Raw genomic sequence first — 72089 nt, forward strand, 5'->3', positions numbered from 1 at the left:
YCCATATTATCAAGACAAATAAGCCAGCTCTTGACAAGTCATCCACCAAGTTGCCACTCAGAAGATTTATTCTCCTTGGTATTTAAATAAACACATAATAAGCATAATAAGCACACACCACCAGCAAACAGGACCAGCAGCAGCGTGGCAGGCAACTGGCTCCCTCTTTTCCTTGCCGGAGAATCAAGGGAGCTACTGCTGGAGACCCAGATGCAAGGAGACTTCCCAATGCACTGTGCCTCTACTTCTGATTGGCTTTATACATTTATACATTTAGAAGCTTTTTTCCACTCTGTACATCCAGCTCCTCTTACATCATGCTTAGGTCAACTGTCATTTCTTCAGCATAATAAATTTGGGGGCTCAGTTTAGACCATGACCCTCCAAAACAACCTGTAAACCAAAGCCCTGTGTTAAACCGGAGAGAGGCTTTTATTCCTGAAAATCTCTAAGCGATGACACAACGCTTGGAATGCATCATTCTCAGCAATTAACACCGCAGAGCCAGCAGGTCTTTAAGCCAGCATAAACCTGCACTGCTGCTCAAGGAAACGGCCCTTCCTTCCCCTCGCCCGCAGCCCACATTCCTCCGCTCTCCCTCTGCTCCTTGCACCAGCACAAGTGCTCCTGTGGCCCTGCAGTGAACCAGATCAGGGAATTTATCCAGGTTAAAGCTAACCTGGGGAAAAGGAAATTGTTTAGTTTTAATCTGGCAGAGTTCCCTGGCCTGGTTCACTGCACAACTGTGTGCGTGCCGGTGCCAGCATGGGGAAAGGAGCATCCCTGGGCCAGGAAAGAGGAGGCAGAGGAATGGGAATGGTGGGGGACCTCCCTCTGAAAGAGGCTGTTGCAGGGCTGGCTTATGCCAGCTGAAAGTGTTTTCAGAAATGCAGCACATATTTAACATCTCCGTCTTCAAGGAATATTTGTCTTCAAAGATTTAATGCTTCCCAGGATATTCCAGCCTTAGGCCATCTGTGGAGCATTGCTTCTCCCTCTGCCCCCCCCCTCTCCCCCCCTTCCCCCCCCGCCACCCCAATACACTGGCATGGAATTAAAGCCTTAGGAAACATGAAAGCAACAGGCCTGGGGATTTTGTGACAAATGCAAAAACGTTGCTGTTTGCCAAGCCCTTAGCAAAGGGGCACAGCTGTTTGGAGAGCCCTGACGTGGTGCCAAGAGCACTCAGGCCTGCTCAAGGTTTGCTGTCTGAATGGTGCTCGCTCCAGCAGCTCCCATTCCCTTCCCTTCTGCAGAGCCGTGGCAGGTGCTCAGGCTGCTCCAAGCTGCCCAGGGGCAGATTATTGAGGTTATTCAGGCCGCGCGTCACCTGAGCTGCGGATACTGGCTGCAGGGCAGGGCACATGCAGGATCCATCCCAGCACGGGACGTGGGGGAACAAGCGCTGCGGGACACGAGCCAGCATGAGGGGCAGCTCCGTGCTGTGCATGGGCAGCCCACGCAGCCACAGTCCGCACCACGTCCAGGCTCAGTGACGGCCCTGGAATTAGGAGCAGAAATCACCAAGCTGAGAGAAGGCCGAAAGGACCTGCAGCCCTCGCTTGGCGGGGCTGGTGGTGGTGAGGGCGTCAAGGAGCAACCTGGAGGATGGGGAGGAAGAAAGAGGAGGTGGAAGTTGGTAAGGCCGGTGGTGAGGAGTGGGTGACAACATGTGACTCTGCAGCACCATCTCAGGACATCATGTATTTGGAAGGTTTCTCCGTCTACCATTTACCCTGCACGAGGTAGGTAAAATGCACAGCAGAGATCCAGGCTTTGGGGCTGAGGGCCTAAGCCTGCTCTGCTAGGAACAAGGGCAAGGCTGATACGAATCAGCAGGGCTAACTGGCTTTGTACCAAGCTGACTGGCGATCAAATTTCACAGCACAGAGCTCCAGACATTCAGTTAATAGCAAAACCCAAAGCATTTTATTTTGACTAATCGTCCAAAGTTCAGGGATGATTCCAATGTCTTTGGTCAGCAAATCTGGCTAGAAATGTCATGCGATTTGGCCTCCACCAGATTCCCAGAAATTCCTGGGCTGGAAATACCATGAGGATTAGGCACAAGCTAAATCTTTCTCTTCATTTGTCTAGATATATTTGTCCCTGCTCAATAGAGCAAACATATTTGCTTTCCATATTTGCCCATCAGTTTAAGGCTTTTGTGTTACTGCTGCCAACTTTTAGCTACTTTAAAGCCTGGCAAATCTTTCCCCTTCTGCACCACGTTATGCCTGTGGGAGCACTGATTAACCCTTTACCACCCCAACTCTTCCAAGGGCCACCTACACTTCTTGTTTTAGGAGGAGGGGCTACACAGGCCAGCTAGAGCAACGTTTGAGAATTGGACTGAGTGCTAAAGATAATCGGTTCTCCTGGCTGCTCTCTTCATCATCTGACCTTTGGTTAGATTCTTCTACTTTCACTCATTCTCAAAATAAGTGATTTTTTTCTTACCTCTGGTGTTTGCACTTTCACAGCGCTCCGTATGGTGAGATGAGTGCCAAGCACTTTGCATAGGCAGAGTGCATGCACAGGGATAGACGCTGCCCCMAGTTCTGCTCTAACCCGCCCATGGAGATGCAGGGAGAGATGTGAAGCAGAAATCGGGAAAGGTATGGGGAATTGGGAAAGGTTATGTTATAACTGAAGATAGGGACCTTCTCCAGCCAAGTGTGCGGGTGCAAGACAGTGTTCCCAGCTGTGTGACACCCATCTGCCTACCAGAGTTCCCCACCCTGCTCTATCTAGACCCACTGRTGGAACAGGCTCACAAGAGTGGCTTTAGTTTGCTTCCTGCAAAATGAGCTCAAAAAAATGRCTGCAATTCCTGCACCCATCTATTCCTGCATGTGGTATGACCTGAACTCAGGAGCACTTTGGTTGGATGTTTCACTGGCAGATTAGTTGGAGCAGTAATGCCTGGCAAKGTAGGTGATGATGACCTGCTGGGAATAGCGTCATCCCCCACCAGCACAGCTGGATCCATCCACAGCTGTGTAAACTTTGACTGGCTAAATCCAGCTAGACAAAAAGAGGCTCTCAAATCAACCCCAGGCGCCCTGAGCTGAGCTCCAGTTGGGTGAAATCTCCTCTATATGGCMCAGTCCTTCAGCTGCTGGGAAGAGCTGCAACCATTTAAAACTACTGAATGTGCAAGGGGGACCTTCATCTCAGGCCCTGTAGAGCCTCGTATCTCAGTGCTCCCTCTGCAGAATGGAACTAACATSTCTCGTAGGACAATCTGAGTGAAAAACATTAATGCTGCTGCAGAGCTTTAGAGATCTAACATAGTGAGTAAGGGTGATAAATCCCCACGCAGCTCCAAAGCAAAGCAGACCTCTCAGGACAGGAGGTTCAAATGGCAATAAACAGGCCACATTATTAAACTCTCCCTTGGCCTCTCCAGCAGTGGCTCCTTTAAGAGCTCTGGGTAAATGAGCTACCCTTTACAGCCGCAGGTAAGCAAGTTTTTAAAATATTAATCGTGTCACCTGAGCGTCAGATTTCCCCTCGTGTACAGTAACTAATGTCTTTGCAGTGGTCAGTCCCTGTGCTGTGATGTGCAGTTCAAACAGCAGAGCTGAGAGGGACGTCTGTCACCCAAGAGCTTCTTCCTACACCCATGTGTGCCCCCCTGCCCATATTCACAGCCACGCACACGGTGTCCACTGTGTGACTCCATCAGCAAATAAGCAGCCTGTGGAGGACATTCCCCTCCTGCTCCCGGGGCAAAAAAATTAAAAAAAAAATTCAGGACAGAAAAAAAACCCATCAGGGAATTAAAACAAACAGGGCAGGTTTATCCAGCTGTCAGCTAATATTTCCTTACTAATTAAGGGAGAAAATGGTTGAAAAGAAATAAAAAGAAAATAACTTCCGAACCATTCCAAGCCTGGCGTTTAAGAGGCATTTTCAAAAGAGGGCTTACAGAGCCCTGGCAAGGCAGACAAGTTCATTCTGGAGCCAAACAAGACAGGCTAAAGGTCGCATAGAGTGAGAACTGCTGCYGTGATGATCACCAAGAGGGAGAGAGATGGGACTTGATGACCTTGAAGGTCTGTTCCAACTGTAATGATTCWGTAAGTTAGACTGGAAGTTCTGCCTTCTCTGTGCTGCCCACACACTTTGCTCAGTCTTCCTGCAGTCACCAGAAACCTGCACACTCTTCCCAAAGGGTGTTGAATCAGACTAACGGTGAAAAAAATGTAAAGATGGGAAAGAGCATGAACCACTCCAAACAAAACTCATCTCCAGCAGACTTAGGGACATCTGAAATTCCAGAGCCTGAAGGGGTGGGGTCATTCAGCGAGAACTGGCTTTTTTTCACAACAATATTCACCCATTATTAAGTTGAAGATGCTTTTCTTTTATTCACAAGATTATAAAGAATCTAAGAAAAATGACGATGAAAGGATAAAAAAAATAAAACTGTCACTAAAATATTTTCCATTGGAAAAGAAGGAAGAGAGCCACATGCCTACTGGCTGTTAGTGCTGCTCACTTATCCCATTTGAACTAACACTCCACATCCCACCTGATGCCTCATCCATTCTGCTGGAGCCTGGTGTCCCAAGCAGCAGTGCAAGCAGGGAGAGCAACCCAGGCTTGCCAGATTGCCCCAGCTCCCCAGGTATTTTGGCACATTTTCCCTGACACAGGCCCTTTCACTTGAAGAAAAATTCAGAACTGGAAAAACTAGAGATATTTGAGGTCAGAAGCAAGCTTGTCAGCAAAGCTAAGCTGAAAGGAATCTTGCACAACGTCTATGCACTCTGTGCCAGGAAGCAGTTAGTTCTAATACCCCTGCAGTTCATTAGCATCAAATAGACTTGTAAGAGAAAAAGAAAAAAGAAAGAAAAGATGTTTGCTGTCCTTATTCCTGCAGATCAATTGGCTCCTCCGCTTCCACATCCCCTCGCCTCTCCGTAATGATGTATTCCCCCTGCACCTAAATGCCATTGCCTCTGGCAAGGGTGCCCCTTTCACAAGAGGGATTATCCCGCTGAATTGCCTTTAGCTAGGGAAAGCCACCCTGCTGCTGGCACTGCCCGGCGGCCTTCGCAGGCAGCCCATCACCCTCACAAGTGCAGCTGGAGCGTTTCTCAAGAGCCATGGGCTGGGAAAGCCATTCTCTGGGAAAGGACACACAGCGTTGCTCAGCCACAGGGGCCTTGGGAAGGAATTCCAGCTGCAGCGAGATTTCAGCGGGCACTTGTGGCCTCCAGCAAAACTCAGTCCAGGTGGCTGCAGCCCAYGCTCCAGCAGATCCTTGGGACAGGTCGGACAATCCCTTCCCAGGGCTGAGTGCACCTTGCCCATTTTAACCACTCTGTGTCATGAAATTAGCACTGCAGTGAAAAGCACCATTTGTAAAGGTATTTTCAAGCATTCTGAAGTTCTAACTCACTCTCCCATACAAGAACTTACTGTCTCTTCTAGCAGTCCTCGGGTTCCCTCCTTGTCCACGGTACACGCCCCATGAGACAGGACAAACTGTTCATCATCATGTGCTTAAAGGTGGTGGCCAGACTCTCAGCCAACCTAAATCACTGAAAATCCCTCCCACGTTGTATAATCTCCAGCAGCTACGTGTACGTGGCTTGTTGGCATCCTTGGCAAGGATACCACTGACTCAGAGYGAAGTCCTCATCCAGAAATCCATGCACCATTTTAAAATAATCTTTCATTTCATAATTTTCATTTCATTTATTTTCATTTTCAAAATGAAAATGAATTTTCCTTTTGACATTTTGCAATTTCAAAATATTCTTAATAAACACAATGTTTATGTTAGCAGGGGGCTAATATRAATATTAGCAACAAGTTAATATAAACAGGCTAACAGGTGTTWTCAAACTTCAGAAAGCAATCCACCCCAAGCACTTTCAGAAAGCATTTCAAATACCTTATTCTATTCATACACGTTTATGGAAGCTCTGGAAATAACCAGTATCTCATTGCAGCACCAGACAATCTGGAAAACTCTCCCCCTATTTCCTACCTGAAGCCCTCACTGAGACCCTTGTGCTGAGCTGACTCTCACAAGTCTTAAGTTGGATCTAATGAAATTTACTGCCTGTGCCAGGCAAGTTTTTGGCAGCTTTTAAACAGCTGTATGGATACAGGAGTCTTGGTTATTGTTTCGAGCCCAGGCTTGACAAGGAAAAGGGAAAGGAATGGGCTGTTGTTTGGTTAGACTCTGCACTGAGCCCTGGGTCTGCGTCTGGGTTGCCCGAGCAGAACGGGGGAACCAGGGAGTTCTTGCACTGCCCAAAGCTGTGACTGCTCTCCAGTACCAGAGGAGTCTTAATTCAGTCCTTGCAGTGTGGAGAAGATTCCAATGCTGTTCTTTGCAAGAAAAATTAAAGCCTTTCAACTGGCTCGTCACAGCCTGTGGGCACTTGTGATTTCTGTTTTATTACTTTACTGTGGGTGAGCAGAATTTTCCCTTCACCCAGTCACTCGCCTTCTTTATGTAACACACATTTAAAGCAGAGTGACCAACACACAGAGCCCGGGTTGCTCTCGGGGCKCTCTGCAGCCGCAGGGATGGCGTGAGGACGGCTGCAGCTGCAGTTACCCCTTCCTGAACCTTCACATCCACAGCCCTCGTCCTGCTTGGAGGCAGGCAGGTTTTTCCTAGGGAAGCTGCCTCTGCGCCTTCATGCCAATATCAATGTTTTAGGAAATGAAACTAAGTATAATAATAATTCTATTCATTAAGGCTAAGGCTTGTAATGGTACTTAGGCATGAAAAGATGCAGCTAGTGGGATTTTCAAATTGCCTAAGTAGATTATATATCTAATTCCCATTGACAGCCAATGGGAATTAGGTCCCAAACTCCCCCAGGCACTTTTATAAATCCTATTAAGTGTCTGTTGGCATCTTTGGGTGCTTAAATACCTTTATGAACCTGGACAAGGTATGCTGCCATGTTCCAGAGGTGGTTTTTTATGGTTTTGGTACAGCAATCCAACTAATGGAAACAATTCAATGCCAGAACACCTGCCTTATTTTGAGGATGTCAGTATTTAGACTATTGACTACAAATTAGGTGAGTCTTTTCTACCTTTAGGACCCCCCAAGTTAGAGCAACAGACCTGCTCGGGTGCAGTTGCTCACGAGCGTTGACTCCTTGCTGCAGAAACTCTCATAATCAGCTGCCCTTCCTCCAAGCACGGCTAGAACAGGTTAGAGAGCCCAGAGTAGAGCCAGAAAGCTCGAGCTTTGTCAAAGGTGCTTCCTCCTTTATTATTTTATACCGCTGCAAACACAGATGCAGGAGATCGCGCSGAAGAAGCAATTGCCTTGAATGCTGTTGTGGCTGCAGCTGCTCCGCTCGCGCCTGCCTGCCCCGCACAGCGGCTTGTGCGAGGCCTAATCAGACTAAGCCGATGCCCGGCCAGCACAATGGGGCAATTTTTAAAAGAGCACAGCCGTGTTTGTGCTAAGTCTTGGAGAGTGCATCCATTACAGAACTGGCTTTGTCACAGGGTGAAGCTAAACAGGCCAAGGCAAAAGCAAACATTCCCCTCTTCTGAAAGGCTACAGTGTGATTGCAATAATACCGGTTGAATCCTACTCCAAGCTGCAGCAGTGCTGGTGACTATTTAGAAAATAATTAATTGAACTTTACATGACATTCAGATGTTTCTTGGCTCAAATACCAGTCTATGCCTCTGCTGAATTCTAGGGATTCTGCAAACAATGAAAAATATTTGCTTAATGGCAGACTTGCATACAATATTCCTGTTGTGCTGACTCATTGTATCTGGGAAAGYACAATGTAAAATGATGCTAGACACAGAAACAACTTTTCTAGATAGACTGGGAGTGTTGTGAAGAGGGTATGGAGCAAATATGGAGCAAATACAGTGTGTTTTAGGGAATGGGTAACACAGACAGGTTTTTTAGCTCTAAGAGGAGATACTTCAAAGTATCTCCTTTTTTAGCTCTAAGAGGAGATACTTCAAAGCATGGGGGACTTATTTTGTTGAAATAGCTTTGCTCATATAACTGCTATAAATGTTAAAGGGTTTTTGACGCTGATTACATTAGAATTGAAGAATGGGCTTGGGAGTGAACTTAAGCTTGCCAGTCCCTGTGACCCCTTGCATTTTCCATCTGCATTGCTGGCTACGGACTGAATCCAAAGCACCCAAGCAATGTTTCAGAATAGTCATGTTCTGGATACCTGCCGTTGAACAACAGGCACATCCAACACACTGCTCATATCCACATACACATTATGAATAAAGATTTATATTATRAAAATATAAATCTCTGTGAAGATGCTAAACAGTTTTCTCTAGCTCTCAGGCAGCGATGGTGCAGACTTGATTGTTTACAGAGCACATGATGACTCTGGTCTTGAAAGTGGGCTCAAAATTATGTGAGGGTTACTGTGCAAATGGATGTGCTACATTTTTCCACGAAAATCTGAATGAGAAATGTGCTGCCTGGCAGCAAGACAGCATTCCAAGGCCAAACTCTCAACACAGAAAAAGTGTAGAGTTTGTAAAGAAACCTTATTGACACAATAGGAGTGAGAAAGGAAGAAAGAAGAGCTAAGTCCCCAGGACGTTCTTGCTTGTATCGACGGGTAGAAATCCTGATGTCTTTGTGTGCACACGCACATGCACATGAAGAGTGTGTATACGCACTGCTGGAACTGGAATTTCACCTGTCTGAGAGGAAAGGCATTCTGAATTGTCATGAAAAACTGGGTATGAAATTTATTCTAGAGAAAGGACATTTTAAAAAACATCATGGCTGACTTATCAGAACAGACACAGCAGAGTGCTACATGGCCAATAAAAGACGCAAAGGTTTCAGGTTTGACCAGAGAAACCTAGTTGGATTTCTGAAATATTTGCACCTAATATCTGTGTGCTTAAAAGCATGTACCAGTCACTGTTGCTTTTTTTTGGTAAACCATAGTTGTAATCTTTATAAAATGTCTTYCAATTTCTCAAAATCATTTCTGTTGCAGAACAAACATAGGTGTAGGTGCAATCTAATACAAATGCCTTGGATGAGCTAGTGAGCCTAGTGAGGCTGGCTTCTTTTTATTAAGCAGAAAACCAAAAATGATCCAAAATGGATCTTTWACAAAGAAAGTTTTATTCATGATCATAACTGTGCCTGTGTTGAAATCAAGAAGATAGCAAATAAAAAGTACACGGATTGTGTGAAATACAGAATAATCTCAAAAGTAGAGAGATGGTACCTGGGAAATACTGGCATGGAAAGATAACCTCAGAGCAGCAGTCACAAGCTGGACACTTCCTCACTCAAAATGGAAAATGATGTTTTTTCTGCCTTGGAGCTTGCGAGCTGCTTGTTTAATGGAGCCTTCACTGGTACTGTCTGGACTAAACCATTTAACACAATCTCTTTAGCATCAATAGCTCCTACCACTAGTTTTATAAAAATAACTCCAAACACAAAATCTGCCTTCATATGTAATTGATGCAAATTGTAACTGTAAAAGCTAAGTCAGAAGGGTTTCAGAAATATCCTTGGAGTGGCTCGTGCAGGATGTGTTTGTGCTGCAGAACAGCTCGGAATGGCTCAGCATTTCCATAACCAGCTAGTGGAGAGCCAAGCAGGTTTGTAGGGAAGTACACATCACTTCAAGCAGGTAAGCAGGTGCTCAGTGGCAAAAAGCTAAATAGTTTTTGAAAGATCTGATTACTAAACGGTTCCCTTTTATTGGCCATGTGCTTTCTCCATGAGTGGATTCATTGGATGTGCAACTATAATTGAGTTTCATCCCATGGGTGAGGTCCATTTGGTGACTTAAGTGCAGTCACTTGTCAGGATGGATATTTCCACAAATGTACATTTTTCAAGTGTGCATGTCTTTTGTCAATACCTTGGCTCTCCAAGGGACAGCATGTCAACTTCCTACATTCTTACATTTGACTGGTACTGAAAATTCGTCTGTTATGGTTCTCTGAAGCCTGCTTGACGAGGAAGGCTTTTTGACAAGCCCTGCCTCTCCAGAGCTCTTACCTCTTTGTTTTTGTTATGGTCTTTTCTCTTCCCAACAGAAACCTTGTATTCAGCCTAGCAGCATTTACACCCTATTTTTCCCTTCCCCATCTCCCAAAGTAGTGTACAGTCGAGAAGTCAAACTATTCATCAATCCAAATTGGTGAACTCCAAGGAATAAGCACCTCAAAGCTGAAGGGATACTGATGTTTTCTGTCTGAACTCAGCCTCCAGCACTCACTCAAATATATATATTAAGTACGAGACATAGAGGGAGCCAATAAATTGAAGCCACACCAATGGAAACAACAGAGGGTTTGAAACTATTGCAAATGAAGAAAGTAGACGAGCAGCTGCTAGAGAAGTAAGCAGGCCACAACATTATGGTCTTGTGCAAGACTTGTTTTACTGGGTGGTACTGCTTGAAAGGCAAAATTTTCAATCCATCTGGCAATTCTTCCAGAAGAAGGAGACAGGCAGTTGGAAATGAGCATCATTTTGTTCCCAAAGCTTTGCCCAGGATCAGAGAAAGAACAGATGGTAGTTCTAACTTTCTTTGCTGGGATACAAGAATGGAAGGACTTAGGAACTGGAAACTATCAGTCCATTTAATTCACTGTTTTTTACCTCATGGTGGCCAATACCAAATAATTCTGAGAAAGGAAATATGTACTAAATTACAGTGTTATAAGGTTATTCATTAATTCAAGAAAATGTGCACTTACTCCCTAGTGGATCAAATCTGTTTYTTGTAGATAATGCTTGAAATACACACTGTTAATTTAGGCTGTTTTTTTCTTATCTGACATTACTTTCAGCCTGGTCAACAACAAGCCTCAACAGTTGCACCTTTAAGAAAGATTTTGCTTTTTCAAGTTTTCTTTTAATTTACTAAAACATTTGTGTTCACTTCTGTAGCTTTTTTGTTGGTATGGTTCTTGTGGTTTGCTTTTGTGAAATACTAATAGCCAACATCAGCTGTTAAAGCCTCACTTCTGTAAACCACATAAACCAAAAGAACCGTATTCCAAGCAACAGCAATAGGAAAGAAGGAGAATGAGGGAAGCATGAAAGGAGAAGTTGCCGAAGCACCATTGGCTTTCTCGAATGGAAGTTACTCAGGTGGGAACTCTCTGTTCCAGGACTCAGATTTGGATTTTTTCCTCATGATGAATATAATTATTATAAAATTACTATGTTACCTGGCAGAGAAAAAAAAAAAAACTCAAGAAACAGCTTGTTTTTTTTTCTCTCTCTCTTTTTTCTTTTCTATGAGTACAAAAATCAGCAGCACTTTCTTTTTTTTTAACTTTTTTTTTTCCTTTGGTACACAATTTAATTGAAAGCTGTGGAGGGTAGAAAAAAAATTTTTTTAAACATCCTTTCTCCCACTTTGGAATAAAAGATAGTTTTTCTGACTAGAACTGCCTAGATAAGCACAGCCTGTAGATTCCCAACCTTTCAGGCTGTGGAAATGTTCCCATTAATGTGTTTCAACTCAAGTCCAGATAATCATTCTGAAAAAAGATTTCAAAAACATCTTGTGAAGTATTGCCATGGCAGTTTTCATTTCAACCTAAATAAAAATGTCCATTCAAATATTATCTTTATTTCTATTTTGTCTATTTTGTTTGTTTGGTAGTTTGCATCCATGAAAATGTGTATGTATGACCTTCAAGGGAAAAAATGCAGTGGTTTCATGGGTCATGTTTTAATAAGTTATCAAACTTTAGCTGCTCTGGAACACAGCTTAAAGATTATAGTGATTGGCCATTTCTTTTTCCTCTATAAGGGCTATTTAGTACTGTTGGCTGGTGGTGGTGGGGAAATGTGACTATAGTCCTGTCCTCTGGTTGTCCACAGCTCATGGTAAGCTCCAATAGGGCTTTATTTGATAGGGCATTTAAGGTATTGGTAATACCTTGGTTATTACACAGGACAGTAGCCAAACCTAAAAGAAACAGGGCCTTCAGGGAGCAGCTGAACAAAAGAAATCCATTTTCTCGGCGTTTTGGGTCTTGTGGTTGGATTCTCCGGTGCTTAAGAAYTTACAATTCCATTAGAAGCTGCCACATTCACAACTGTGTTTCCCCAAGTAGATTCATTGCTGTCTAATTGAACTCCCACTTCAACCATTCCCAGGAAAAGGGCGCTCCTTTGTTTTCACAGAATGTGCATGTCCCTAAGCCTCCTACCCCTCTGTCTAACCAAGTTTGGTAGAAATTGTCCAGTAAGTGCAGTAATTACAAGGGGTCTGAGAGCTAGAAACACATGGTAACATCTCGTAAACTTTGTGTCCTTAGGAACTAAGGCAAATAAGACCTTCCTCTCTTGGGATCTAGCACAAGGCTGAGCGACTCGGACAATGCTCAGACACGGTAACAAATGGGAGCATTTGCTGGCTGCAGCCCTACCCAAGAACTCTGACCTCACTGCTCTGGCATGTGCGTCTGCTTCAGCCCTGTTCTGCCTTCACRTCTCCAACCCTGGCCACTGTCACAGGAATTCTGAAACTTGAAACGCAGCCTCCTAACCAAGAGGAGCCTGTCAAGGGCTGAGGGTTACAAAAAGCAGACAGCAACCTGCCCTTTCTTCCTCCTTCCGTGCAGTTTAAATGCTAGCAAGAGCTGTTTTTTTGTCAGTGRGCAAAAGAACTTCCCGAAGAGCCGTGTAGCGGCAAATAGCAGCAATGATCCAAGCTCTAGATATACTGGAACTAAAGACAATGATCTGAATTGCTCTAAGAAGGAAGAACATAGGTGATTCATCWGAGGGAAGCATATTACATGCTGAAAACCACTTCTCGAAAACAAACTCCYAAATTCCCCTTGTAAAGTTCCACAGCCAGGTATCAGGGGCATGAAAGAAACAGCTGTGAAAACAGTCAGAGGGGGTTTCCCCATATCTTGCTCTGCTTCCCCATATCTTGCACTGCAGTGTGAACACACTTTTAAAATACATTTCCAAACCCTCCTCTAAGGATTGAATAACGCCTTCAAATAAAAAAAGGACTGAGCTGAAGCTGCATTTGTCCTTCAGGAGCAGTAATAATAAAGTCTCTCCTATTCTGTCACCTCTCAAGAAACCTTTAAGAACTTCACATACGTTTGTAACTCACTTTGAGAAGTCACCATCTTTGCCTAATCTGGCTGAAATGGTTCAACTGTTTCAAAGGACTGAGACAGGCAGAGCGAAGTCCACGTGCCCACAGAATGGAATCAACCTTCCTTTCTTGAGGCTAGAAGAGAGAACAGCACAGTGAGTAAATGCAGACCAAGGTTAATAGTCAACAGAGCTTCCCTATGACGACTTCTTGCAAAAACCTTCTGGTGATATTGCTGGCTGTCTGAGGAGCAGAGTGGCCCTCCCAGCCTCTGAGACAAATCGCCACCTCTGCACTGCACTTTCAGCCTTTTGCAAGCATAATATGACGGCAGTTGCTGTCTTGGCTCTGAAGTTTAAACTAGGATGATTTTCACTCCTTAGAAAACTTGGAAGTTTGCTGCCTAGAACATTCCTTTCTAATGAAGCAAACATGTCCCGGGCATGAAAGTGCTGTTAGTAAAAGCACGTAACACCTCAGAGTAGGAGTGAAAAGGCCACTGTTAGGAGGGATATAGCTGGAACAGAATGCGTCGCTCCCAGATGCTCCTTTTCATTCTCCATACTTTTCACATGGAGCATTCATGTGCTCTCCCTGCACGTCAAGCCCCTCTCTTTTAGGAAGTTCAGATTTCAGCTCTATAAGTAGGTAAAAAGTGGAGCTTGAGGAAATCATGAAAACAAACATAGCTTTAAGTGAAGTTTGTCATGCTCTGTGCAACTGCCTCCTCTCCCTGACCTTAATGTGTTTTCTTCTGACACTTTTTGTTTATTTTGGGGGGGGGAGGGGTTGTTTTGTTTTGTTTTGTTGTTGTTCGCTTGTTGGTGTGTTTTCCATTTTAATTGTAAATTAATCACTGACTTGGACATATCTCTGCTGTGCATTAATGTGGTTAAGATTAACAACAATATTGCTCTCCGGGCATTTGGAACGTGCGAGACTTTTTGTGCACCAAATGGCCCCTATTAACTTCTGGAATATCCAGGTGCAAACTCGACTGCAGTGCTCAAATCAGTTCAATTTCCCTAACAGCTTCCCTTGTAATTGATGGCTCAAATTATAATAAAATACAGTTCCTCTGCATGATATATGTTACAACTACTACCTGCTATCCTGAATATTGCATTGCTTTGAAACTACATTATTCTCTACCTACATRGCTCAGATCTTTCTTTAAAGCAACTACTTATGCACCAGAAAGTGTCTTCACGTCATTCAGAAATTATACATATGCTCATGCACTTTATCAGTAGCTGACAGAATGGAGATGGCAAAATTACTGTCAGTCATGTTGCATTCAATCTTACATAAAGACCTGCTTTTTACTATACCCTAAAATTGACAATAAATGCCATTCATCTCTCCTTGCCCCATTACTTCATGCAGACAGAGCTAGCAATGCTTAAAAGACCTGCACCTTCTTCTTAACTGCTTTTAAATTCCAGCTTTATCTTCTGTCTTTCTTCTGCGTATACTGCTACTCTGCTATGCCTAAAACACTCTCTCTCTGCTAAATCTAAATACTAAAATACTCTTTCACTACTCATGCTCCTTTTTTTTCTGAAGACTGTAATTAGAGATGGTCTTACTTTTCTTTTTCCAATGGAAACAAAGATTTGTAAAACAAGCAAACAAATCAAACCCTGAGGGCTCGCTGGGCTCCAACGGTTTAATTCCAAGTGGTAACTGTGATGGGAAGAGAGGAGGAAGAAGGGGTGGATTTGGCTCTGGGGCATGTGCACCTGCCAAGCATGGCCAGAGCCTGGACCCTGGAAAGGCTCTTGCAGCCCATCAAAGAGGCCAATTTGTGGCAGATCTGCTCCAGCACGGAGCACTCCGGGAGCTGCCTGCAGCTGCTCAAGGAAAATTACGCTGACAAGAACACCCATTTCCTTGCACTGTAGCAGAATCTGGGGAACTTACAGACCATCAGAAATATATTTAGGAATTTGATTCTGATCCTATATGGACTGAAGCCAAATTTCAAAAATAACAATAGCAAGTGAGAAACTTTTCTTTTTTTCTTTTTTTTTTTTTTTTGGGGGGGGGAAGGGCTAGCTCCAATTGTAATATTTAATTCCTCTTTCACTATTTTCACTATCATTCCTCAATATTTAATTCGTCTTTCTTCTTGTGAAGAAAACAGCATAGTAGCAAATATCATATGATCTATCCTAAAAATTCACAATTAGCAATAAAATGAGCAATCAGGTATTATTACATACTAATTCTTGTAATACTTGAACTAGAAATAATATTAAGTAGAAAATAGAGGAAAAGGGTTTTTTCACACAACTCTATATTGTAGGATTCATTGCCACAAAATGTTGTGTAAGTTAAAAAAAATGTGTTCAAAAATGAGTTAAATTCATAAAACCAATGTCTATCAAGTATTCTTGAATATAAAGCTTTAGCACCAAAACTCTGGCACCGAATGCCTGAGTTGCAGAAAACTGGAAATCACAGAAAACTAAGAACAGGGCAGCTCTACCTGGGGAGTGATCCATCCACACTCACTACTTCTTACGTGTTCAGAAGAACCATCAAAGTACCTATGTAAAAAGATATAATAGGATGTCAGAAAGTGGGCAGGTGACCAGCTGTTTGCTCGTGCACCTTCTCCTGATTAACTCAAAGAACAACCACTTTTCAGAAGAATTCACTGTAATTTGACCATTAAGTGAAGTTGCAGCTACCTTTCACATGCTGTTTCGCATGCTTTGAAAGGATAATTAAAATGTAAGGTAAAAGTTTATGGATATGTGTTGTCTTTGGGTAAAATACATTCATTTATTTTTTCTGTAACTTCCTTCAAAAGAAAAGCGGTCATGGCATTACCAGCCTGCCTTACAATTTGCTCTGTGTAGCATGCTGACGAGTGTAACCCTTGCAGGGGAGTTTTCCCACCACACAGGCAGGAAATACACATGAAGAAAATGTTACAGACTAACCATAATATCCTGGCTCTCTGTTCCTGTCCTGTAACTTACACAGAGGCAGCGGGCTGACTTTCATCTCTTCTGAGAGAAAAAAAGAATCCCTCAGGACTAGTCATTCAAAATCCATGCAGAAAACAAGTTGATAGATAGACTGGCAACAAAACTAAGTGTATAATGAAACCGTCTGACAATCTTGATTATAAAATCACTTCTCTGGCTTCACTGTTTTCATTACATCCTGAGAGTTGTGATTCCCGTTCAATACCCTGCATAAGCAAGCAACATTTGAAGACGGCATTGCAACACTTGTTGACAAGTATGTTAAAACAGTTGCTATTCTCCAGAGGCAGCTTTAATGCACACGAGCCTTCTTTGGCTCTCTCTCGCTTGCCTCGATCTTTCTTCGGCGGCGGAGGCAAATTTCCAACGCACGTTATGCCGGACAGGTTGCGCGGCCTCCCAGCGCTTCGCCTGGCCCTGGCGCGGCCTCCAGTGCCTGAGGCCTCCACATGGCTCAGGGAGGCTGAGCGGGCGCCATGCTTGGCAGACAAGGAGCCATATGGCTGGAGCTTTAAATGTAAAAGCAGGGCAGAAAGTTTCACATCAGCGCTTTGCGGTTCCACGCGCTGCTTGCACAGGCCGCCCTCCGTGGCTGCCAGTGAGGCGAGAAGTTAATCAGCACTAGACAGGGCCGCAGGGGAGGGCAGGGCTGCGGCCCAGGCTGCACAGGGCGGATCCCACCACACAGTGGGTAGTTGTCTATGGGGCCCGAACGGCCGGGCCGGGCCGGGCCGGGCTAGGCCACCTTGGGTTGGGTCAGTCGGGGTCGGGTCCGACTAGGCCGCGCCGGGCCGGGCGGCCGCCATGCAGGACTACAACTCCCAGCAGCCCTCGCGCCCAGAGCGCGCACTTTCCACCGGGCACTACTCTTCCCCCTGCAGGCTTTTAGCTCCCAGCAGGCTTTGCGCGGCCGCCGCGGAAACTACATATCCCGTGGTGCCGCGCGGCGGGCGGCCCTTCATTTCCGGGAGCGGTGCCGCGTCCCTCGCTTGGCAGAGGCGGCGGCGCGGGCCTGGCGCGGCGGCGGCCGGAGCGCGGCGAGCGGCGCCTCGTGGGGCCGGCGGCGGAGGGCAGCGAGGCCGGGAGGGCTCCGCGCGGTCGGCACCATGCTCAACATGTGGAAAGTGCGGGAGCTGGTGGACAAGGCGTGAGTACGGCGGGCGGGCGGGGCGGGGGCCGGGGCGGCCCGGGCCCCCTCGGCGGGGCCCGCGCCCCGTTTCCCCCCTCCACACACACAACATGGCCGCTCCCCCCTTCTTCGCCGCCTCACKGCGTCCCTGGCTGATCCCCCTTCCCTGTCCCCTCTCCGGGGGGCTGCCCCGCGCTGTCCCCAGCCGCCTGTGGTCACTCTCGCAGCCAGGGCCTCCCTGTCGGGCCTGGGGGCCTGCCCGGGCACTGCCGGCCCTGGGCGGGCTGCGCTGCCCCTGCTGGGCTCCCTCTGCCCTGCCGGGGTGCTGGGGAGTGAGCCCCCAAAACTGGACTGCTCTCATGGCAACAAGACTGTGTGAGAAGAAACAGGAATATGGTTCTAGAAAGGAGAGGGGGACTTGGGAACCACCTGTACAGCAGTCAGTTTTCAGAGTGCTCCCAAAGTCCCTAGGATCTCCCGGAGTTTAATAATTTTTTTTTTTTTTTTTTTTTTTTTTTGTTCCTGTTCCCTAAGGACAGTTCACTGCTGCAGTCGCTATTGACTCACCACCTTGGGCCTGCAAGGTGGGGTATGGTAGAGGAGTGAAATACTCTATCCCAGCCCTTAAATGTTTAAATAGTTCAAGTGTTTGCAGGCTTCTTGCCTTCAGTAGAACCTCCTCCCACTCTAAACTTGGCAGGGGTGGGAGAAATCACCATCATCCTGTTGCTATATGAAAATGTTTTATTGCGTTGTTTTTTGTTGCTTCTTGACTTAATGAGAAAATTTTGATCTGGTGTGGGAAAAACTACGTATTTGCGTATTAAAACTACATATTTAATGGTCTTTAGGAGCAAATTGGGAGCACTTTCTCCTGACTTTGCAGGATTAGAGGAATAACTGGCCGAAGTTCAGTAGGTGAGACTGTATCAGATCAGATTACGTGATCGTAGAGTTGTGCCCAGCTTTGGAAGTCAAGGTGAGCCTTTCAGAATTGAGGCCCTATTTTGAAGGCAACAAACTGATGAGAAATGTTAACTTTATGATAGTCAATTTCAATGATGACTGTCTTCTGCTCATGATTTTGTATATCTGGCCGAGACTTTCCTAGACCAAGAGTCAGAGATGACATTTAAAAACCACTGTGAGTAAGACTTCTCCCAAGGCTGTAGTTTACCTTTATTGCCATCAGCTTCTTGCAGGAAAAAGTCAGCCTTTGCTAAAGTAGAACAATAGTTTTAATGATGCTACAGACTATATATAAGGGCCCAGATAGCAGGCCTGTATTGAATTTCAAGTCCTGAAAGGACATTTTCGGGAAAAGCCAGCTCTTCTAAGTTTAGCTTGTGTAATTTTAGTTGATTGGTATTAGTGATTGATAAAACACTGCTCCCCACTCTTACTATATTTAAAACATTTCTAAATATAGTTCATAAGCAGTTAGTTGAATATGCATCCAAATCTGTATTGGAAAGGCTTTTGATTTTTAAATGAAGTAGAAGAGAATAATTACTTGTAAAAATCATGGAAGAAACCTTTGGGACAGTCTTCAATTTCAGAGAATAATATTATCCAAGGGAAGTGGATTGCATAGCTTAAAAAAAAGCCTGCGGAGTAATAGCACTTAGGGGCATCAAAATCAATAGTCCCATTGTGTTTGGAACAGATCTGTTGTGATGCCTTTTGTCTTAAGGCCATGAGATACAAAATTCTCTGTGGAAGAGGCTGTGCAGTGTTATCCTTCTCTTGAGTAATCGCAGGTGCTGTGGCAGGGACATGTCAGATTTTAATAGGAATGTCTCTTTCCTTAAGGAATATGATTAAATAACAGTTTTGAAAATGCAAATAGCCTTAAATTTCAAACTTTGATAGTTTGGGGGTGGGAAGATGCTGGTGATAGTAACTCTGTCTTGGTTCTGTGTTCAGCTGATGCTTATCACATTACTTTAGCTTGCTCATCTGTTTTCAATTTGCCATTGCTTGGGCTTTTGGGTGGTTGGCAACTTGATTAGATCAGAGATATGTCAAGTTGGAGAACCTGTGTTAAATTTCTGATTCCTCAGTATGTAAAAGATGTAAAAGCCATGATATGACTAAGTCACTATTAAACTTTCATAACATCTTTAGGTTGTTTGAGCAAATACCTAGTTGCTTAAGAAGTAGAAACTACAGTAAATAAGCCATTAAAAATGTTCGGAGTTTTAGGACCTAAAAATGTTAAGAAATGATAGCAAAGTATGAAATAATTCAGATTTATAGCTGATCATTCTGAAGTTTTTAATTTTCATGCTTTCTTCAGTTTGATAGAAACTGAGAAAGTCAAGTTCAGTCGGGTAGGTCTGCTTTCCAGTTCTTCACTCTAGAATCACCATTACTACTTTTATCATAGCGTTTCCTAGAAATTAGAAATATAGGTCAGCATCTGCATAAGATGTAGTTATTTGTAATATAAAGCCATAGCTTTTTTTATTTGAAATTTAGAAAGACTACAATAGAATATTAGATTTAGACTGCTCCGAGTTATGACAAGATAGTGTGATCTGTCTGTTCAATAGTTGATAATACAACTCCTCCCCCCTTTTCAGTTTTGAAGTGCCTTCATTAGAATTAGATACAATTCACTAGGATCTCTTTTTTATTAGATATTAYGAAATAGTTTGGAGTGGTAAGCAAATGACTAATACAGTTTATACCTAGTTAGAATTATATTGTCCTAAACTTTTATTCTGGTTTCTAAACACATGTCAAATTTCTGCTCTTGTTCTTTCCAAGTGTTGCAAAGTGCATAAGCACTCTCTTGTATGGAATTAGACAGAGTTTCTGTCTGGCTAGCTTGTAGTTTAGAAGGTAGAGGTCTAAATTTTCTATTTTTTTAGGAATAAATTCTGTATTTGACACTACTTCATAATGTAAATTAACTTTAGAAGGGAGTTTTTTTTAAGCATTCACTTGCATAGATTCTTTTTTGTCTAGTTGGCCGAGAGTAACTTGGGAAGTGCACTGTATAAATGCAGCCCTGTGTGATGGGCTTGTACATGCTGTAACTGTAAACTGTTTAAATGGTAGAGGTTTTTGATGGCTCAAGAAAAATATAGGGTGTCCCGTACTACACACTTAGTAAGGTGGCAATTTTGAGTCATTGCTGAGGTAGCATAGTAGAGTTTCTGTTAAATTCTCTGTTGCCATAGACTTAGGYGAGGTCAGCCACAGAAATGTGTGCCTTAAATTGGCTGTCTTGTGCACAGTGCTTTTCTGATCTCATGAGCTGCATACCAAATTCTCTGTGTCACAGTGTGTGCCACATATTTCGCATAGCTGGTAGGAATGTGAGCTCTAAGAGCATTCTGCAGAGCATTCTAAATGCTGTCCTGCAATCCCACTGCTACTGCAGGATGAGTTGTGCAGCCTTGGCTCTGAGTGGCCAGCTAACAGCAGTCCCCAAAGGCCTGGATGTTCTGCTACCTCCTGCAGCAGGAGGTTGAGGCACTCTGCTCCCAAACAGCCCTTCTTGGTTGCAGTTTGCAGTTGAGCCCCATATTTGACCAGTTTGCATGAGGCTTTAAAGTTGTAAGTGGCCAGTCCTGAACTCTACAATCTTGGGAATGTATTTATGGTGTGGAAAGAGTTTGACAGAAATGTCATGTTTTGGTTGGTATAGGTGTATCTGTGCTTTGAATGTCAAACCAGTAAAGGTCCCAAACACCTATTTCCCTTGGTGTGTTAACAGCTGTGTTGGCAGAAGACTTTGTACTCCCTGAGATCTAATTCTGGAGTCTTGGATTCAGAAGTGTAGAATATTGTGCAACTTGGAAACTTCCTTATTTAATCTTGTTAGACAAGTATGTAGTGCTTTGTATTCTATGTAGAATGTTCAGGGCTATTCTTCTGAAAAGAAGAATATCATTTGAAGAATAAAACAAGAAATATTAAGAAAACCTGCTAAAATGATTTTAGCAGCGTGAAGACATTAACTTGGCCTTCTTGCCAGGTTCAAAAGATGCTATCACATCGCTCTTCAGCTTTATTGAATTCCTGTTTCCTTAGAGCAGAGCCTGCTCAGATTCTTAGTGTATTTTCCTGAATGAATTATTTTTGTGTTATTCCTTATGCTGAAAGTAGAAAACCTGTTTGTGCATATGTAGCTAGCAAAGCTGTTTGGAAATCTCTTTGAAATAATTCCTCTGTCAATAAAAGATGTTGTCACAACTTAATGTTTTGACTAGTTTGTCATAGGTAAGCAGGACACTGTAACTAAGGTAGAAGGAAAAACTTAACCTTTAGACCCATGAAGATTAAACTGCTGCTTGTGTCATAAGGTGATAACTTTACAAGTGCTTCCTTTGAATTTTCATTACCATATTTAGCTTTGGTGACCTAGAGTATGGGAGAGATGATTCTAAATGCTTTCCACACATCAAAGAGCAAAGAAATAGCCTAATTAAAAAGTTGGTCAAGGTGGCAGATGAGCATGTATAAAGGACTGTAATCCAGATGCTCATTTGAATTAGTTTAGGACAGTGAAATAGTTGTAGCTGGGTTTTGGAGCTTCCCAGGAATGTACTGAAAAGACTATGTGTGAATTTTTTGCTAGTGTTAAGAACGTGACAGCCATAGTACTGTTTGTCCTTACCCCCTTCCCACTAAGCCTATTTAGGGTTATTTTGTCCCTAATAGCTGTATTGTGCCTGCTTTGCTGATACTGCTCCAGACTCCGCCATTATATTCCCAATCAGGCACTGAATTTGCACTCCCTTGTAGAGTAGGGTTTGTGTTGCACATACGTAGATGTTTTGCAAGGTTTGTGAAGCAGTGTAAAGAGAGGGTAAATTCCTGGCAAAACAGTGATTTACTGTTTTGCATAGTTATTGCAGAGAAATGCAGAGCAATAATAATTAAAAAAAAAAAAAGGCAGTCTAGCCATTGTAGCCTAAAGCAGGGCAAGCTAATTCAGCAACCTCTGCTCCACAACAAAAGTGCAAAGATCACCCCTACATATCAACTGTGGAGAAATAAAAAGTTGTCAAGTGAACCAAGTTACAGTGATCTGGGGAACGTGGAGACTGGATTTACTGGCTCACGGGGTCTCATGCTGCTCTATGTAGCACATATTAGGCCTGCATTGTATGTGTTAATACAATAAATGCATGAGTAATTTACCCTACAATTACATAGCTTATGTTCAACACTCAGTTGCTTACTGCCTGTAGCGTGCTTGTGTTTGACCAGTATATAAGTGGGAAACTGCTTATTGCTTGGCTGGGAGTTTTAAATAATCTTGCCCAGCTACATTCTTCACTTTTTAATGTGCTTATGTTTATAATTGTTCTTGTTTACAAGCAATTTTCTTTTAGTCCGAAGAACAAAAGGATCATATGGTTTAGCTTAGTAATAACAGGTATTATGGTAAATGGTCTCTCAAATGATGTTTCCAGCAAAAGGATAAATAACTGTTTAATACTAGTCTGTTGCTCTCTGACCTTACAGTAAACTCGCTTCTGTTCCAGGATCATTTAGCTTTCTTTATGGTGAGAATTTATTTTGGTTTGCATAAGCAAAATCTTCAGAGCAGTAAGCCCTTTCATAGTTTTATGTAAGGGATACTTAACCCTCACTGCATGAGTTATTCTCCTATTGCTGCTTAAGAGATGTCCTGCTGATAACTGCTCTAACAACAGCATTTTGTATCATTATTACAAGGAAGGTCATTATTATCATCTCCAGTCCTATAAGGACTTGTCCTCTGCTCAGTTATCAGGCAGTCCGAGAAAAGCAATACTCTTGGGAAGGCAGAGGAGGACTATTCAAGCATATTGTTTGGTGCTGCATTAGTGTATAGCTGTATCTATGAAGCCGCTGCCTTGGTCCTTATTTTTGGAGGTGTTCCTGCCTCATTTGAAAGCTTCTCAAAAGCATTACACTCCTCCTTTAAGAAGGAGCAAATAATTGTAACTTTTAGCCCATAGAATCTAGTATCAGTAATAACTATCTTTGCAATTATTCTGTTCTTATCTCATGTACATAGGTGCTCCATTCTCATGTTTAAATATTCAGCCAGCAGTGCAATCCAAGTAAGCAAATAGTATGGGCTGAAGTATATATCAAAGCTTTGCATAAGGTAATTGTGACCAAATACACAGACTAAATAAGCATGGTCCTGAAATGGTGCTTTTGTTTGAGCTCTTTCAAATGACTGTTGCCTTAAATAAAAAATTATAGAAAGTAACAATAGTTGGAATATGTTGCATAATGCTAGGCAGTTAGGGCATGGGTCACATGTGTTTTCAAGGAAACTAAATGAGGTGTATGTTAGAAAGCTTATGTATTTAAGTATTGTGAAATAGACCACTGTTGTCTCTGATCAGAATAGCCCATTTAAAGATGCGGCTGTAAGCGTTACAATGGTAGTCATAAAATGTAGTCTTTGGCATTATCTGATTCCTGAATTTCACTTTATGCCTTGCATGGTAGTAGGCTTAGAAGATACAAATGTGGTATTTCTTAGAGAAGTTGTGTGTTTCATTTTAAACTTATCTGTTTATGCTCAAGTTGGGGCCACAGTTGGTCCACAAACCATAGTACAAGAATATTTAAAGCAATGTTTTTTATATGCTCAAATATTTTGCTTGAGTGCCTCAACTTCAAAACCACTAGTGTGTATTTTTAGCTAATATTAAGAAAGTATTAACATACCTCGAGAATTCCTTGACTTAAATGAGTGACACTGGAAAAAAGTAGGGTCACTGTTTCCTTTAGCTGCCTTTTTTCTAAAACGAACATGTACGTAGAGTAAATCTTTTCTTGTTTTCTTGCTTACTTCGTTGTGTTTTCTCTTCATAATGCAAAACTAATACAGGGTCAGAAGAAGGAAGACTAAATTTGTAGAAAATATACCAAGTAAATAACACGTTTGGTTTTGCAATAGATTTTTCTGCAGCTGCTTGTAGTGTGTCTCATCTCCCTGGCATAGGTCAGGTACAGGTGCATTTGCAGACAAAGATTCACAGCTGTTGTGGTCTGCAACTTTGAGCTTTATTTACCCACTCCATTAGGAATAAACAGCTGCAGTATAGCAGAAGTTTTATTTTAAGGGTTCTCTGTAGTCTTTTTTTGAAGAAACGGTCCCTGTGTTTTCCCTCTCTGAAAAGCAGAGATCCAGTTCTAGCTTGGATACATAACTTTGTTTTAAAGATGTGGACGTCAGTAAAGATAGGGTCATATGAAACGATTAAAAAGTTGTAGTGCTTCTGGAAGCTCTTTAAGTTGTTTTGAGCTTTTTATAAGATTGGATTAAATATCCATTACTTATTCCTCCATCTTTTGCTATAAAGTATGTCAGTTTGACTTACCAAGCAGTGAACTGCTTAGAGGAACAGCTCAGATCATTCTTGTTTGGTTGTTTCGAAGTCAGATTAATTCCATCATCTGGTTTATTATGAAGCTGTGTGGTTCAATTGAGGGAGCAGTATCAAGGTGGAAAGGAAAAGGAGAGAGACAGCTAAAGCCGGCATAACTAGAGGACATTAAAAATACGTCTCTGAATCTCCTTTTAATTGTGCTGAAGTCTTAAACTACCTTAGCACAAATACGAGCTAGCTTGAGCAATGAACTCTTAGGTTAAGGTTTCACAGTCAGTGTATGTGTAGGTTGACACTGACAGGTATTGCAGTCCTCCTTCTGCCACAGGCTGCACATTTCTGAGCCCGCCTCTGGCTGCTACCAGTGAATCTTGTGCCTGAGCAGGGAATATCTMCCTTAGACTAACCAGTTGTTTTTGCCAATTCAATTCCTGGCTGGATCAGTTCCTTGGTATAGTTGATTCCATGGTTGCACAAATATTTGTACTGGCATAAAGGAGGGAATGGTATTTGGGTAAGAAGGCAAGGACAGGTTGGACTGAAGGCATTTGGACTGAAGGCAAGGACAGGTTTAGCTGTGAACTRCACCCTTAGGATGTGGTTTTCTGCCACGGAAAAAGACTGTCCCACTTTCATATACGACCATTCAGTGTTATTGCCTTCCTTGAGCGTTTCTGTTGTGTAGGTCAGTATTTGCTTGTGCTAGCTTGCCGATGCACCTAAAGCAACCTTTTATTTTGTAGGGTCCATTTGTAAATGGATCAGCACTGCACCACCCTAAGCAGCTGCTTATGGGGCTGCAAGTGCGTATGCTGATAGAGGTGAGATAGAAAGATGGGCTGGGTCCTCTTTTTTGATGAGGGTGCAGTTTTCCATAGCTTTAAGTCAGTTTAGAAACTCTGCCATTAATGATTTGTTACCTGCAAAACTGCCCTAAGAAAATCACAAATTTAATTTCCAAATTTAAATTTCTTCTTTTGTGTGTGTATCGCTGCTTCAAGCTCAGAGCCAACCTTCCCATGTTTGTGTAACTGTTGTGTTTTGAAAGATGTATGTTTTCATTTTATTCAGGTCCCTAACTTGTGAGAAAAGATATAAACTGAAATACATAACTGTATTCCTTGTAACTGTGGTTCCACTTTAAATCTTTCAGGTTGGAAATATCGCAGGGTGCAGTAGCTGTGCAGAACGGTACTTTGCAGGGTGCAGAGTAGCTAATTATATTAGAAATACTAGGGACATATATTTCAGTTACAAAATGGTAAAAGTGGTATTATATGTAGAGTATTAATTTTAAATAGTTTAAATCTTCCTGCCTGATGTTGGTTTACAAATAAACACCAAACTAAGGTGACAAAACAGCATCTCCAGTGCATGTTTGTGCTTTAAGGCAATTGCATGAAAACTGTCATACTCCTTCTCTTCATCCAAATACTGTCATATCATCCTAACCAGTTAAATACAACCTGCATGCTTAATAGATATTAACTGGCTCATTTGGGATACAATTAGAAATATTAATGTATATCCAACTGGCTTAATGAGACTGACCTGCATGTTTTTTTTAATACATTGTAATAATAATGAGACCCATTGGGACTGAAGAAGTATGTTGTTTTTGTCTCTGCTCCATCCTGACTCATAACAATAATACCCTTTTGTTGGTTCTTCCCCCAGCTATCTGGAAGCATCTAATGTGTATATAGTGGATATTTGATGTTTCCTCTCATGGCATAATTTTATAGTTGAGAAAACAGATACATCTGTATGTGATTATTGGAAGCTGTGTGTTCTGTGTTCCATGAGACCATTTAGCTGAGTTTCTCCAAATCTATTTTGAATTGAAAGASAAGGAAAAAGCTTCTCATAACCTTTGGTGATTTTATTGGAGCTGATGTGGGTAGATGCCTCTTACTGAAAAATCAGTTTCATTAGTATCCTATTTCTGCTAATAGAGTTGATTTTGTAATGATTGCTGTCATCTTTAATTCTTTCTTAGCATGTTTTGTTGTAATATTCCATATGATCTTGGAAAAAGAGATGGGAAAACTTTCTGTTGAAAGGTGTTTAGCATCTGAGTTAACTTAGAACACAGCAGTTTTTCTTTCTGTGTCACCAAAAAGATTGAATTGCGTGAAACAACCTGAAAATTTACTGTTGATAGAATTCTAATTGGAAAGTGGACTCAGCCTTTAAGTTACCATTCTCTGTTCTTTATGTRTAATATACTGTAACTAGTTTACTTCTGTAGTTACCAACATTGGACTGTTTAAAAAAAGAAAAAGGTAATTTTTGAAATTAATGAGTTAAAATAATATCTTCAATGTTGAATCATTGTTTAATTTGAAGTTTTCTTCTGTATGCGGACAGAAATTGGGTCTCTTGGCGGGGGGGGAAAAAGGAAACAGCTCTTGTTACATTTTAGGCCAGAAGAGTTACTTGATCCCCTGGAGGAACCAGTTTAACAAAATACCTGTGAAAGGAGAGGAAGCTCATTGTCATTCACAAATAAACAATGTTTGACATTTTGAAAGTAAATTTATACTTGATTTGCCAGACTGTTTTAGCATGTGAGTGCCAGCTTTGGGTAAAAAGGCATTTTTGTGAACTTGCAAGGATTTGGTTGCTGAGTTGCTCCTTTTATTTAATGTGAGGTACTAATCTAAAAATGTTAATAAAATACTGAATATTAATGTCATAATGCYGGTATCTTGAAGCTTCACTTTGGTGCATTCTGCTTGTGTCCATTGCTTGCCTTACTGTCTTATGGTAGGTGACATTCAACCATAAAGTATGAGCCAATGTTTTCTTGCAAGTAAAGTTACTTTGCCCAGATATTTAATACAGTAATAGAAGGGTTTCTAGATTGCAGCCTGCCTTCATGGAAAATGCAATGACAAACAGGTATTTTAGGATTATGATGCTTCATGCTGAAGTAGCTACATTTGTAGGAAGAAAGCAACATTGTAGTATTTGGCTTCTTAAAAGGATGCACAATCTGAAACAGGAAAAGATAAGACTTCTTTTAAACCCTTTTTTGTTAATTTGGTGGCTGCAATATGATAAACTGATAACTAAGCAATTGTGTCATTCCTAGTGACTATAATTGAATGTATTTAAATTGGATATTTTTCTTGAATATGCCTGGAGCAGTGATGTTTGCTTTCCTGATGTGGGTTTTCTTCTGCTTCTTGTAGCAGTTACCCTCGTGTGATCATATAGTCCTATTTCATAATTTTCTAAACAAAAACTTGAAATCAAAGACAAAAAATGGCAAATTGGTCTATAATACTATATCCTCATAAGAATCCCAGARTTCAGGTCTTCCAAGAATCTTAAGGCTATCAGTCTTGTAATGAAAGGAGAAATTGTTGGGCCTGTAGGGTAATGTAGGCATGTATAGCAAGCACCTATCTTGATGCTGGAACTCCAGTTCAAAGATAGTGGGTGCGCTACAGGTGTGAGCAGTATAGTTGGAGTCACAAATGCATTATTTATATGCAAAAAAAAAAAAAAAAAAACCTAGCAGCTTGCCTGTTGAGCAGGAGGTTGACAGACTTTACAATGTTGTTGGAAAAAAAAAAAAAAAAAAACCTAGCAGCTTGCCTGTTGAGCAGGAGGTTGACAGACTTTACAATGTTGTTGGATAGGCTTTTAGGAAATGTTGGAGAGAAGCTGCTGACTACAGTCTGTGCAAGTAGCAGTGTCATTGGCAAGTGTAGGAGTGAGGTTCTTGAGCTCTGAGTTAGGAGGATAAAGACRAGAAGTAAGAGTGTCAGAAGTAATGCTAGTGGTGTATGCAGGATCAGAAAGTGMCTTAAATGCTTGAGAAAATGATGGGGGCAGGAGGGATTCAGATGAACTGTGCTTAGTGGAATGAGAGAGCTTGTAGAGGAAAGTTATACTGAAGCTAGAATTGAACTACGTTTTGGCCACAGTAACCTCTTCCTGAGACATCCTTGCAGTTTCAGGTCTCAAACACTGAATCCTCCAGTAAAAGGTGAGAGGAGAAACTGTAAGGAGTCAGAAACAGAGAATGCTGTTTAAACAAGCACAGATAGAAAATCTAAACTGTCTGTGTGTTTCTGCACAGATATTTAGAAGGTTGAAGGATAAGGTGGGTAAACTTCTTTTCACAAAATTTTGGTTAGGTCTCCTACAGCAATGTGCAGTTTTAAGACAATGTGGTTAGTGGAACTCTATTTCAGGTACAAAATAATGCAGGCTAGGCTGAAGAGGGAAACAAGTAGCTTTGTTAACCAAATCAAACCTTTTATTCACAGTTCTTGTGTTCTGTGAACTAAAAGTTCAGGACCAAAGGCTTGAGGGGAGAGAGAACAGGAAGAGGGACTGTTATCGTTTGATACCTTACGACCATATGGTTGATAGAGGCAATGTGGGCAGGAAATGCAATAGCAATGAGTGGCTTCATTTACTCCAGTGAGGCCAAACAACAGCTTACCAGTGTGCTGTATTGAGACAAAATATTTAGATCATCAGCATTTGCTTCAGTTAAAGACAGAAGTAGTGAGACTTYACATGATCCTGAGCAGTACAATGTTTCTGGTTCATATTATTATCGTCAGAGCCATGCTTGTAATAGTGGTGATAGCACATTTAGATTTAGAAGTTTTTCATGAGAAGCAGAATTAAAAAGTTGGTATTTTTCAGAAAGATGAGGAATGCTGTTTAAAAGAAAGCTCTAGAAAGGTGTTTAAAGCAATGAACTGGTTTTGAGAAGCTGATTGGCCTCTCTTTAGCGAGATTAATCAGCACAAATTCCCCTTGTTTAAATTACTTTYAAGTAAAAGGCCTGAAATGGGGATGTTGAGAAGTTTTGGGAGCARTGGTGTTCATTTGACTTTTGCGGTGTGTGGTATGGAGTTCTCTTGCTTTATGGGGTTTGTTTATATTGTTTACAAACACTAGGAACTATAGGATTAATTCTAGAATATCTAGAAATAAGTTCAATAAATTACATGTTTGTTTTGTTTATAGACAAACTCAAATATTGGAAAAAAGTTCTCCAGGGTGTGTCTGACCTACTGAATATCTCTACTGAAAGATGCTTGATTAGATGAAGGAAAACAAACTGGTGATGAGCCAGTAGTGTGGTGATTTTATATAAATCTTTGTATTCTCCTTCCATTCCCCTAATCCAAGAAGTCTAGTGCAGCTTCTGCCTCTGTCTTATAAAATGCTTTCCAGGACAAAAGTCTGTATTAAAACAGCTACTGCAGATTCCTTGGTTTGGTTTGGCTTATAGGTGTTATCTGTACTTGAGTTTATTGCTGTCGAGATTATTGCAGGGGAAGGTTGCAAAATACAGAATATTGCAAAATACAGGGGTGCCTGACACGCTAGCACCAGAGTGATTGCGTAGTAGAACTGAATAAGTCAGCGTGTTAAAAGCTTTAGCACATGCATTGCTTAAACTTTTAAACTTTAAACAGCCTTCTCTAGTGGAAYAGCTTATGTTTAAAATGCTTAATTTGAAACAAATTTGGAATTCAGGCWGTTTTAGTAGTTCTCAGACTATACTGACGGGATCATCATGCACAGCCTCTTTAGTGCTGGGAGGGTGGGTTTTGGCCATACAAAGCTCTGCATTGATGCTTATGTGTTCCTTGCTTCTGTCCACACCAAATATGCTGTCTGTTGAGGAATATTCAGAGCAAACCTAATACTTTAGGTAAGGAAAGTTTGAATTACTTAGAATTCAGTTCAAAACCACCTAATAGTTTTGTGCAGTTCATGGGTGAAGTGATTACTGGGTGGTTTTTCYTGCTTTTCAGGGTAATGTATCTGACTATTCAGCTAATATTGTTCAAGCATGTATATCTTCAAGACTTTTATTTGGCTGGCTGTGGTACTGTAACCTAAAAATAAAACTATGATACGCTCTTTGTGGTGTTGGAAAACCCTAGTAGGAATTTTGTAGTGAACGGACTTCAGTGACATGAGTGAACAAATAGAGCCGGGTGTGCAGAGTTTGGGGAATTGAGAGCTTTTCAAGGGACTTTTTGCATCTGTGCAAAGTTATTTAAAGCCAGTATGTGCACAGACGTTTTCACACTCCAAAGAGTAAAGATTTCTTGAAAGTTTGAGGAAAATGGATGTGTAATGAGCTCTGTAGCAAGATGTTCTGGATGCTTGGGAGAGTGATAACTCACTGTTGATGGAGTACTCGCTTTACTAATTTTCTTCCCCTTATCTGTCCCAAGATCATTCCCAAATTCATTTTGGTCAAARACAGTCTAGAGCATGCAGCTGAGTCCAAGATTTATGCAACCAGAAAGTTTAGTGTTGCCTTAAAAAGAAGTGTTGAATGTAACTGCAGCTTGAATGTCCCCTGAAAATAATTATTTTTGCCCTTTCATTTCTTATCCTAGAGGAAAGCATCTTGTAGGTTCCTGTTCTTGTAGGTATCTCTGCCTTTCCATTAAGGAAATCTTTGCCCTAGTCCTGAAAGCTTCCAGTCTGCGAGTACAGTCTTTTTCACTGAAGGTTTCTGTACATGCTTGAAACACTTGAGTTGTGGACTTGAAAATGGTATCTTTGTGTGTACAAAGAGGAAGTAGCATTAGCTATTTTCTTCAAATAGAAGCTTATGCAAGTTTTGTTTTGGGGGAAGACTACAGCTTTATTTTTTCAGGGAAGGTTCCTGTTGAAGTTTGTGGCACAAGAAAATGTAGACTAAAGCTGGTTGATTGGCTGTGGCAGTTGGGAAATATATAGTGATTATGTCTCAGGCTTGAAGAGGGTATGAGAACTGGCTGAATTCTGTGAACAAATGCAGCAACTTCATGTTTTATATAAATGGTTGGTTTGTAGGATGAAAAATATGAAAAATGAGCAAGTAGGTGTTAAACATAGTTGTCTTTTATAAAATGCATATGGTATCTTTAGTTCTGCAGTTACAAAAGGTTATTCATGTTCTGTGGTTCCACTTTTTGGTTATATAGATGCTATTTTTTAAACATACTGTCTCTAACTCACAACAATTAAATCTAAAGGACTAAGGSCTACGAAGCAGGGATTTCCATCTAAAAAGCCAGGTGCATGTTCACATTTATGGTCCTCTCCAAATTTTGTCTCCTTGTATTAAAGTCTTGGTTCTCTGACTGGAGAAGAGAGGTGCTGCTCCACAAAAGTATCCAAGTCCTACCCTGAAAAGAGGGGCTGCTGAAAGGCAGCTGTTTACATCTGCTTGTGAAATTATTTGTGCTTAAGCAGCCCCTGAGTTGTTCTAAGAATGATTTAGCTATGGCTCTACTCTGATTTCAGCTGAAGTTGAGGTATGTGTTGAAAAACAATGGCAATAATACTGCTGTTTCTGCAAATGTAAAGTACGTGGTGGAAATAATTTTTCAAACGCATTGAGGATTTTGCCAAACTAATACTGTCAGTGGAGGATTTTACTACTMCAGTATACATTTTTCATCTAAAACTTTTTTCTTGTTCTTGAGGGCGCCCTACAATAGTTAATATATTCACCCATTTAAAGCAGCCATGTATCTGTTGGCCCAAAACACAGAATATGGTTTTAAATAATATGAAAGTATTTACAGTACTGCAGGCATTCTGTAATTGACAGAACCACTCTTAATTAACTATGGAAAAAGTGTCCTTAACCCAAGTATCCTTAAGACCTACCACATAATTGGTCACCTCATGTTCCCAACATCTGTAAAAACTGCTTGAGCTATAGCAGAGCAATTAAGAAAGGATATTAAGAGTATAGCAAACCACAGTTGGGTAATTTCTGATGGGGAAGGACTATGAAAGGGAGGGCTTCACCTGTGATTGGTGACTTCTGAATAGCAGATCTGAGTGCTGTAACACTGCCGTCTAATTCTTAAAGACATGGTCCTTTTTGAACGTGTTTKTGCGTGGTGGATTTGGGGTTATCTTGTTTACTTGGTACTCTTTTGTGATTAAAAGTTGTACAGCACAGGAAATGGCTTTATAGTTCCTTCCTCCCACAAGCTGTAATTCATTTGTGGACATCAGGATGTTTTTCTTGGCTTATCTCTTTCTGTGCAGTTTGCCTTGCACATCTGCCTCGTGAATTATGGAACTGTTAACTTGGAAAAACTGCACAAGTATTTGGGATCCTATTGTATCATAATGAAGATGGTATTGTTAGTCAGGAAAACTCTATTTGAAACTCATATAGGTCTATATTAATACCAACTATTTATGTACTAAATAACCTGGTGCTCTATTTATAATACTTCTGAGCACTGATTTGAAAAATTAGTAGTTTCAAGTGGTCAAGTCTCAGTTAATGTTGAGCTGTTACCTCTGTGTAACCTGAGGTAGTTCRGCAGATGGGTACCCATCTGTTTTGTAGCTCAGTGTGGGCTACTGGCTGCATGTTTGGTATCCATATGTTTCAGCTGTAAGGCTCTAAGCCTAAGCTGTGTGTTTTGTAACAAAAGTGACAGTACTGACAGGAGCAAAATGGAAATGGGCTAAATTTGTTGCATGTTTTTAGTTTGTCTTCACCTAGTGAAGACAAACAGTTGCTGGCTGAAAGCTAACATCAGAGTTAACTGAGGGCAAGAGCAACCCTGTATTTTGGATGAGATGTATCTCTGTATAATGGTCAGTAACATTGGGTACGTCTCTGATTTTGCCATTATGCCATTTGGGAAACGGGTGGTTAAATGGGGTCTTTCTCCCTGTCCTCTCTCCGTGCCTCAGGCTGTGTGTTTAATTCTCTAAAGTTGTAACAGGCCAGTAAAATCCAGTGCTGAGATTGATCTTTTGGAATTGGGTTTGTATTTTAAATATTAGATCCCTTTGGTTTCTGGAATCAAGAGTATGGATCAGTGATCAACTTGAACTTGTGCAAGTTTGCAGCAAATGATGCTAGCAGAAATAATGCAGCCGATGTGATCCAGCCCTTGGCGAGATGTTTCTCGCATGGTGTGCTGGCCCCTAGTGGCTTGGAAGGATCTGGATAATTTCTTCTTTTCTGATTATCACTTCAAATCCTCTGGTAAAAATATTTCATGCCCAGATGGATAAGTAATAAATGATATATTTTATTTATCAAAGTTTCTAGAAACTAATTAACAGTTTCACAAACACTGAGTTTTCTGTTCGTGGAAAAGATGTATCCTGTACTCAAATGACTTGGGTATTTTTTGTATTATTTAGCTGTGTGCTGTCAGTAATTGAAACCAGCTTCTGAACATAGGCTTAAGACTAGATCATATTAGAAGAGCTTTCTTTTAACGCACTCAGAAAGCTTTCCATCTATTTTCTGCAGTATGAGAACCTTTTAATCTAGGTACTTATAGTAGTGTAGATATGTGACTCGGTGTGAGTGGTAGAGATGAAGATACTTTTTCCCCCCCTCTCCAAAACCTTCATCTTAAATGCCAGCAGTTGCTGCTCCTCTGTTTGGCTGGTATTCATAAAACAAGCACTAGGTGTCACATAATTACATAACCAGGTGCTGCTCTCTAGCCTTATGGTAGGAGACTGCCAGCTTCTCAGCTGTAGGACAACCGGACACTTAGAAGGAAAGAAGCTGCTGACGAGAAGGCTTTAGGTGCAGGAGCAGGGCCTTGCCTCGGCCTCCTGGCCCAAGTCACCCCTCGTTTTTTTAAAGCTTACGCTGAAGTTACTGCTGGGCTGGTAGCAAACTCTCCTTGTGGCCAAAGTGCTCCTGACTTTCTGCATGTAACTCGCTGTAAAAACCTTATCAAGGCTTAGCTGGAGGCATACAGAATGACTAAATGAGCCAGTTGTGTGTTTTCCTTATTCCATTTTTCAAAGCAAACTTATGCAGTAACTTAAGGGCTTTCTTATATGTATTTTTCAGCTATCATCACTCATTGTCCTATTTTGATTTGGAAAACAAACTATTACTCAGTCTTGAAACATGAGAGATGTTTAAGTGTCGCTTCACTCAGGTTTGTGGATGTGGCCTTGGAGACTGTTACTGTAATATCCTCCTTTGCTATGTCGACCAGTGAGGTTTCTTTTTCCCTCCGAGTTGATGACATTGTTATGGACCAACCCTTAAGATCCTTTTTTATTATTATTTTTTGCTTTTGCTCTGTTGTGAGGTTGTGGAAGAGATAGAGAAGGCTTTTTAAATATAAAGAAACTGCTAACAAAATTATGGGTAAAATGAGATCAGAATATTAGTACGTGAGACTGTGCCTATTAAAAGGTTAGTGCCGCTAAATGCATAGGAATTACTTAACAGATAAAATTGTTGTATTTACTTTGGCATTTGAAATAAAAATATTCTAGCTTTTAGTTATTTCTTGCAGGATTTCCATAGTACACTAGTGCTGTTAGTGTAACAGCTCTTTTGTCTCATGTTCATCCAAACTGCTTCCCCTCCAAGAGACAGAGCACAAGTTTTTTGTTTGGAAAAGAATTACTGTGGGTTTCTATTTGAAGAGCATTAGTAGTCAAGATATATGTATAAAAGGCATGCATGTGGGCAAGGCTTGAGTATTTTTCTTCTGCTTTTAGTCTTTAAACAGATATTTGCAGAATGATCTCTCGTTGCAAACTGTTAATGGTAGTAAAAGGTAGAAAGTTTCTCAACTCGGCTTCTGGTATTTTAGTGTTCCCAGTTGTAAAATTAAAAAAAAGCAAAACAGAAGGTGCATAATCCAGTGATGTCCTTGGAGTAATAGTTAGAGGCATAATATTATGCGTGTAGAAGTCCCATGTATACATGATATCGTAATTGGTTTGAAATATACATTGAAAAATTTAACTGTGTAACCAGGTTTCTTGTTCCTGCTGCTCGGTCTCTCAGCACAGTGGGCGGCTTCCCAGAGCTTTGAGAAGTGTTTCTAATTAGGCTTTCTCTGTCCAAACCAATACCTTTATCATTACCCTAAAGAAACTGCTGTAATGGACCCTCTTTGTGACTTCTGTTTATTTTGGTTTTCCCAAGATTAGATGTGGCATTTCACAAATCTTCTGTGGATCTAATGTACAGAATATTACTTGTGTCCTCGGTGACACCACCCACATCAATAGCAACTCTAATCCTAATGGTGCTTTTAATGGAGTGGTCTGACTCTTGCCCCAGGGCATATTCAAGGCTTTTAAGTTTCTGCAGAAACTGGCTAAGAGCTGTTAGGCTTTCTGATTCCTTAATATTAAAGTAAGCTGCATTCTGAGTGAATAGATGTATTTATTTATTACGCTTTCATTACATTTAATATGTAATACCTTTTTTCTCACAACAATGAGATTTCTTACCTATATAGAAATCAATTAGTAGTAGTAATTTACCAGGATTTAGCATGGATACATCTATCATTGTTTATGTAGAAGCAGAGCCTGCAAAGTAACATACATGTTGTTTGAGAAATGCAGTAAAGCAAAAACTCTTGTTTTTACCGCAAGTTTTATGCGAATGCTATTTAACCTTTTCAGCAGGTTTAAGATTCTGTTACTCCTGGAGCATTTCATGCTCATTGTTCAGTTTGTTCAGGGATCTAAAATTCTGAGGTATCAGCTCCCTGGTTGCACTCATCTTAGCAATGCTACCTTCAAAATAACAATGTTTCTGAAATCCAGCCTGTGTTGTGATGTTGTGAGCTCCACGTTGTGATTTCACACATTGAATGCATTGACAGGGTGGTGAAAGAGTAAAATGCAGTGACCCTGGAAAAAGCTGAATAATATAAGAGATGCTGGGGACCATGAGCCAGAGGAACCTACCCACATGAAGCTGCTTTGTGAAAACCACGGGCACCGGGCTGTCTGCTTCTACCAATGCTGTGCGTTGCATTTGAGCTGCTACCCAGAATGTCAAATCAAGTTAATAAGCACAAAAAAATTGTTCTGCACCCTCTTTAGCAGGTTTGCTAAGGCTATATATAAGTCATGGCTATGAGACAGCTTTGTTGTCTGTTTGGCAGTTAATTTGGAGATCTGGGGAAAACTTTAGGGTGGAGATGAGCTGAGAAAATAGATTCTCTGGTGGTGACTTCAAGACCTGGGTTTGTCCCCATTCCTGGGGCTTTTTTCACTGTCCTTACTGGCTGTGTTCAGAGCCTTGTGTTTCCCTGTTCTGTTCCAAAGTATTCCTGCTTCCAGAGATAAAATAGCGAGAGATCCAGGTTTTTCTAATGTGTAACAAGCAGTGACTGATGTGGGATAACAAATCCAGGCACAACTGTGTAAGAAACCGGCTTCCAGTTGGAATCTGCTACTTGAAGCAATGTAGTTACATTGATCTCATAATTTATGTAATATATTAAATGCTTAAAGTATGTATAGAATAACTGAAACAATACAGAGATAACTTTATAAAGTATTAATCAGGAATAAGAAAATTGGTTAAAGTGGTGGTGGGCATATAGTCTGTGATTTTAAATAGACTGTTAAATGCATCTCAAACAGAAGGGAACGTGACAGCTTAATGTTAATATGAAGCCATATATTTTGGGGGTATGTGCCTTTATTTGGGGCATAACTTTCAAAATGCACTACTTGTGTATTTGTGACTTCTTTGTCATCAGTTCCTGCAGATCTTTGCTGAAAGATTTCCATTTTATGGGTTGGAAGTTCACAATTTGGGATAAACCCAAAACTAGTCTCATTAATAGTTGTTTTTAAAGACTGACTGCTAGAATCCCTTCCACCAGTCTTAACTATTGTATAGCTGTTTGTTTGCAAAGCCGACCGAGTGCATGAAATCCAGCACGATTCCCTGGAAGCTGCCCAGTATAAACTAATCAGAGAGCCCCCCCTGGTGTCTGAAAGTGTCCTCGGATATTAAATTTATATCAATCACAGGAAGTCTTGGCAATCCAGCTAGTCACTTTTTCCTTCACATCTGGACGTAAATTATTTTTTTGCTGCAAAGGTCGCAGGAATCATGGGTAGGGCACGGAATGAGGGCCATAGAAAACATGGGAAAGGAAGAATAAAACTATATTTCCACCTTTTTAGAAATGGCTATTTTTAAGTGACCTGGAATGGTGCCAAACTATACAAGTTTTTCTTTTTCTTGAAGTTTACATTTGTTGCTGAATTAAATGCGGCTTAAAGATACTTTGTTTTGGAAAGCTTGCTGCCATTAGATCTCCTCTTGGCTTTTATAAAGAGCTTTCTCGTAGCTGTTGAGAACAATAACTTCACTGCAGGATGGTTTTAAAAATACAACATGTTTTCCTACTTAGTGGGGTTTAACTGTGTCTTTTTGGGGGAGAAGCGGGGGAGTGTAAGTGGCACATTACTTAATTTCCCTTGTTTCCTTTGCATTTCCCTTTCTCAGCCCTCATGGTGTTTTAACCATGCACTTTGAGTTCCTCCATACTAAATGTTGGTATTTTTGCAGTGAATTTGCACCTTTTTTTTTTTAATTTCCATTCTTAAATGTTTTTACTTAAGAAACGAAGGAAATGCTTCATTTTATATCTACTCCCCCCCCCTCCTCCTTTCAAACAAGAGCTTAGGGAGTGGTTATAAAAACAAACAGAGCCTTTCCATTTAGCTTGCTGGCTTCCCTTCCCTTTGGACAAGGGAGCCAGTGTGCTGAAAGCTGCAGCGCTGCCGAAGCCCCTTGCTTTTTTTCCAAGTTCCCTGCATACGGGAAGTCAAGTTTATATCTGTATTCATAGCAAAGAAAATGTCAGAAACAGAAGTTGGAAGTTCATTTAGTGTAAATAAATTCATGAAACCTTAATTACTGTCGCTCATACCTACTGCTGTGCTCCTTCGTGCTTTTGTTTTATAAATAGGTTATGTTAACTTGCTGATTAAACTTTTTTAGATACGTATCTTACACCCTTTGTACCCAAAGTTGATTAGGAATCATGCAAATCATGCTTCCAAATCTGACAGCAGAAATTCTCCGCTGAGAATCCAAGAGCAAGTCCAGGAATTCTGCTCTACTTCAGCAATCATATCTGTGCTCCTTTTCAGACTCAAGGGGACCTCTTTCTTGTGTTTTTGCTGTTTAATATGTCCCTTTCCAAGGTGTTCATTGTATTTATGTCTATTAAAGCTATCATTTGAAAACTTTTCTTCCAATTCCTTCTTTTTTTTTGAAGGAGGATAACTATAAAGCGTTTTGAAGTATTTCTAGACCTCTCAGATTCAGATGAGGATTTTAAGTGCTGAAACCCTTCTCACTGTGGTATCTCCTTTACATCTTGGTCACTTCGACTTCAGAGGATGGTTTACAAATGGGCCACAGTCATTTTACAACAATGTTGATGTTTTAGCTCCTAAAACCAGTTGTATGATGTACTTGAGAAAAATCAAGTATCTTTTGATAGCACAGGTGTAAACTAGTAATTTGTAAATGCTTTACTGCAAAGAATGTAGAGGAAAAACAGGCAAGTGTGTTTCTGTTTATTGATGTTTCTTTACAACAGTGAGCTCTTTCACTGTGCAAAACATGTGAAATCGAAATCCATTTTTGTGATGACAGGTTGCTCCATAAGTCAAGATCCGTTTTTCTAACGTTCTGTGTATGAATGGAAACGCAGACAAATGCACTGGGCCATCTCTCCCACCTGGATTCTTAGGGAAAGACATCTTGTCATCAAATACTTCTGGATGTTTTTAGTGAGACAGAGGGCTGCTAGGCTTCTTGTTGAATGTTAACAATTCAGGAGAGATTCGTGGAAAAAAAAATCACATTTTGACTCTTTTAATATCTGATGCTGAAAAATCATGCTTTCTCTTTCCAAGTTATGTTTTTCTATGAACTCTGGTAGAAGGTCCTTGAACTCCAATTTGCATTGCTTTAATCAGCATGCACAGAGTTCTGTAGCTTTTCTTCCTTTTCTGTTTTCCCTTAATTAAGTTCAAGCTGGGAAACAAACTTTCTAGTGAATCTCATCTGAATGCATCATTTTGCAAACACCTGTTTGGTACTGATACTTTTCATTTTTTGTTGCAGCACTCCTGATTCAAAAGAAATTCCTTATTTCTGTTGCTGAGTTAAGTTTCTTGTAAATAGCTGTTCAACAAACAGACCTGCGAGCAAACTGGATCTTATCAGGAAAGCTACCAGCTTTGAATCTAGTGGTTCACTTTTGGCTTTAATTTCACCAAAAGTGTTTTTTGTTCTGTTTTTTTTTTTTTTTTTTTTTTAATGGGACTTAATTCAACTCAAATCCCTAGTTTCTCATCTGTTTTCTTGAAGACTAATAAAATACTAACGCCTTCTTAAAGGTAACTTAAATGTGTAGTATAATGTCCTCAGGGTAACTTCTGCACTAAACATGTTTTCTCTGCCACCCTGTAGAGGTATCTCATTAAGGTACCCACCAGTGTCATTATTAAGTTTTCATGTGTTTCTCAGTTTTGATGCTAATCTTTGTGTCTGTTAATTTTTTTTCCTTTGCAGCACCAATGTGGTTATGAATTATTCAGAAATCGAGTCTAAGGTTCGAGAAGCAACCAATGATGATCCGTGGGGACCTTCAGGGCAACTCATGGGAGAGATTGCCAAGTAAGTGATAATTTGACTGGCCAGTGAAAGAAAGGGGCACCTCATACAGGAATGCAGAACTTGCTGCTAAATAACTTGGCTGCATGCTGGCTGGGAATGCTGAAAAGCTGCTGTACATTTTTATACGTAATTCTATAACTGTTAAAAACTGTCAAGCAAAACTGTAGTCAGTATCTTGGAATCTTTTTTAACATAAGTAGTATGAGAAGCTTCTAGTGTATCTGGCTTTTTTGGAGACTTTATTTGTATATTGCTTTTTCCTGTAGCTATCTAAAGGGAGCAAAACAGATCAAATTCTTTGCACTTGGTTTAAAATGGGTTTGGAAGTTGTACTTGGTTGCTCTGGTAATTTAGACTGCTTGTGCTAAACACATTCTTTATAAACTAGTGAAGGTTGTTTAACTGCCCCAGGTTTGTGGAATTACTTTTTTGTACCACTGGTATGTGGGTTTTGTCTGTATGAGTAAGAAATGCTGATAGCTTTTCACTTAAATTCTATCAAACTTGAATGGACATAGATCAAGCCTGCCATCTACTGTCAACCATGAATCTTAACAAGCTGTTACAGCAAAGCACTGCGAATATAAATTCTTTATTCCTTTTGTTTAATTCTTTAGGGCTACGTTTATGTACGAACAGTTTCCAGAACTGATGAACATGCTTTGGACTAGAATGTTGAAAGACAATAAAAAAAACTGGCGGAGAGTTTATAAGGTGTGTATTTATATGAACTGGATGTTTTGAAGACTTTGGTCCACTAAGGACTTGGTGTTTGCTTGATGTTAGTAAAACATTTTGATGTAGTGTCTTGTTCAGATAATCCTATGTCACTTTACTCCACTAATGTCTAGAGTTATTTTTCTTGACTACCTGCTCAATTCCCTTATTGAAGTCAAAATTTTCTTACAAAAGCTGCATGTGGGAAACAATTTCTGATTTTAGGAATCTTTCTAAGATGCTATTTAATGAACATAATAGAGCAATTATTTTGCTGATATTCAAGTATTGGAATAAGGTTCACATTTTGAACCTACCCAAAGGAGTTGTTACAGCGCCGGAAGAAAGAGATGTGATAAATTATTGTGCTATCAGGAATATGTTTTTAAGGAATTTACAAATAACTGAAATAAGATGGAAACTAATCTTGTTTTTTCTATTTTTTTGATACTTTATAATTCTCTTAAAAATAGCAGGCTTCTTTACTGTCAGGAAAATTCAGTCCATTCATATCATATGAGGCTTTTAATTTATATCCTCCTTGCACTTTGGAAAAAAGAACTGAAATTCATTTGCATTTTTCTTGGCTTTGGCTAATTAGCTTGGTACAGAAACTTTTTGCTTAAGATTATCATGCAGCACTTCAGTAGCGTTAAGTGTTCACTGAATAATGCAAATATAACCTCATTTTTTAGAATTGGTGTATTACATGGGCTAGGTTGTATTGTTTTTCTTGATGCTGGGTTTGTAACCAGACAGAATTAATTCTAAGGCAAGGTTTGTGCTTTTCACAGGTGCTTGATGTTTTGTATTCATAGTAATTGTTTTCCCTGATGTACAATGCAAATTAATATTTAATGTTATCGCACATACTACTTAATGTTATAAAGACTGCTTGGAATTGCATATCAGGTTTGAATAGGTTGCGATACAATGGTATTTCTTAGCTGATCAGGGTATCTACTTGGAAAGGAGTGAGTTTTGGAGAAATTACTAAGGTTAGAGTACTTCAATTGTAATTTTTAAGACTTAAAAAAAAAGTTTTGATTTGCAGTTTAGTACATCCATTGCATCCTGCAGAAGGTTTTATGTATTTCCATAGGAGTTGTTTTTCAGTAGAAGAGTACTGAAGAATTATGAACAAAAAAGGCAAAAGGAAATAATTCTTTTTACGGGGTTAACTTTCTGTAAATTTCTACAGCTATTTTTTAACAGTAGTTGCCAAAGGTAACTGCTTGTGATATGGTAATATCAAATTATGACTTAACAAATGCATTTCTGATTTTCTATAAAGGAAAAAGGAGGGAGGGAATATTGTGTGTCCTTTTTTTCCTTCCTAGGTAACCCATATAATAAACACTTAGTTAAAAGGGGAAAAACCTTATTTACTAATTTGGCAGGCGGTGGGGAGGGGGGAGATTTGCTTTTCTATTGCACTTGAGGAAAAAAAAAGAGAGCTTTTGTTCATGCAATCATAAGGTGCTTTGTATTTTTATAGTCTTTGCTGCTCCTAGCTTACCTCATAAGGAATGGATCAGAGCGTGTTGTTACAAGTGCCAGAGAACACATTTATGATTTGCGATCCCTGGAAAATTACCACTTTGTAGGTGAGCAATAGAAAAATCTTATAAGCAAATTAAAACAGTAGTTGGAGTTGTCAGTCACCTGAACCAGCTTAGAAGCTTCCCCAGTCTAATTAGAATGTGACTGTTGCCAGTTGTGTGAAGAGTGCAGAATCCAAGACGTGGGACCCTAGAGTATTAATTAGTGAAGACAAGAACTTGCAGAAAAGACTGGCTAATAACAACAGAACCAACACAACATGAGTGTTCGGGTTTATATTAAAATATGCACTAGAGACTGGTCCCCTGTGGTGTCCGTAAAGGAATAGCTTTAATCATATGGGAAGAAAAGGTTAGAGCTCCAAAACACACACATCTGTTTGAAGCTGGGTTTCTTTCCTCCCACCAAATAATATTTACAGTGCAAAGGCAGCAAGGCCAGTGTGTGTTTTGAATGTGAAAAAGGCTGGGAAAGCAGCACATTTAGCTTGTAGTGCATCCCAACTGAAAGCTTTTTTTTTAGAAAATTCAGTTTTTCAGTGACGATGAATTCTAGCAATTAAAGTTGCAGAAACCAAAAGACTAAGAGAAAGACACTATAATTTGAAGGGTTAAAATACTGAAGTGGGGAATATCTCTTCTATTGCAGTCCCTTTAATTCTCAGTGCTTCAGCGGCTGTTAGATGTTTCTAAATACAGTGTTCAGTGAGAACTGTCTCCTTTATGTAAGGATGAAAATTTCTGTGGAAACAAAATATCTGGTCCCCTTTAAACAAATGCAATGGGCTGTAAGGTTTTTTTGACTGCTGTGTTTGTAATTACTTTTCAATCAGTTTGTAATGTTGTTGTTGCTGCCTCTGTTACTGCCCCTGACTTTTCTTCATCGCTTTCCCCCCCCTCTTCCATCCCCTCTCTCCTGCCTTATCTACACAGATGAAAATGGCAAAGACCAGGGTATAAATATACGCCAGAAGGTAAAAGAAATGGTTGAATTTGCTCAAGATGATGATCGTCTTCGGGAAGAGAGAAAGAAAGCAAAGAAGAACAAAGACAAATACATTGGGGTTTCTTCGGACAGTGTTGGAGGGTTCAGATACAGTGAGTATTTAGCTATGTTGGTGAAGACTTAACAGCCTTTGCTTTTCAGATTGGCTAAATATGTAGGAATAAACAGATAACTGTTCAGGAATTCCTAGGATGCTCCTTTAGATGCTTTTTTCTTCACTAGTTTTTAGCTACCAGGGTTGATATTATGTGCTTGTTAATCTTGTCCTTTCTTAAGCTATATAAATGTTTTAAACGAGTTCTTTAAAGAAGTGTTTGGCTTTTTGTTTGTTTTTTGTTGTTCTTCAGTATATCTGGGTGAGCTTTCAGATAGGCTAAATAGAAACATCTTATTAGAAAACGACTCTAATCCATCGGCTTAGCCAGAACTTTGCTATTTCATCTTTACTTGTGTAGAATCTTGTTGCAAAATGCATGCTGCTATGGCAGATGTCTTTTTCTTAAAGCTTGTCTTTAACTGCACCTGCTAGTGAGGAGGTCCCAGTTAACATCATAAATTTCTGAACTTTTCTGACTCGGTTATGAGTGCTTAAAATGAAAAACATGTCTGGTGACTCCTTTAGTCAGTCAAAAATCTATTCCCTCCTCATTGAATATAAGACTGGCAGTTCATATGACACTGAACTGGCACTTAACATGGGATCTTCCTTACTAGCCCTTTAGGTGGGAGCAGGGACTCCCTCTTCTTTAAACATAAACTTAAAGTTACTAAGTGCAGAAAAGAACAAAGCTGTTACCACGCGTTTCACGCTTGTCTCAATATTTTGATATGTCTTTATGTTGGTGAGTGTCAAGATGGGTACAAGTCTTTGATTTACCCCTTAGCGCACAGCTTGCCCCAAAATGGCATATCATGCATTAAGTGACGGTTAGTGGCGTGTGGCATTTGTGATAAGTTGTTCGTACAGCTGGAGCTGATTGTGGCTCTCGTGCTTCTCCAGCAGTGTCCAATGGTGTGCTGATGCACTATAGTGGGCACTGCGTTAGGGCTGTGTGGTTGTCATAAACAAAACTCTTCTGCCACTTAATGATTGGCATTACATGCTGTGCCCTGCTGTAATAGTGTGGCTTCATGGTGGGAGCTTTCAGATTGCTTTGAAAACCTGTAAGGTTTATATTTGTAGGGAAGGGGAGAATGAGATGATTTCTAAAAAGACTACAGGCTTTTTTTTTTCTTGCCGCTATCTTCATTATTTCTTGTCTCACCACCTTATCATTATTTCTTGTCTCACCACCTTATGCAGGTGAAAGATATGATCCTGAGCCCAAATCAAAATGGGATGAAGACTGGGATAAAAAAACTGCTTTTCCATTCAGTGATAAACTAGGTGAGCTAAGCGACAAAATCGGAAGCAGAATTGATGACACCATCAGCAAGTTCCGAAGGAAAGATAGAGAAGACTCTCCAGAAAGGTGCAGGTACTAGAGCTATTTTAACATGAATTTATTCTGTAAAACTATTGCCATAAAACTCTTGGACGCTGCTCTTTGCTAGTTGCCCTGACCTTCTCTTTCTATATATGAAAATATTTTTAGGGTCCGTATCTGTTTTCTGGACTTCTTATGCAGCTTTTTATCAGCCTTAGGGAATAATGTCGCTCTGACTTAACTGCTGTTGGCTGCCTTCCATGACAGCTCCTTGCTTGGATGGCTGCTGGCAAAGCAGGGAATTTGGCTGGGATTTTCTAAGCTGGTGCTGGTCTCAGCATTTCAGTGGTCTGTCTTGTGCCAGGGTACTTGAGGCTCCCATTTCATGCTGCAGTTACTGTAACTGCTGGAGTGCCAATGAAGGGGATAGAAAACTGCTTCAGAGCATTGGCACAAGTGCTTGTAGTGCTGCTGCTTCGCTGAGCTCACCTGTTTCGATATGAAGCAAATGGTATCAGTTTGAATTGAACCTCTGAACAAACCTGTCATATTTCACATCTGGCTATTTTTTTCAGTAAGGAATAAAATTTGCACTACTTTGCCTGCAGAAAGATGTTTAAGTGCACTTTCAACAGGTGTATTGAATTTTATTATCTGGAGATCAAATCCATGTTTAGAATCTGAAGTTGCTGGAGAGAGAAAGCCCAAATATATTGAAATTTCCTTTTGAGAAGCAGCTTAAAATTCAAATTTTCACTGAGATTTGATTAGTATATTTCTTCCTATACTATTTTCAAATATATCCACACTTCTTTATATAAAGAACTTCCCTATATAGATGCATATACATATGCATATATGTGTACACATACTCTCCCCATCCACCACCCAAAAAAAGATTTTCTAACAGTAGCATTTCTGAGAAGGCAGCAGTGTGGCCTTGCTAGACCATTAATAAAACATAAATCTGGTACTCTGCACACATCAGGGTTCCCTCTTAGAACTTACTATCAATAGACTACAAAGAGAAAGGATCAGAAGTAAACAATTCCAATTTAACAATGGTACATTGCTTTGTGCTGTTACGTACCATGTCTCCAAAACACTTCCTACTTTATTTGCATTCTGTTAGTATGCCAAGATATTTTGTGTTACAGTAATGTCTGCCTAGGAAAAGTGACTGAATGGTGATGCTCACTGAGCTTGCAAATCTGCTTGTGTGTATCTGTAATGATAGATTTATCATTATTTCTTTTGCACTGCAAAGCCAATAAAAGTTTTGAAGTGTTAAAATGGGATAAATCCAATTTGCACATTTTTAGAAGGGGTGACAGTTCAGATGACAGTCTCTTTCTGATACATACACCAGAAAAGCTTGGCCTAACTTTTGGGTTTCTGTCTGTATTTATGAAAGTGGTAGCTCTTCCTTCTCCCCCCAAAAATGCTTGCAATAACTCAAGTGATGAGCCAGCTCATGTCTGTTTTATAACAGAAGCAAAACTGCAGTCCGCACAATTAACTCTGTAGAAACCTAATCTACGTTTCTTCATAGAAGAAAAATGTTTGTATTGCTGTGAAGAATTGAAGTCCTTTTTCAGTAATATATCCCCTTGGAATTAGAGAAGACCAGGAAATGATGCTCAGTGGGGAGGGGAAGCCTCTGGTTTTCTTCCCTAGTACTTGTTGGTTTGTACTTTTTAGACAAATAAACCAATGGCTGCCACATTCTAGCCTTGAGTGTTGGACTGTACCCTTTAAATTACTTGTAAATACACAGATGTTCTTGTGCAGTGTTACTTTTGCATAAAAAATCTTTAACTCTTGTCAATCCTTGTTTCTACGCTATTCAAGTTAATGCAGATAACAGGATAAAAAAGAAGCAAAACTTATTTGGCTGATCCAGTAGCTGTGTGTGCTTGCAGCTTTGAAGCAGCCTTCATGTAGAGAATTAGCTTTGCAACAGGTTGTTTTAGATTTCAAATCAGCAGCAAACTGTTGCTTTAAGGGGCATTGCTTTTAAAAAAAGAAAAAGAAAAATACTAAGCAAAGGAAGAGCCCATAGCCATAACTTGGTTTATAGAAGTTGTAACCATGTACTCTTTGTAGAGCTTGTGGAGTACATTTGGTACAATACTATCTGTAACTTCAGTTTTTCCATTCATTGTGTAACTCTGAAGCACTGCAATTTTACTATTCTGGGCATAGTAAATACTTAGAAGGAACATTAATCTATAATGTTTCATTGCTTTTAATGTGACCATTAAAGAAAAATATTAAAAAAAATTCCCCCGAGACAGTTTTGAAGTGGTACAGGTTGTCAGAGAAAATTGAGAATTGTAATGTTTGTCCTACATTCTGGCATATACGTTCAATTTCCTTTCTCAAAAGCTTTTAGRCGTTTTGCTGTAGATCACTAGTCACTTATATCCATTCTTGCATTAGTGAGATTAATTGCTACCAGTTCCATTGCAATAATTCCATTGATCAGAGTTTGATGCCTGTCAATCACCYGTTCAACACAGAGGTACACACGGAATAGGCAGGCTCCCTAGYGAAGCCAGCTACATTGCAGCAGGGTTTTGAGGGCTGAGTCTTRGTTGTGATTGTCCTGGTCTTAGGTACTTTAAAAGAGGACTTCTGTCCCCAAAGCCTCAGGAATGTGGGATTAGGCACTGTGCTAATGTGCAAATTGGTCTTCTCTGGGGGGCTTGCATTAAAACCTGGATGTCACAAGCAAAGTTGTTAGTGGCTTCCATCTATTTGGGTGCATAAGCAGCGGAAACTGAGGCACAGAAATTCCARATTGGAACAGGAACCTGTTAACAAGTCAGGCTTCAGTTGCCTTGGAAATATAAGGGTAGATGGTGATGTTGGAGCCCTCCTGTCCACGTTAAGTTCTGGTAGCCACAAGGTTGGCCAGTAGCTCTGCTCCTCCTGTTTCTTTCATTTTCTTTTTTAACAAAGGCGGGCGTTGGGCATCTCTTATGTTAATGAATTGAGCCATCCCTGGTGGTGAGTAGATAATATGCAATAAATGACACATACAGCRTATTCCAAAAAGGCCCCTATTGTTAACAGAACAAAGGTACCCTCCAGAGTATATTGCAGTTACTGTCACAGTCCCACTGACAAAGGGACGTCCTTTCTTAAATTTTGCAGGTTTCGTATTCTAATGCATTATTAAAATACAGTTGAAAACAGAAGTTTTTTGTATGCCCAAAAGGGAATTGCTATTTCAAAATAATTTTCACTGTAKTTAAGCTTTCTCTACAGCAGTTTTCACTGTTACATAGAAATCTTACCCAATTTCCAGCACGACTGTTGAGGGATGGAGGGACCTTCGTGCCTGTTTGAGACAAAAAGGCTTAAAATGGAAGAGCATAAAATTTAGCAGGTTAAACAAATATTATTCAGCAGTGTCCAAGAAGTTTTCCTGTGAAATGGTGATGCTTCTGTTACTCTATATTCAAAGAGTAACTGTGTATGTGTTAGTGGAAGATGACTAGTAGCACTGCGTGATCATGTAGAAGGATGAAATAGTAACTTCAGGAAATCTAGGAAGAAGTATTGCTATTTATTAAACATCACTGTGTAGAGCTGTAGTAACCAAAACTCTTATGGCCTATGTAAAAGGTCCACTGAATTAAGAAGAAATAATGAAAGAATGGAAATAATTAAAATGGACATTTTTCTATTGCTTTTGTTTTTCTAGTGACAGTGATGAGGAAAAGTCAAGAAGAGGTAAATCTCCCAAAGCAGAGTTTAAAGATGAAGAGGAGATTGTAACAACCAAACATATCCACATTACACAGGCTACAGAAACTACCACTACTAGACAAAAACGCACAGCAAATCCTTCCAAAACCATTGACTTGGGAGCAGCAGCGCATTATACAGGGGATAAAGCAAGTCCCGAACAAAATGCTGCTCACACTGCACAGCCCGCAGGAAAGGTAAGGCAAGAGGAGAGCACCAAAGCTTGACTTTAGAATCAATCTTCTGAAGCAGGTTCCCATTAGAAATACATTTTTTGTTGTTATGCAACATTCAGGGGAAGTATTTTATCAAAAAAACTAAGGTGGGGTTTTCAACGAGTGAAATGTTTAATTATAGAATGCACCTTGTGATTATTTTAAGATGTCATGGGTTTTTGTTTTGTTTTTTCATTTTTAATGAAGGCATTGCCACACTTACCATTTAGTAAATGTGACAATCTTAGCCTTATATGTGAAGGATTCTCTGAACCTGCATTCTTGTTTCCAAGTTGTCAAGCTCTTCAGTTWTTGGAAAGAAAAACCTCAGCCACTGATTGTTCAGTATTTGATCTGCACTGTAGGCAGGTTCCAGTGGCTGCCATMAAAGCCAAATACACTGTTTCCAAAAAAAATAAAATTGAGGAAGTAATTTTTTAAGTGCTGTTCTCTAGTAAGTGAATACCTGCATGTCAAATGTCATTTCACGTCTGACCTAAAATTATATACTTTTAGGCTCTGCTCTTAGATGCTGCAAGTAATACAGCTGACGCTTTAACCAGGTTATTTTGAATTACCTGTATAGCATTTTCAATTTGCCTCAATTTTAAGCTGTCTCTTCCATACCTCTTAATTTCAGGTTTGCCTGGATTATTTTCACAGCAAGTTATGCCATGCTTGCTTGTATAAATCATTTTACACTTCTATGCATATTCCATGTGCTTTAAGGAAAAATGGATTAAGCGGAATATTTTGTCCTACTAGAATTTTACCTCTTTCTTTTTTTTTGAAGAGAGTAATTCATGATAGAATAGATGAATTATTACTACTTTCTTCTGTTTCTTTCTACTGCTTTTAGCCTTAGTCAGTGTAATAAGAGTTGTACAAGTCCTAGATATTTCTCTCTGGTCCTGTTTTCCTAAATGCAGAAGCCTTATCTGTGAGCAAATGACACAATTTTTGTTCTACCTTTTGATTCTTCTTGTACAAACTTTGTACTGAAGTGGATGTGCAGTTTAAATGACAGGAACCTATAAAGGATGCACTTACGAGATCTTTTTTCTTTTAAGAGTTGGTTGGGGGTAAGAGAAGATTAATTGTGTGGTTTCTTCAGGCTTCTGCACCCTCTAGCAGCCAGTCATCTAAAGACTTGGTCGATCTGTTGTTTGATGGAGCCAGTCAGCCAGTTTCAACAGGTAAGCCCGTTTTGATTTTGCATTCTTTATGCATATTTTGAAGAACCACRTCTGAGAATAAACATACTTTATCTGAGGAATACTACTACATAAATAGAGGAATAAATAAATTTAAAAATCACTACCTAGAATCTTTTGTAGTAGCTTTGTAGTAGTGTTGTATAGGATTAAAGCTSTCAATGCCAAGAATAACTACCTGATCAGTCTGTCATAAACAGTGTTTGTAATGCAGTTAATTTTAATTAACTCTAAGTGCAATGYATTCAATTTTAAGCATTTTTTAAAGTGCAGTTAAGGGACTCAGCAGGTATGGAATGGATGATGTTCATATAAGCCTTGATCTAAACTATGTGGTAGACTTGTTTATCTCATGTGATCTTGGCCCTTGGTTGATCACAACTGTAATACCAAAGTAAAACTGCTGCCCAAAAGTCAACCTGATCGCTATAAAATCTGTCCCTTTAACTCTTTTAATGTGAAATTGCATTTTAAATCCATTCAACTTTGAAGTGAATTTGAACTTTCACTTCAAATTGGGCTTTCCTATATTTCAGACAACTAAGCTTTCATGTTTTGGCATATTTGAATCTTATCAGTTTGGTTCTCTGCTGCAGAAAGCTTTTTATTATTATTATTTTTCCCTTCCCTCTCTTTTGCAAAGCACCATTTAGAAATGGTGTTGAGGAGAGGCGCATTACCAGCTGGTCCTGCTAAATAACCTCTTTGGTGACCTGGGAAGGCAGATGGAAAGGGTTCATTTATAGTGACAGATCTCACATGGGAACCTTTGAGGAGGGCTCACGTTGAGAAGATTAGCACTGTCCTTCATATGCAGGTCATCTGTTACGACCAGTGCTCCTTGCAGCACAATCTGTGGGAACGCTCCCAGTGTCACACAAGACGCAGGGAAGGGGTCAAGTGCAGCCTTTGATCTGAGCTGTGRAGAAATTGGCAGGGAAGGGCTGTGACTGCCAGGAACTCAGCATTTACTCATCTGTGTATGTTTTCACGTGCAGAGACTTGGAAGAAAGGTGGTGGGCTTTGGAGGTTTACKCTTTAGTAAAGCAGCGCAGTTAGTTTGCGAGGGGGAAGACTGGTAGCAAGGAGTAATCCTGGCAAGATGAGGCAGAATCCRTGGTTAGACCTTCTGGAAGTAGCTTTTGTTGGCGTTGGAGATTAGGTTCTGGTTTTTTTCTGATGCCTTTCCATGATGCCTTTCTTTAGATAATCACTCAGCTTAAGCTCTGCCACCTTTCTCAGACTCAGTGATTCATTTAAAAACAGGCAAATAGAGATGGAGAAAAAAGTTGACTAGTTATCTTACGTTTGAACTTGGTTCTGGTTTCAAAATTAAATCCCTAGTTATTTGTGTAAAAGCCCAGGAATAATAGACATGCTATTGATTTTTTTTGTCTCTCTTTTTGAGGCTATGGTCTGATAGAATTGGAGACCACAGCATCTATGTTGCTCATCCTGCATATAAAAAAACCCCAAACCATTAACCTATTCTGAACCCTCTAACCGGGATGCACATGAAAAAAAGATGGTGTGAAAATGTTAATTGCGGTGGATAGTGAAAATAATCAACATAGCTTTGGGCTTAGTATTTCCCTGGCTCATCCTACCCTCTTCATTCTTAGGTTGTACTTAATATAAAGCTTCTGTGTCAACTTACATAAAGGTACTTTTAAGATCATGTCAGAAACTGTGATGAAGAAATTTGTTTTGTGTAAAATGCCTTCCCTTTTGAAAAGGTGGTAAAAGCTACAGTAGTGATATATTCCTGAAAACCCTGAAACTGTCCTTGCCTTCCCTTCTCTCGTGTTTTATATGATATGCTACACACACAGCAAGAAAAGGCCATTTCCCTTTGGAAGAGCAGTCGCCTTGCTGGCACTGTCTACAGTAAAATAACATTAAAAAGAAATACAAGTACACATGTATTAGAAAGTGAATGGTTCCTTTTATTACTGCTAGCCATTTATTAAAAAGGAGATGGTTCTGGTTTAATTAACCCAGTTGAGAGCAGCAGATGGGGCAGAATGTCTTGCAGCGATAAGACAATTCAGAAATGGCACCAGATGTTGGAAGCCGTCCCTGGTGGTGTTTGAGTGCAGCACAGATGTTCCAGTCCCACCTGGCTAGTTCCTAAGCACTGCAGGCTAAGCAGCTGTGATGTAACCTATATAATGTACGCATAACACTAAAAGCAAAATAATTGAACTGCTGCAGCATCTTCGAAGAGGGAGGGGAGGCCTGTTTGGAGGTTAAATCTTTGAGGACAAACAACTAAACTCAACTTTTTGGCTTTGTCGGGTCAGTGGAATAGCTACCTGAAAGCAGCAGTGGGAATGATTGGCTGATTGCTGTCAACTATGTTTTGGGTTTGAAAAATTGGTTTTCCAGTATATAATTCTTGCCGAGGGTTCTTGTAGCGTGGCTGTATTTTTTAAAATGAAAAAAATGTTACTGTGCTGTATTCAGAAGTTAATAATTTATTTGCTAGTATAAAAACGTCTGCTTGGAAAACTTAATGTTCCTGCTGTGGAAAGGAAGAAAAGTTATTTAAAAACAAAGTAAGTCACACGAATGCGAGTTCTGTCCTTGAAATCCTGGCTCCAGATCATTGCAAAATCTTTCATGCTTTAACGTAACTAACTATAAGAAGACATTTAATTTTTCATGACAAGCAGCATGATAAATTAACGATATTTCCAATAGGTAATTGGCTTTTATCTATTATACTTTCAAAGTTATAATTTCATAAACTGCCAAACTAATGCCTTTGTTATCTAGTTGAATCTTTGTTAACCTTTTTAGACCTCTAAACTTATTTTTAGAGGTCGTAAACACAACTTATATCTTGGGCTTCTCTCTTGGGCGGGGAGAAGCAAGATCAGCAATGTGGTTGAGAATTTTCCAGTTTGTTGTTCGGGCATGTGTATGTAAAGTGTGGTGARGAATAGGAAAAATAGATCAGACTTATGGAGCAGAATCAATAAATCCATCTTGCCGAGCACAGGACAGCTCTTCATACACCCCTCATGCAGTTAAAGGAATGGATCTTTGCACAACTCTTTGTACTTCACTTCCTTCTGTTTCTAGGTGGATTAACTGACCCGTTTGGAGGATTTGCTGATTTTAGCTCACCTGCTGCTTCAGCAAGTTTCCCATCATCACAAGGTAGGATAATTTACAGGTTGAAATGATGTTTAGGGGCAGAATGAGAGAAGGGATGCCACGTGGCACCCTTCCTGAAAGTCATTTCCATGTTCTGGGAAAACTCTTTTTTTAATATAACTGGCTCACAAGTGTTAAATTTAGTAAGGAAGAGACCTGTTGGGGACMCAGCACAAKGTGGACCTGAAGTTTTTTTTCTTGGCCATAACAATACATTGTASAAGTTTAAAATATACCCCCATTCARCAAAAAGCGTATAATAAAACATAGCCCAAATCCCATTTTAAAACACACTTTAAAATAGCACTTAACTATTTTACTTACAAATAGTCTTTTTTCTAGTATTCCAACTGGCAGTTTCTAAAGCCATCAGATAGAAGGATGTCTCCTATTTAAAAAAAGACTTGCCTGAAGTGCACGGTAGTCTTGTTTTGCAGAGTTGTGCCAATGCTCTGAACTGAAAAGTGCTTGCAAGTGCTTCATGCTGCTGTTCACAGCTTCCAGACGTGCGCAGAGGGTTCAAATCTCTCATAAGAACTTTAATTATATGGGCTGGGCAGTAAATTACATAGACTTATGCTTATCCACAATATAATAAAGAGAACATAGGGGAATGAATGATGAAAAATAGCAATAGAATTTTTGACTTAGCTAAAAGTTCAAATTAAACTCTGCTGAAAGCATGGAACCAAATCATAAAATAATTGGTTACACCTACTTGCAGCCCCTCTCTAAAAGTTGAACAAAAAGGCAGGATCGTGAGCAATGGGAAGTAGCAGCCCACCTGCGCTAGGAAAATGATAGCCCCCTGAAGACACCCTCAGATCCTGCGTGTCTCTTAAGATTAAAAGAAAAAGTTATTGTTATAGTTTCAAGGGAAGGATAAAATTGTTGGCTTTGTCAGAGGTATAATGAGGTGAATATAGRCATGGTATTTCTCAAGCCTGCACTGACGTGTGGGCTGCTGTTGGAAGGCTGGGTATGGCAGAAGGGAAATAGGTAAATTATGGCTTATGTGTAACCTCGCTGAGCAGGTTTGAATTTCCGTACATGCATCTGGGGGATGACGATGCTTACCCGAACAACAGTTTGTTTACAAAATTATTTTCCCCCTTAGAAGAAACCTAGGAAGTATATCTAGATTTAATTGCAGTTGGCTGTGAACAACTCTCTGCCATTCACAGGAATGACATTTAAGGCTGTTGGATCAGCACTCGACTTGTACTCAACTGGTTGCACGGATGTAAGGTTAGGTCTAGCATGAGAAGACAATAGCAAAAGAATTAGTGAGTTAGTTGCAGGCTTTCTTTTAGCCAGCTTGCTAGTCCTAACACAGCAAAAAGGAGAGGAAATATGTATTGGGCACTTACTGGTTAATATACCTTTAATTTGCTTGGCAGGAAAAAACAGTTCTATTTTTTAATGGGCTTCCTTAGTCCAAACTAAGTTGCTTTGCAAACACAAAGCCGCCTACTATGCAAATAATTTGTGTGTTAATACAGCTTAAATTGATACAATCCTTTATCTGCATTAATGTGATTAATCTATTCCAATCGCCATTATGCAAGGGACAAGGAGTGCTGTGGAATGATTAATCATTTCTGAACAGCGTAAGCCCCTCTAGAAATCTTTTCCTTCTTGATTAATCATCTTAGAAGTTCYACTAAAGGGGCAAAACCTCATTCCTTTTACCCCCACTCCATTATTGTGTGCTCAGTGCACGGGTCTGAATGCAGAAGCAGCACACTCAGCATTTACTAATCTATCAGGAATATTTAAAGTAGGTTTTTAATTTTTAATACGTAATACTAATTGAAATACTCTCGTATAGGCCTTCATTGTGAGGGAGATCAAAGCAAATATTCTAGTAAAGCCCAAAGCTGATAAATGTTAGTGCCCTTCATTAGTGCTGAAATTGGTGCCATTACTTAGATTTTTGTGACAATTTTACCTTCACCCTTTGCCCCCACAATCCTGAATGAATCCCAGTTTTAGTGCTGACCTAAGCCCAACAGAATATTTGTTGACAGATTTCTTAGATCCAAGATTAAATTTTTACTTCAAGAGATTTAGGTTAGAAATCTGATGTGGAAAAGTTGTTTTACATTTACACCTAACAGGATGGGAAAAATATATTCCTTATTTCAGATAACTCCCTGGTAACTTTCCTAGTTCTATTTCTATTTTTGTCAGTCTTTTGTATGAGGAGCTACTGATTATTTATAATCAAATTGATTTTGAACGACTGTTTTATGATGGAATTTACTTTTTGGACAACTGCTTCTGAAAATATCAGGGCTCTGAATGAGAGGGAGGAGGACATAAATTTGGTCAGTTGTAACTGTGGGTTTTTTGGCTGCAGCCTGCAGTGTACTCAGTGATCTTTCAGTTGTCTTTTGACTAAATAAACCTGTCCCTACTTGTCTTACATCTACAGGTGACATGTTATCAAACAGTCTTTTTTTGTCTGTGCATGGGTGTTGCATATTTCCTTTGCTACCTTGTTAAAATTGTTGGAATATTCATGAGAGGGAATGATGTCCAGATGGAGGTTCTACCTGCAGATGTTAATCTGGAYGGACACAGATCAGCTCTCATTTGTTTCAGTCCATGGAATATGGCATTTGTTCTGTGCTTCTTCCTGTCTTCCACCTTTCTTTGTTACCATCTCTCCTCTCACACTGTGCCCTTCCCTTCAGGYACAGCAACAAGTGGAAATGGAGACTTTGGTGACTGGAGTGCCTTCAACCAAGCTTCTCCTTGTCCCAGTGCTTCGTCTGGAGAGTTCTTTGGTGGCCCTTCACAGCAGCCAGCCGTGGAGCTCCTAGGGAGCTCTCAGCCAGCCTCTGCCCAGCCTCCAACCGCTTCGAATTCTGCTGATCTGTTTGACTTGATGGGCCCCTCCCAGGCAACCATGACCTCCTCACAAAGCATGAATTTCTCTATGATGAGCTCTAATGCTGTGGGCATCAGTTTACCCATGTCAAGGTCACAGGTAAGCTGCTGCTGTGGTACAGTTGCTAATGATTATCCTGATAAATCTTTGGCATTCTCCTACTCACAACATAGAGCGGAATGGATCCAGTTTCTCTTTAGAGTCTGTACCAGATGTTTTGATCAATTTTCATAAGAGTTGTCCAGAAATGGTATCTAACCTCCTAAAAAGGTGCCAGGTGCTCTCAGAAAGCTTTTTTTATTAGCTGGCCTTCTCTGGGATGGTCTTCACAGCAGTCTGAAGTGGATCTGCTTCGTTGGGAAAAGTGGTTGACACTTAAACTTTAAAGCTGTTAGCCGTGTTTCTAACTTTGGGTAGTTTAGCAGGCAGAAGGAGATGAGGGGTGAACTTGCTTCAGTTATGCGTGTTGGCTCTCAGAGGAGGCACCCTCCAACTTGCTGTTAGAGAGAACAGTTCTTGAAGYTCCACACCTGACTGCATGTGATTCTCAGCCTGCATCCTGAGTCCTTTGCTAGTTCAAGAAATGCTGTTCTGACTTATTTTAGTGGTGTGTATCAGTTGATGGCAGCACTGCTTTGAAAGCTGAAGTTCATGGCTAAAGATCATCTCACTGACTTCTTATTRTCTCTATGAAAACAAAAGTACTTGTTTTGGCCATGAAGCCTATTGGCAAATTGTTTGRGAATGTGGTTTCCCAACAGATTTTCCTCTCCTTTTCTAGCCTCTGCAAAGTGTGAACACGATGATGCCGAAGCCTAACCCTCTTTATAACCCAAGCACAGAGATGGTCCAGAAAAACGCAAGCAAAACTTTACCCTCAACTTGGTCAGATCCTAGCGTAAATATCAGTTTGGACAATTTAGTACCTGGGATGCAGCCTTCCAAACCTCAGCAGCCATCGCTTAATACCATGATGCAGCAACAAAGTAAGTGATTGTGGATGCTTCCTTTTGCTTGCATACAGAGCTGCCTAGGGGGTTAGTAGGTTATCCTAGAGACAGAATGTTTTGCTAATTACTGTTTTCGTGCATTTAATTATAATTCTGCTGCTCACAGAAGTGTCTTRCTTCTGTCCAAAGTGGCCTTTTGTAAGTAGAAATTGATAATCTAGGGAGCTGTGTAACTCCAGAGTTTTGCTGTAGAGCTTGCRCTGCTCCCATCCTTAGGTTCTTCAGGTTTCTTAATCTCTAGAACTCTCCATGTGCACGGTAGCATGTTGCTATATTTAAARGAAAAAAGCTTTTTGTAATGATTTTCTGAGTCTTAACAGAGAAAACGTGGAAATGAGCAAAATAGTCACATCTTTGGCCTGCATGTCTTTATCATATAAATTACTTGAAGTGCTTGAGCATCAATCAGTCTGTTTCAAGTCGTTGCATCCTTTTGTTTTTGCAGATATGCAACAACCTATGAATGTCATGACTCAAAACTTTGCAGCCGTGAACCTCAATCCTCAACCTAATATGATGCCTGTTCGACCCCAGACAAGCCCGTTGATGGGAGGGCCCCTTCCTGTGGGCATGGGAATGCCCGGGGTGATGACAGGTACGATGGGGATGGCCTCCATAGGACCTACACCAATGATGAACCAGGGAATGTTGGGAATAAACATGGGAGTGCCGGCTTCCGGAATGGGTTTGACAGGCACAATAGGAATCCCCAATATCGCTATGACCTCTGCTATGACTCCTGGGACTGTACAACCCAAGCAAGATGCCTTTGCAAATTTTGCCAATTTTAGCAAATAAAGATTGTAAACAATAAAATATGGGCAGACTGAATGAAGGATTTTTAGCTGCACAAACATAGCTGGGAAGGGATGGAAAAAAAAACCACCAATCAATACCTTTTTTTCCTTTATCAGTTACTTTAAGTATCTACGTAAAGAACCAAAAGCTATTTTCTAAAAGTTTWAAAAAAAAAAGTATTCAAATTTTGGAGAGATGAAAGGTTCTTCTGAGGAATGTTAGATGATTTTGCAAAATARTTTGTATTGAGACCATCAAAAGCCTTTCCTAGGTAGAAGAACCAATTTTAATGTTGAAACTTGATGGAAGACTGGAATGGGGGTTGGGTAAAAGTGTTGAAATCTAATTTTATACTTTTCTTTTTTTCTTGAGGAGCTTGACTTTCTTTTTTTTCTGCCCTTCTCCCTGATTGCTTTGTCATAATTGGATCATTCCTTTTACTACCACTCTGAATCCACAAGTGAAGTCACTCTAATGCTATGATCAGTTTTTTATAAGAATATATATTTTTGTCCAAAAATGGCTTACTTATGTGATTATGGCTAATTCAAAGGGACCTGGAATGTATATATACACTTTTGCTAATGTTCCAGCCACACTGCTATATTATCCAAACTTTTATTGTAAAAATTCAGCAATTTGAATCAACACATTTCTGGGGCTCTACATGCCTCTGCTGTTCTAACTCATATCCAGTGCAGGTCTGGGAGAAGCTTTATCCAAGACTGCTGTAAGGTTTCCTTTCAGAAAATGCCAGAAAATGCATTTTTTTCCAGTTCTTCTTACAGTGGCACTTAGTGTCCTTTTTAACACCAATATCCCTAGGGGTCACTATAACCCTATGGAGTTTACAGGGTCAGGAGCAGACAAAAGGCAAAAATATTTATTTTTTGCATCATTACCAAGGAAAAAAAAATAAGGTGAATTACATTGTGTTAAGTTATATCAATCTATAAACCTACTTAATCCAACAGCATTGGATCTTAGCTTTTATACAACATTTGGTGATCCTTTTGTGTAAATATGGCATTAGCAGCTGTGGAATCCAATAGAGGAGTAAAATATATATATATTATTAAAGGAAACCTGTAGCAGTCACAGATTTTACTGATTTAATGAAAACAAAAGAATGAATTAAGGTTTTGGGTTTTGTTTTTGTTTTTCCTTCTGTAATTCTGTGTTTAAGTTCACATGAATCATGATTCTAGAATCTGGAATACAAAGACTTTCTATTCACAAGCTGGGAATATTACTAAGACTATAAGCACTATACTATAGGTATGAAATTTATTGCCTCTCTTTTCTTATGTTGGATTTCTTTTTTATTATTAAATTGATAAAACTTTGTTTCCATTGTATTCATAATGTTCTGTTATACATAACATTAAAATGTTCATTAAAATCAATGTTGGGCTGCCTTTCCTTTCATTCCCTTTGACGTTTATGAGAGCATTTGGGAAAAAAAATAATTATAATTTGGGCAAAGTAATTTTTATAAATAATTTAAAATTGTTTAATGACTTCTTATCTGAAGCCTTTCCTATCTGGCTCTACTGTTAGGAATTAAAAATGAAGCAGGCAAGATATCCTGACCCGCTCCAGCCTTGCTAATGCTCCATCTACAACATTTCTAATTAGGCAGAAATTCATGTACTTCAGCTAAGTGGTAATGAAAAGTGATTCATTTGCTGAATAAGAGATGAGAGTGAGTGTAATTAGCTGACTGCGGTTTTTAATCTTTCAACAATTCAATGTGTTTAAATTAGTTTCAAAGAATAGGAGCTTTCAAGTGTTGTTACATCAAAGTAATCAAGGCAGGCTTTAACGGCTGAGTATGAGAGATGGCTCTGGTTCTCGTTCCGAAACCTTTAAACTTTGGAATAATCAGCTACCAACCTCTGGTTCTGAAGATGGGAAGATTCAACCTGGTTCAAAATGTCCAAATTTGCTGGCAGAGAGGGCGGAAGGGCCGTTCTGAAGGCAGGAGGGTGGCAGGGCAAACTAAGTCAGGAGAGCAAAGAGCAAAGCTCAAGTCTGTCGCAGGCTTAGTGATGCTACAGGGACAAGTGCAGGGTGAGCCTATTCATAACCATGTCCTTTCAAGTTTAGCTAGTTAAATAGTTGGCCTTCASTTTGAAAATAACTTTGTTTAGGTTGCTCAGATATTTTAGTGGAGTTTCCATGACAGCCTCCAGCCAAGAGACTAAGTATGATGAAATATATTTGTTAGGGTTTAGAGTAGCTCCACTATAAAAACACTTGGTCATTTCTCTGGTTGTTGACTAAGTTATAATGGATGCAGTGCCTTAGAACCAGTTATTGTAGACCTGAACTGATTAATGTTCATATCTCATTGTTCTCCTGGACTGATATCTTAATTATGAAAAGTGCTGTTTAGGGCTTGGRGAGAAATTTCTTCTCAAACAAATCTATTTGCAGGTGGAACAGAAGGTTGTTCTTTAAACCAAAATAAACATTAAAAAAAAAAAAAAAAAAGAACCTTTGGAGCATGGATCAGGTGCATCCTCACTTAACTTTAGCCTGCAATGATGGAATCCAAGTGTCTGAAGGATTTATTTGCAAGTTTAGATGTAGAGAATGTGCTAACTGGAAGGCATAGGTCACAGGCAAAGGTGCAACTTAGCTGTGTTATCCTTACGTAGTGTGGAGATGGAATGGTTTGCAAGTGTTGGCTTCAGTAGTAAAGAAATGACTTGGAAGGGTGAAAATGAAAACAGGGTTCATTGGAGGCAGGAGCAAACTATCCCCTCACTGCTGCCTAGTACAAATTGAATCTACAGCCTCAAACACTGGTTAGTGCAATCACAGGTCCAGGGTGTTCRAAGGCCAGTGCAGCTCTACCTGCAAGCCTCTCTGAAGTGCAGCTGTACCTTGGCTRTGTGCTGCATGGTCCTGTCACAGGCTCCCTCCCCTATTCCCGGGAAAAATGTGGCCTCCTTGGGCTTTGCCCGGCCTCTTCACAAATTTTGCTCTGCACCTCATGCAAATACCTGCATGCTCATAGTATCCTGACAGCGGCCGAAGTGCTCAAGGTTTGGGGGCTGCAGGGAGATCCGTATCGGATGGCATTAACTCTCCTTGTCTCATTATAGGAAGCAGACTGTCACCTTTGCCTCCTGGAGCTTTTAAACTTAGTAAGAGCTCAGATAAGATTTCTGAAATGCTTTGTAAATTGTCTGTACCCATGAAGAAGGCTCAGTCTATCCTTGCATGTTTATGGAATCTCTCCTAGAAAATGATGCCTGGTGRTGTGTACAGCAGAGAAATTCCTGCACAGGTGTAGGTTCAGTGGTAACTAGAGCATCCCCTATGTTCTACAAAAGAAATTATATTCAAAACAGTTAAACAAGGGTATTTATAGCAGCATCTGTTTCAACTCTATCTGTCACCTAAGAACAGTCTGACACAGCTTAAGGGAGGTGGGGGAGGGATTTATCAATGAAGTGTTTACATAATGCAGGCAGGCATTGTATACTCAAGGTGATATCAACTATAACAGGGTAACAAATATCTAAAGACATCTTTATTCTCTGAGGCCTTTGCTCCAGGAGTCACTCTACAAAATTGCCTCCACATTCATCTGTGCATGACTGTAACTACTTTTATAGCATATGACACTGTATGGTACCTTCGCTTGCTTCTGATTCAAGGTGGGTTGTTGTTTTCCCTCTATTTTTCTTCAAAGCAATTGCTGGATACAATTCAGAATTGTTTTAGGCAAATGCATAGGGTCTTAGCACATTTTGCTTTGGTTTAAACAAAATATTTAATTGAATGGCAAAGGAGGAAACTTGTAGTTAATGCTCAGAAAAATCAGCTCTTGTACAGTTGCAGGCATTAACTGACACATGGGGCTGGCAATAAGCAAAAATAGTCACGAGGGAGGGAGGTAGCAACTAAACAAGGATTCTCTTTAGGCTTCCAGATATTGCAGCCAGGGCTGCACGGGGCAGCAGCTGCCCTCTCCCTTCCCTATTCCTAACTGTAGGGCAGCTCTGTCTGGGAGAAAGCAGCACCATGTTCACTGCTCCTCGGAGGCTGTTGCTGCAGGATGAGACAAAACTTGGATTGCCGCAGATGTAGAGTCACTGTGGATGCTTATCTCGGCAATGTGGATTTGGGGGAAGCGTTGCAGTGGGAGAAGGGCTTCCTGGGGTGCCAGGGGCTGGATGGTTAGTGCAGCAGCGCTCCCAGGACCTGCTGCTTAGAGCTTTCAGAAAAAAAAAAATAAATAAAATGAAAGGGGGAAAAAAAATAAGTTGCTAAGGCAACTAGAGGATTTTAGATGATCAGGTTATAATTTTATCTGTTTGGGATGCTGGGGAAATGTCCTTCTCTYGGATACAGCAGCCTTTAAAAGCACAAACATGTTTTGTTTTCATTTTTGATGTGCTTCTGTGACTGCTGTTCAGCCACAGAAAAAGGAGGGAGAAAAAGAGGTAAGGGTATTCTGCAATAGGTGGAAAATGAAAAAAGGTTTCACCAAAACCTTGGTATAGCTGGGGCTTCTTTACACCCACTCCCAGGAGTAATCTAACTGTGTGTATGTAAGTTTTGCACAATGTTAGAAAAATGTGAGCTCATCTCTGATGTTAGAATTTTAGAAAAACAGTCCTTACTCCTCACAAAGTTGCAGATTTTTATTTTTTTTAATTATGTGCCATAAGGTACTGGTTCAGTAATTAACTGGCTCTTTAACAGAGCTACAATTATTTTGTTTCATGGTAAGGAAAAAAAAAAAAGCAAGCATTCCAAGACAGCGTTCCTCTCGACATCTGGGAACCGCCTAACAGCTGGCTAGCTAATGAATATGCATCTGCTTAAGAGGCTGTAGCCCATTAATAAACCAATAGATATAAAACAGATACAATCTTTGTCAGCTTCAAATGAGATTGGATGCAATGTGCTGTGAAGTGTCACTGTCACATTGAATCGAGCTGGGGAGGTGAACAGTTGACTCTGGTACCGGCGTCTTTGTGGCTGAGAAGGTCTGGGGGAAGCGGCTGAAATCGCAGAGCTTCGCGGGCGCTTCCTGCTGCCTTTTGCCTCCCTGTTTCTCCTGGTACCAGCTGGATTTGGGGCACTGGTGACCCTTTATTTGCACATCCCCCTAGTCTGGTGGGTTTGACAAAGGAGGGTGTGTTTGGGGKTTTTTTTTCCMCCTACAGAAATGAGTTGAGACACGTGATTTTGTCAYGTGGATAAATGACTCGGGAGACAGTTGCAGGAATGTGATGAAGATGCACCTATCTGACTGAGAACTGGGGCTTTCTGAGGGGATTAAGAACACTCCGTGAGCCATGTTGTACAACAAGAGTGTTGTAGGGTGAAATAAACACTCTTAAAAATTACRGCAGTGACCCCAGTTGGCTGTATAAATATCCCTGACCCCCCTTAAGAATTGTATCTGCTCTTGTTCTAGGGCATGTAGCATCATGTGTTGTCCCAAGCTGTAGCCATGTTTGGCATCTCGCTCCGTTATTCTGCACCTCTGTGTCCTGTGGTGGCTYCTGTACAATGTGAAGTACATTTAGTGTTTCTTTAAGCATCCCTATCCCCTTTATGCAGCTGTCTAACCCCCACTGGATCAGCCTAGTGCATTCTTTTTTACAGTGGTAATCATACTAAATATTAGCCTCTTGAAGCAGTGATAAGTATTTGTGATGCACAGAGCTTTAGGATGGAAAGCGCTTTAGGATGGAATGCAAACTTTTCCCTAGGTCATACCTGGTATGGAACTTAAGCTGACATTAAAGTTACTGTCAGCTTTTAAATAACCAGTCTTCATTCTCCCCTGTGACAGAGGTAGGTGCTTCATTATTTTTGGTACAGGGGAACTGAGGTCCCAATCTTGTACTTTATCTGGAGTCATGCATTAGAGATGAATTTAGACTATGTAAGTTTTAGTTCTCAGTTWCTCTGTAAATTGAAGTGATCTTTTCTAGCAACTTCTTCAGAGGAAAAACTCTTGCTCTCCCTCTGTATCATCATGTTGATACAATTTAGTTAAAATCTGTTAAAAGATCAACTTTATTCCTAGAAATTGATTTTCTCTTATTAGTAAGTTTTAGATGAAAATTCAAAGTGTATTCCAGACCGGCAGCGATCCTGGTGACAGGGAGAGTAACTGAGAATTAAAACTTACATAGTCTGAATTCATCTCTAATGCATGACTGCAGACAAAGCACAAGACCTCAGTTCCCCCGTACCAAAAATAAAGCAGCACCAACCTTTGTTAGGTATTTCTGATAGCAAGCTGTAGAGCTTGCATCTGTCCCTTTGTGCAGAATTTTAAGATTTTTCAAGACAGAATTTAAGATTTTTCAAGACAGCCCTTTAAAGGGAAGTTGGGCGCCCACAGCCAGTCTCTTGGTGCCTGTTGGATGCTCCAACCCGCTGCTGTGAGGGGCTGCTGCCCTCCTCTCACGGGTGGCACCCGCACGGGCCGGCCGGAGCACTGCCGAGCGCTGGGAGCTTCCTGAAACCCTGCACTGGAGGGACAGCGGCCCACACAGAGAGCCCCGCTGTTAACTGTTGGCATCCCAAGAAACATTTTGTTCCTAACAACTTGTCAAAATCTCATCCTTGCCCTACGCCCAACACGCAGAACACGTGAAGCCGGCCAGCACAGTTCAGGTTTCTCATGAGGATTGGAGTCSTCTGGGCATTTCTGAACACCAGCAGGTAGGTCACTGATCAACGATGCACCTTCCTTCCCTCAGGAGCTCTGCTTTTCATCCCAACATTAGCCGCACGAAGACGCTCTTGTTGAATCTTTTCCTGAGACAGACAAAAGAGCAAGCTGTAAAGGAGGGCTGTCCTTTAACATACTTCTACTTTTCAAGGTCATTTGCAGAGCTTTTATCAATCAGAAAGCTAAATTCATACAAAAAGCATCTATAATGAACCAAGCATATCTCGAACCTCACCCTCAGCTGAATACGAATTATGTGGGCAGGTAGTTCAGCAGGGCAGGGGAAAGCAAGTGGGGAAGCTGCGGCTGTTGTGCCTTGGCATCTATCAATTTTTTGTCTTTTTTTTTCCCTATAATTGATGTATTAATTATAGTATCTTAATGGTCTATTTAAAATAAATAAACCATTTACACCATTCCAAAGGTATTTTGTGATGTTCAGCTGATATTAAAGTAGTGCTAGCCTTATGTGCTTTTTCAGCAAGTGACCTAATTAGTTAATAAAGTAATTGAATATTAAAAAGGATGTTGCAAGTGATTAAAATTTAAGAGCCTTCAGAACATTATTAAAGCTATAAATCATACATCACTGTTTTAATTTGCATAGCTACAGAATTACTAATGGTCCCCCATGCATAAGCTACTTGGCAATTAGTCTTTTAACAAACTGTTGGTGATACTATGGGATTACCAAAATCTTTGCCTATTTTTGATTTGCAAACAAAACCCAAGATGAGGGAACAATAAGGGTTAACTTCCTAAAAGCCAGGAAATTAAGTTCTTTACATGTCTTTCTGCAGGAGCCTCTGTTCGCTCATTGTCCCCAGCCCTTCCTGCCTGAGGACCACATCCTCTAAAATCACATCTAGGTGTAAAAAACTGAGGAGGAAGTTTCTGTCTCCACTTTGAACTTCCTAGACTAGCACTGAAGTGTTTTYCCATGTGCAGGAATTTCCCTACCTGCTGGGACAGTCCCCGTGTTTGTCTCTCACGGACTGTCACAGTGACACTTCCCTTTCTTCCTCACCTGTGTGCCAGCTCCACCAGTGGCTCTGCTGGCGCTGAGAGAAGGGAGAGAGGCACTGATGCAAGGCAGTGGTTCTTGAACTGGGTCCCATGTACAGCTTGGGGCTGTGTAAAAGATGGYCAAAACCAGCAGTTTGTCACTTTTCTCCTCTTAGCTGGTGCTTGCAGCCTGGTGAGAACTCTTGTATATCTGCAAATAAAAGGATATTGGGGGGAAAAAAAACACTAATTTGGAGCTCTCAGCTCTGCCTGTGTCACCAGGTAGATGCTGGTGCCTCTGAGCTCAGCCTGGCCCATGCCAGACCTCAGTCCAGCAGGGAAGGTCCTTTGCTTGTCCCCCTCAATGGCCAAACTCAGGCCATTGATGGCCAAACTGAGGTGCCACGTTTGCCCTCACAGCAAAGGAGGTGCTGGAGCCTCCGTGATTTCTCACCATTTCCTTCATTTGCTGGAAGCAGCCTCTTCTCTCCCCAGGACCTCGCTTGCCCTGCTCCTTCCATGGAACCCAGGGAACTCTGGCTCTCCCTTTCCTCATTTCCTTGAAAACGCCCTGCTCATCTGCTGCARTTAAACTGCTTGCACAAGCAGCTTTGTCCATCTCACAAGCTACACGGCCCTRCTTTGGAGCAAAGTGAGACATCACAGACCCATGTTTACAATCAAAACAAAGATGTCATTTCCACCACGCCAGCAGATAGAGATGTAGCTTTAGCTGCTGCATTACAATTTCTCCGGCTGCAAAACTTTGCAAGAGCTTTCATTGAGGTCAGGGGCTGCAGCCTACCCATGTCAGCCCACAACCCTCTTCGAGAGCTGCTCGCTGGGTACTGTGACAAACGGCAGCTCTTTGTTCATTAGTTTACACTTGGTAATAGCTGCAAGGCAAGGGGAGAGGATGGCTCTGAGCAAGAGATTCACAYTCTGCTGCACTAACACTTCCCATGTCTCCAGGCACTGCAGACAGTGCAATCCCCTCTTAAGAGTCTGTGTACTTAATTAAAACAGCAAGCTGAGAAATGGGTGACTTCAGAGCATTTTGACCCAACAAGGAGTGACAAGCACATGGCTGCCTTTAAAATGAATTAATACCCGCTATCTTATCAGCATAAACTGGTCATTGCATGAGGAGCAGGGGCAACACCAKCTGCAAAGTAGTTTTGTAAACTACTTTGCACCCACAAACGTTCCTGTGATACAAGCAGCATATTGGCCATCAAAGATGAGTGTGTTCTGTGCTGGCTCCAGCCTCAGCCTCAGCGTTGTTTTGTATTCTCTCTGCCTAATGCAGCCTAGTATCCTGTTTGCCATCCTTCCTCTTCCTATATGCTATTAACACGATAGTATCAGTTTTTCCACCAACTCCCACATCCTTTTTCCTGATCAGCATGTTATATGATTGTTCCATTGACCACGCTCTGATGGGAAAAACTTATTCCATCAGAGCCTTGCCCCCAAAGGGGTAGCCAGGCTCCCCCTCGGGAGGGCAGCTGGTTGCTTCCCTCAAGGCTGCTGTATTTACGAAAACCTCTATAAACGCATTCACATTCTCGCAGAACGTTACCCTACAGCGTTTACTCCGCTGTATTGCGTGCACATAAACGACTGCAGCCTTTAAACACACGGCCAGCCCTGGCTGAATGTGGGGCACTGATTCCTGCAGCAGCTACACCCAGAGCGGCGTGCGGCCCGTTAGGACACACACCTGTGGGACAGCCGTGTGGCCACGGCCCCTTCCTCCCGGCCTCCTCTCCCACGAGCTGCCCCCACAGAGGGCTGCGGTTTCTGTCCCACAGCAAACACAGGAGTGTTTTCCCTACCCTGGGGTTTCTATCCTGGGCCCTGCTGTGTCTGCAGAGGCCCTTAAGGCAAAAGATGGTGACACATTTCAGTGAGCTCCGTCCCGCTCCGTAACTCCCCGGCCCGCAGGCTGAGGCTCCTTCCCCCTTCCTGYAGCCGTTCCCAAGTGACTTTGCTGRGGAGCCGGGCGCAGGGGCTGCGGCGGGAAGCAGGTTTCGCAGAGCCTGCCATGGTAGGAGCACGCGGCCCTCAGCGTGCGGCCTGCGGCTCCCTCAGCAGCGCTCGCGCTCCCGGCTGCCATTATTCCTCATCCGCGCCGCTCCCAGAGCCCGGCAGGATCCACAGGACGCCTGGCCTGCTCCATCCTCAGCACAGAGCCCGAGCGAGGAGACCCCCATGATCTGCGGCCCTCCCGGCGCCCACCCGCTCCTCACAGGCAGGGAAGATCCGCCGCAGCGGGGCTGGTGGCGCCGCCCGGGCCTTTCCGTGGGCTCCTCTGTCCCCAGCACAGCCTGGGAGAAGCTGCTCCGGGCTGCACAGCGCCTGGGAATATCCTTCATCCTACTGCCACCTCGTGGAAAGCGAGCAGGGAATATTTCACCGGGATCACAGTACCTTTTCAAGCTCTTCTTTTCCCCCATCAGAATAGGGATGGGGAAAGCAGGCAGGTGTTTCCCAAGTGGAATTAAACACAGCACTGCTCCCGCTGACCATGGAGCGCAGCTGGAGCTCGTTCCCGTGATGTGGGAGCAAGTTTTCCCTCAGCCCTGTCCCCACAGACCACAAGCACCTTGGATGTCTCTAGTGCTGCCTTTGCAGGGTGCGAGAGCCCTGCACGTGCTCTCATCCTGGCCCTTTCGGACCGACAGCTGCAGGGAAACGATTCCTGTAGTTTGGATGTAGGACCCAGAGGAATCCAGAGCACCAAAACTCACGAAAAAAAGGCTGCTGGTAAGTGAGCACAGATCAATCTTTACAAATACAATCCAAACTTGAGAAACAATGGGGATCTTAACTGGTCTCTACCTCAAATCATCCTTTAAAAAGAACAAAAAACTGCATAAATAGCAGTGTTTTACAGAACTCACGGGGGGCAGCRAAAATCAGGAGTGGAATCTGTGACTTTCTTGCCACTTTAACTATCATTTGATTAAGTAAAGCACATAGTCTTGTTGGATATGACAAAAATGTCTCCTTAAATGCTATCAGCTGCTGTCATCTGCATGTAGACAACCCCATGCTACAAGCTGTATTTATCTACTTGCTAAAGCACAAACCTCTTCTCTAAACAGAGCTGGAGCAACTTGAGATGACACTGCACTTGCAGTGCAGCAGGTGGAAAAGGTTGGTCGAGCTCTTCACAACCACTTAGCCTTCAGTCCTACCTCTCCTGCAGCACCAGCGAAAACACACACGTGCTCCAGTCCGCTGCGTTGTCACAGGAGAATGAAGTTTCCTATCATGTGGTATCATGTTTTAACAGGCTTTTTCCCACTGGAAAAATATATACACACACACACACATATATATAAAATACTTACAAGTTGAAAACACAGTGAAAAAAACTCAACTAAGTCTTGTGGCAGTGCAGAACTTGTCTCTCAAACAGCCTGAGAGCCCAACTGTTGCAACTGCTCTGGCTCCAATGGGGGAAGGCAGCTGCTTACCCTTAAGCATTTGCATGAATATCGAAGAGCAAATCTTGTCCTTTGCAGTTCTGTCCATTTAATTTACAAGTGCAACCTGAAAGAATCTACTGTTGCACTGACTGTAAATCATCTGGTAAGACATGAGGCAAAAATCAGACACACGGGACAAAGGGCAGACTCCTAGTGTAAAACAACACTTTAAAATGCAAACGAAAGTCAATGGGTTGCAGACCTCTTCTGTGAACTCCCTGTCTGATCCTTCTCATTACAGGCACCCTCACATGGCCACTCACAGCCTTTGTTTTYCAAAAGCAAATAGAGTTAGCATCCATATAGTTAGCATCTCTGGTCCAAATCTAAACATCATCAGACATGTATTATACTCTTATTTTGCATATTAATATACTTCTGAATACACAGACAAGCAGTTTGCCCCAATTCATTRACCACATAGCAGGGCTCGCATTCAAATCTTATGGTCTCTGCATCCAGGCATCTGCCCAAAACACTGAAACAGAAGCCTCAACAATGGCAAAATGAGCWTATTGACAGAGCACAAAAATAAAATGCTTTGAAACAGTCTGTTACATGGATATATTTATTGCATTGCAGTTTCAGCACTGTTAAATATAAATATTTATATCTAGAAAGCACAATATTGCAAATTCTGTATTTTTCAGTATGTTCATAGCAGCATCAGCTTCCTAATAAACAAAATATTTAGGAAGACAAAGGAATTACAGATGAGTTACACTCCCATTCATCACCATTTGCCCAAAACATGGTATTGCAGCTGTGAAACAGATATTGAAGTTACCAAACCTGACCTTGAAGACATGAGTAATTTCGAGATTGAAGTGCATCATTGTACCTGATATCCTGCACATCTTAGTGTGTTGAGACATAAGGCTAACAGTCAAGTGCCTGGAGAGGGCAGAGGATCTAGGTATCTGCATTACCTGACGTATTAGAGTTTCGGTAACAACACGTAGGGTTTTGACAGCACTCACTGCTCCCCAGGGCCCCGGCGGACAGGCAAGGATCGCTCTCGGATGCGCCACAGCTGAGGAGCCCCAGGGGAGGGAGGGAAGGCGACTTGCAAAGGCCATAGAGTGAGCAAGTGGCAGTGGCGAGATCGGATTTTGTGAGCACCTGACTCCGACCCCACRTCAGTCTGGTAGGTCATGACATTCTTCAGTGTTTCATTTAGGAAGTTTGATAAACTGCTAATCAGGTAACAAGTCCCTATCCGTGCAGCTATATTGGRCCGTCTGAGAGGAGGTCAGGGCAACTACTCACCTTGTAATGCCCCTTTTAGTCCTAAAGAAAGTGAACACTTCTCTCATTTTCGAGTCTCAAGATGATCTGTCAAGCAGCAGATACAATGATACAGCTGCACTTTGCTCTGCAGCAGTGGAAATCAGAAGCAATTGCTAAAGGAGCAGGAACAGCTTTCATTTCTTTCCTGAGGGAGAGCACTGATCTTCTGAGAGGAAAAAAGGATGGATATGTTTTTACACAAGCTGATCAAACTGCTTCTCATTCTAAACGAATACAAGACTGACTGAAAGTCTCAGGTGTACTAATTTTCTTCAGCTAAGTCACCCAGTGTACACTACGAAGCGAGCAGCTAATAAAAGAGTTATCCAGGAACATCTGAAGCCATTTTCCTTCCCTGACAGGTCTTCATTTCTGTCAGCTAAGAGCACGAGCACTTACAGTGACATCTAAAAGGCCTTGTAAACATCACGAGACAAGCCATCTCTGATAGTCCTCTGCTAAAGGAGTCCCTTCTCCTGCACCCTCAGAAGAGAACAAGGATAACCAAGGCTCCTACCGTCCCTGCATAAAGAGGAAATTTGCTTCCTCGTTCCCTTCTCCCAGCGGGTTTCCCTGGCGCCCCGGGAGAGGCGGGATCAAATGCGGCAGGCAGCAGGGCCGGGGCCAGCAGCGGCTCTCSGGCACAGGCGGGAAAGGCCGGCGCGGCGCCGCACAGCTCCCGGCCTCCCTGCAGGACAGCCCGGCATGCACAGCAGGCCCTGCGAAGCCTAGAGAGTGACTRTCAGGTAGGGAAGCTTCTCTTACCTCCCTCTCCTCAGCCTATTCTCCCGCTTGAGCACGCCAGGAAAGCCGGCACTGGGAACACCGGGGCGGGAGGTGTGAGGCTGCAGCTGGGAAAGCGCTCGAGGAGGGCCTCAATCCCACAGTGTCACCCCGACCCCCGGGCTGCCTCCTCACCAGGGGCTTCACTGCTCACTCTGCCCAGGCTGCCAATGGCCAATAAAGGTGGCAGGGGCAGATGCTCCTGGGCAGTATGCAGCTTCCTTGCATCATTTCTACCACACGATCACAGATGCTTTTTCTCTCCTGATACATTGGCAAAGTGTGACAGAAAGAGCCTTGAATTTTTGGCAACTGTTTGTCTATCCCAGCAGGTTTTAACCTATACAGCTCTTACCGATTCCTTTGTGGCTACAGAGGCAGGACAGAAGAAAAGGGGCTTTGAATGACAGTAGCTTTTAAAAGTTCACTGTTAGGTACAAAACAYACATTACTGGCTACATGAACAGTGCTGCAGCTTTTAAAAAAGTTATTTATCTGACAGAGACACAGGCACTGCTGGAAGAGGTCTGAGCGCTACAGTTTCTGAATGACAGCTTAAGTGCATTCTGATCTTTTGGTCCAAGTATACCTAAGGTATCGATATTTTTGGTGAATTAAAAAACCAAAGCACAACTCTGACCCTCTCCTCCTTTGCCAGAGCAAAGCAAAGCTCCCGCTTCGCTCACTAGCCAGAACAGTATTGCCAAGATGTTACAGCTCCCCTYGAGTCCCTGTGACATCCAGGCACCCCTTTCCCCCTCCAGTCCCAAGATCAGGCCCCATGCCTCAGCACACTGCAGCTTCATGAACATGACCCAAACAAGGACACACAGGACAGCACTTCCCGAGTCCTCAGAATTTGCTGTCCTGTTATTTGTGAGGATAACAGCACCAAGAAAACTGCATGAAGCAAATGCTCCAGACACCTGAGGACTGTAAACTCCAATTGCTGCTTGCTAGCAACTCTCATTGTAAACTAGAGAT

The 72089-nt window shown here is 41.2% G+C and overlaps 2 protein-coding genes across 2 annotated transcripts in view; one reads left to right on the plus strand and one right to left on the minus strand.

The window, feature by feature from the left end:
- The first annotated feature begins 17201 nt into the window (after window positions 1–17201).
- Window positions 17202–59152, plus strand: CLINT1 (clathrin interactor 1). The gene is made up of 12 exons (XM_026047483.1): window positions 17202–17252; window positions 39948–40052; window positions 40670–40766; window positions 42268–42376; window positions 43265–43429; window positions 44641–44815; window positions 48477–48717; window positions 49850–49931; window positions 53037–53114; window positions 55811–56106; window positions 56789–56993; window positions 57463–59152. Exons 1-12 carry the CDS (start codon window positions 17212–17214, stop codon window positions 57813–57815), a joined length of 1947 nt encoding a protein of 648 aa, XP_025903268.1. The 5' UTR covers window positions 17202–17211; the 3' UTR covers window positions 57816–59152.
- An 11082-nt stretch (window positions 59153–70234) lies between these two features.
- Window positions 70235–72089, minus strand: part of LSM11 (LSM11, U7 small nuclear RNA associated) — a gene marked incomplete at its 5' end in the record, with an annotated part of 12631 nt that continues 10776 nt past the window's right edge. Inside the window, one exon of the mRNA XM_026047523.1 lies at window positions 70235–72089. This exon is cut by the window's right edge and continues 5615 nt beyond it.

Source organism: Nothoprocta perdicaria, unplaced genomic scaffold, assembly GCF_003342845.1.
Source record: "Nothoprocta perdicaria isolate Ctin4 unplaced genomic scaffold, notPer1 scaffold_5, whole genome shotgun sequence".
Taxonomy (NCBI): Eukaryota; Metazoa; Chordata; class Aves; order Tinamiformes; family Tinamidae; genus Nothoprocta; species Nothoprocta perdicaria.